The sequence below is a fragment of the Vicugna pacos genome, chromosome 9 (assembly GCF_048564905.1).
Source record: "Vicugna pacos chromosome 9, VicPac4, whole genome shotgun sequence".
NCBI lineage: Eukaryota > Metazoa > Chordata > Mammalia > Artiodactyla > Camelidae > Vicugna > Vicugna pacos.
The window spans coordinates 69,346,466-69,418,554 of NC_132995.1; the positions used below are offsets into that span (position 1 = coordinate 69,346,466).

Here is a 72,089-nt window from a genome sequence, read left to right on the forward strand (position 1 = left end):
CTGTATTTACCACGGAAGCACTGGCAGCAGATAGGAGGGCAGGAAAAAGGAAGAAGCCAGGGTGTTCACCTCTGCCCTGGGAGTGAGCCTCAATAAAGCTGCATCTCCAGCCTCCCAGTGGACAGCCTACCCCCTTCGCCCTCCTTCCCTCCCCCTTCCCCTCACCTGTGCCAGTTTCTGCGACACCCTGGCTTCTGGGCGATGATGGGATCACTTCCTCACTTCATCTCCCCAGCACAGGGACGATAGCGGCTTTTTGCTGTTACTAACCTCTGGGATATCCCACCATCTTACGTGGCTTCTTGGCTCTTCTATCACGTGTATAAGTAAATCTTCTTAAATTCCCTCCCTTGCATCTCGCTGGTCGGGGTGACATCAAACGCGCATGCTTAAGCATATCACTGGTGAGAGGAATGGAATGAGCACAGTGGCTTATCTTTATCCACCTTTGTCCTCTGGGACCGGGGAAGAGCTGTGAAGCTCGAATGTGCATTTCCCCATTTCACCTACTCATTGCCAGCCGCTGTCTTCAGTATTTCTTAATCAAAACAGGAAAATGATATTAAAAAAAATCCAACTCTGTTTATGTCTCTACATATTTGAAAGTATTAGTAAGTATTCTCAGAATTTTTCCTACTCACCGAAAGACTTCAAGGCGGGTAGCAGTGAGATTAGAAACTGCACTTCCTCTGCTTTTGTATTCTGCTCGAGAATTTTATCTTCTTCCCTTTGGTTGTCATTTTTTGAAATGTACTACTTTAGGCTGTATGCCCTTGATTGTTGTGGGTAAAAAAAAATTGCTATTTTTGAAACTATTTTTCTCATTTTGTGTCGGGAAAGAGCAACTTTATGAGAAAATTTTTATTGATCATCTTAATGCAGAAGTCAAATGATATTTATATAAAATTTAAGAACATGTGACATTATATTGTACAGGGATGCATTGCTAAGAGGTAAAACTATAAAGAAAATCAAGACAGTGAATACACTAAGTGTCAGGATGGTGGTTACTCTTGGGAGAGAAACATTTCTGCTCTGGAAAGACCATGTTCTGAGAGTGCTTCTGGAAGTCAGCAACGTTCTATTCATCGACTGGGTGATGGATACATGACCTTTGCTTTATAATTATGTACTAAACCCTATACATGTGTTTTATGTATTTTATTCCTATATGTGTTTATATTTCACAACTGAAAAAAGTTAAAAAATCAACAACAGTTACAAACTGTAAGACACTACTCCTTAAAAGAAAACCAGATTATGCCACTCACACAGTTAAGAGTTTCCAAAAATCATTTCCCAATACAGTTAAAATCAGATCCAGATTCCTCACTGTGGACCCTGAGGATATACAAGCCCCGGTGTCCATTCACCTCTCCACCGTCTCCTACACATCGCCCCTTCTTCTCTCAGCCCCACCCACTCAAGCCTTAAATCCCTTGAATATGTCAAACTCACACCCACCTCAAGGTGTTTGTACTTGCTGTTTCCTCTGCTTAGAGTATGCCATTCCAAACTCTACACCAAGCTGGTGCTGCCTCAAGTGTCATATTCATCTCCCAGTTTATCACCACTCAGATGTTCTCCCTTAGTATCTGAGCTGCATTCATCCCCCTGCCCCACCATCCACCCCATCCTCTCCCCACCACTGTGCTCTATCCTATCACCTTGCTTTGTTTCTCCCATACACTGATCACCGCATGAAATTATGAAATATAAAATATTATTTCATGTACTGATCACTACTTGAAAGTATCTTGTTACTGTGTTTACCTGTCTGTTGCCATCCCCTACTAGAATACAAACTCCATAAGCACAGGAAATGTTTCTATCTTATTGTTTTTGTCCCATCCCCACCCCCCCTCGCCCCCCCCCCCCCCCCCCCCGGCATCAGAACCTGACTGGTACATACCAGATGCTTACTTGCTGAATGTTTGTTGAATACATATTATTTCTTTGTAACAGTCTCTGTCGTGAATATAAATTCATTTATATTCACAGTCTCTGTCTGTGAATATAAATTATCTTTTCTGAAGTTGCCTCCCTCAGGGCGACCTGGTGTACCTCCTTCATGAGTTTAAACCAGGAGTCAAGCAATGCTGACAAGAGCAAGGCAACTGATATGAGTGAGTGAAGCTTCCCAGGTCAAGGAAAGGACAGTGGTGGGAAGGCTGGAGAACTGGAGGGTGCGACACCCACCCAAGGTGGCAGCCTCTACTCAGACACAAGAAAACAGCAGCCCAGTGTGGCTAGACCTTCAAAGTTTTAAGAGAAGTCAGAAACTCAGATTTCTCTGTGAAATGTGTCAAATTATTAAAAGTTGGCTCAAGCTTTTAAGAATTCCATATGAACCTAATAAAACTTCTCTGTAGACCAAATTTAACTCTGGGGTCTCTGGTTTGAGACCTGGTTTCAGAAGCAGGAAAGAAAATCTCTTCTGGGGCAAAGAGGTACAGTGTTTGTTATCAGCCTGAAAGGAGGGAAGGGGAAGAGGAAAATAAGGGTGAAATAAAAGTTGGGTTGATACCTCAATATTATCCTGCCACAGGGTTTTTCTGAGTGGATGGTCCGTGTGACCATCAAGGTGCTAAGATTGGTTTTAAAGAGAAAAGCAAGAAGGCAGAGTTTTATTTGGGTTTCATGGATAAAATAAGACAAAATGGTGTCCTGAGGAAGGGAGAATTGATGAACACGGAGGGACTCTTTCCTTTTAGAAAGCCCATCACTGCTGTCCATAGGGTAAAAGGAACATCACGTGACAAGGATCAGAAATCCATTAGAGACAATTTATGGAAGCTACTGAAGTGTTTCTAAGTCAGAGGATAGGAACTGGGCTGTGTATGTACACAGACTAGAGTAGCTTGCATTGGAAAACTAGCCGAATGAAATCGCCAAAGAAAAACCTTTGCTTTTTTAAACCAATGGCTGTTTTGATTAACTAGTGGTCTTGTTCTGTACATTTTGGCACAAACTAGATCTATTTTACTTTGTATATCTACTTTGTGAATTATCAGGCAGTACAAAACTCATCATCCGCTAGTGTTGTCAGTTCCATGGAATGATTAGGCCTATTTCTCAAAACGAGAAGTTTTCATAAATATAAATAAACACTAGCTATTTCAGAAGACAAATGGAAAAAATTCAGCCCTGCTCATGGGAGTGGGTCCTGAAATTTGCTTTCTAGTTAACAGGTGACTACAAGTGCTTTCATTTATTGGTGAAAAGTACCTGTCATGGGCAAACCTACAGTGCAGCATAACCAAGGAGAAGGCTGGAGTTTAGCCAGAGCCCAATAATATAAACACAGACAATAAAACGTGAATACTGGAGGAGAGAACTTATATAAACAGAGTGAGGATGATGGTGATGAGGACATGGTGGGGGTAAGAACCAGAATACAATAAGGCATGGAGGGAAAATCAGAAAGGGGAGAATGACTTGGGAATAGAGGGTTGGAGAAGAGAGGGAAAATAGAACACCAAATTAAAACAAACGAACAAGCAAAACAAAAGTGGAAAGGAAACCAGGGGAAGGGAAGGCAGAAAGCAAGAGAAGCAGGAGAGGAAAGGTTCTAACAGTAGCAGGAAAATGTTTGCCCCCGATGTGGGAAGTCTCATAAATCTTGCAGCGAGACATATGATTGGAGACACCGGAGGTCACCCGGCAGAATGTACAGTTAGAACACAGCTGTTTTTCTCATGTTCTAGTGTTGACTTCTGAGTTCTGCTGCCTCTTTCACTCTGACTTCTGCTCCAGATAATGAACAGTTACCAGTAGGTCTGGATGCCCTAAGTTCCAGTTTTCTAAGTAGAGCTTGGGCAAGTAGGAGGACTTTTGCCAAGGAGGACCCTGAATTGTGTTACAAGGGACTTTCCGAGGTTGCCCTTAAAATAATACCTCCCCCCGGGGGGATTGGCCCCTCACAGGACTCCGGGACGCTGTGGTCACTGGATCACAGCCCAAGCCCATCAGTTATCATCACAAACGTCCGTTTCTTAAAATCTTTCTCATTTTGTACTGCTCTGCTAACAGTGTCTTTAAACACATCATTTGACAGACCCCAGATGGCATTTTACTGCAGATTTTACTCTCCCTCGGCAGAAAACTGGCCACGTAAACATAAGCACACACTAATAATCTGATCGGTGGCTAGGGAAAACTTAAATGCTATGCCAGAAATCACAAAGAAAAATATAGATACCATGTAAAAGTCTTGCGTAAATAAAAAGCAAATTAAAAGAGAAGGCAAGAAGCTGAGGGAAATATGATTTTAAATTTACTATGTCCTACTGAATTGCCGAAGTAACAAATGCTTATTTTTAAAAAAAGACACAAGCAATGCAGAAGGTATATATGGAAAAGTGAACGTGACTTCCTTTCCCTCACCGCCACCGACCTTTCATTCTGTTAACAGTTTCTTAATAGTTCTTCTGCACATATACAAAGGCTTTTCACATGTACATGCAAACATGTCCCAAGTACCTCCACCAGCCCTGCACTCCTCTCCCACGTCTGTGCTCCTGCATGGACCACAATCATGATGCCGAGGATCACCCTCCAGAGCCCGTAGACCGCCTTCAACAGGATGCTCTTTGCTCTTGTGGAGCAGGCTGCATTTCCCTTGGCTGCCCCAGCACCTTGTACTCCTGGGTAGCACTACAAGGGTTGGAGATTTTACCCAGGTGGTGAAGTCAGAGGAAAAGCAGAACACTGTTACAATAAATATGACTTTCCCCAAAGTTTAGGGAAAGCAAGAAGCAAGGAGTTGAAACCTTCAGAGGGACTCCATCCATGGGCAAGACTCTGTGCTCCCTAGTGTCCTGTTTTAGCTCCCATGAAAATACTTGCTTCTACCCTTGGCCTTGGAATTTTTTTTTTAACTTAGGAAAACATGAACTGTTATCATAAAGGTGGTTTTATAATTGAGTTATCCCCAGGATGCCTTAGGAGGACAATCAGTGGTAGCTGCTGACACCCGGAGTCCCACATGTGTGGAACGACAATAGGGGGCACCCCGCACTGAGCGCCTTCAAGATTTCCCTGACCCCAGTTACTCAGACATCTGTTTATTCTCACGAATATTTAGTAAGTATTTAGCCAAACACACAGAGGCACATATATATTCAAAGTAAAATACTAATTCTCAGAGACTGCACTGTGTGAACCACTCAGGAGAAATAGAAATATAATCTTGACCAACTCAAAATTTGTGAGGTGCATATTTCAGTTTGGAGTTCATATTCCAATTATTTTGCAGGCTAGAGTTGCTTACTTTCTTTCATTCTCAAACCTCCTCATTCTCAAACTCTTTCAAATTGGGCTCCTTCGTACCTACGTGGGAAAAGAAAAGGAATTATAGAAAAGCAATGTCCCTTTTAATGGCTGCACCCTTAGCTAACCAGTTTAAGATCAATCTGGCTTATAATAGCTCAGTTAAATTCTTAATTAAGACTTTTCCATTTGAGAGGGGTAAAAACACTAACTTTATTCTTCCAGTAACAACTGCTCCTGCTGATACACACTGTTCTATTTTATGAAAGGGAGTAATACTGTACACATTCTAAAGATTGCCAGGAAGTACATCATTTGTAAAGAAAATGTAAAAGGGTAATACTCTTGATAAAAAGTCCTCTTATAAATCCCATTTTTGAAAGGTGAAAGATTTGTATGATCTGAGGAGAAACCAGAGTATTAAATCCCATTTTAAAAAGTCTGTAATAGCTAGATGTGCAAAAGAACAATGCCATTTAAAAGAAAACTAAATAATAAAATAATAATACATGTATCTTTCTAAATGTAGAAATCAAAATAAAGTAACAATGGGACATCATTGCTATTCACAATATTTCAAAAAAAAATTTGTTAATGAGAATCCTGGTAACCATCTGATGAGATAAGCCTCTCGCCTAATCTTGGTAGAATTATAATTTAGTAGAGCTGATATGAAAAATAATTTGGCAACATGTATTGACACTTTCTCTTAGTACTTCCAGCATATTAATCTCTTCTACATAAATGATAAGAACTATTTTTATGCATAAAGTTTTATTTTGATATTAATTAGAGTATCTAAAATTTAGAACAATGTGTCAAACATTAGGGGACCATGCAGGTATATTATGGTGCATACATGCCATAGAATATTATATACATTTTAAAAATGTCTACAGATCTTCTTTTTACTAACATAAGAAAAGATTTAGTGGAAATGTAGGATATAAAATTATTTTAACATCAACATAAAGATGTATGGATCAACAATTGAGTAAACAGTGGCTAATTCTACTTGTTCAGGGGTTGAAGATTTAATACATTCTTCATTCTTGGTTATTTTTTCCAAAATTTTCCACAATGACCATGTAACACTCTTAGCAGCAGAAAATAACCACTCGTACTTAAAAACTATGAACAGAGTTAATATGTTAGATTTAGGCAAAATATCAATGACAGAGAGAAAATGGTGGAAGTTGGATCTGATCTGAGGGCTTTCTGACTCTGAAGCCAGAATGTTTTCAATACACAGGCACTATGATCTGAAATCTTATATACTCTTAAAGTAGACTTCATAAGTTTCACCTGTAGATCCATTGAAAAACCTTGGAATGATATTCTATAAACCCAATTACTCACATTGAAAAAAAGACTGTCCATCCATATTATTTTATAATTTACCTAGAAAAGAGTATGATTAACCCAAAGTTATAGTGAATTAGGCATTTATATTTAGAACCATATCACACTGTTATAAAAAAATGTAGTGCTTACCTTTATAATGTTAATTAACACTGAGGTATATATTAACAAGCACATAGGCAAAAACCTCAGAAGGTTTTTAAATTATAAATTCAACTCAAAACTATGTAAATTAAGTAAAATATATCCCTTAAGAAGGGATCATATAATGATTCAGATTTAGATGAACGGATTAAAGATTCTTATGGGGAGTTTTCACACTAAGTAGACGGGACAAGCCCTATTTAATAAAATCTAGAAGTCTTGTAATAAATTCATTAGTAAGGCAGTTAACCTAGTAATGTTCAGTGGGCAGACTTCAGGATGAATTCAGCATTTCTAAAAACAAGAAGTTCATGTGAACTGAGGAAGCAAAAAAATCCCTATATCCTTTCATGTGAAAGGCAAAGAGCCAAAAAAGAAGTTCATGGAAGTTCTACTTGAAGTTAGCATTATCTACAGAAGGTAAAAAAGAATTCACATGGTTATTCCTTAGGGCAAATGGGATGATTCTTCAAGATGTTTCTCGATTCTGTTGAGCAACTGAGAATGCAAAATGCAACAAAACCCTAATGACAAGCATGGAGCTACTTGAAAGCTCTTTTATATTCTATTTTCTCATCATAATTGGTTAGTGGATAATTAGGCCAAAAGTCGGGTAATTATATATACTATAACCACATACTCAACAAATCTTTATTGAGCACTTAATCTAGGCTGCAGAGATAACAGCAATAATATAAGCCAACACTCCTGCTCTCAAGGAGCTGATGTTTTAGTGGGGGAGTACATATGTAAACAATGAACACATAGGGTGATTTCACAGCAGTAAGAGCTATTGAAGAAACATAAGCAGGACAAAGTGTTTGAGTAATAATATATGGTTGTGTGATAAACTACTTTAGATAGAAAGCATTGGAAAAACCTCTTAGAAGAGGTCCAATTTAGACTGAGTTAAGAAGGAAGTGATAAAACAAACTATGACGTGATCCAAAGGAAGAGTGTTCCAGGTTGAGGGAAGAGGAAGTACAAAGAGACAAGGTGGAAGCAAGCTTGACACCGTTTAAAGAGAATAAGAATAGCTGAAGTTAGAGTGGTCAGGAGAGGAAGAGATGGGGAAGCCAGTGAGGAACTAGCTCATTTGGAGCCTTAATGACATGATTAGGATTTTATTTCAAATGCACCAGAAGCAATTGGAAGGCTTTAAGAGAGTAAAATGATCCAATTTATTCTGAGTTATGGCTGCTGTAAGGGAAATAGATTTTTCAGAGGAGCAAATGTGGAAATAGGGATACTATCTAAGAAACTAATATTGCAGTAATTCAGGTGTGAGATGATAGTGGCTTGGACTAGAGTGATAGAGATGAAGGTGGTGATGAATGATCAGATTGGAGATGTGGAGACTAGAACCAACAGAATGTGCTAATGGGCTGGCTTTATCATACGCAATATGGAGAAAGGTCAGTGATGATTTCCAAGTTGATGGTTTCATTTACTAAGATGTGAACTGCTAAGGGAGAAGCAGTTTTGGGGGCATCAGAAAGGAGGAAGATTGGGAGGTAATCAGGAAATAAATGTGTTTTTTATATGTCAGATTTGAGGTAGCTGTTAAATGTCCAAGAAGATGTGGTAACTAGATAATTGTTTAGTATACTAGAGTCTGGAGCTCAGGAAAGAGGTTTGGACAATAGATATAATAGCTATAAATTTTAGAATCATTAGATTATAGGTAGGATTTAAAGCCATAGAACTAATTGAGATTGCTTAGGAGGTAATTGTATCAGGAGAAGTTAAGGACTGAATACTGCTGGATCGCTTCAATAATTGAAAGTTGGATAGATAATGAGGAGCCATCAAAGACATGGAGAGGGAGTGTCCAGTGAGGCAGGAGGGAAACTATCTGGATGCTTAAGGGGGGAGAGTGTTTCTAGCAGAAGAGGGTTGCCAAAAGGTCAAGTAGGACAAAAACTGACCATTGTACTTGGCAGCTTGGAGGTCACTGTTGACCACAAGGAGAGCAGCATATGGGAGGTGGGTACAAAGGTCTCAGTGGAGTGAGTTAAAAGACAATAGAAGCTGAGGAAGTGGAGACAGCAGAAAGAGACTATTCTTGTCAGGGAATATTTCTGTGAAGAAAGCAGAGAAATGGAGCTATTATTATATAGGGAAATGTCAGTAGAGGGGAGAGTATATATATATTACTTTTTAATATTGAAAGATACTAAAGCAAGCATGTATGCATGCTGATGATTGAAGTGATCCCAGTAGAAAATAAAGATTCTCTGTGTCTAATAAGAAACAATGGTAAAGTTAAAATTTTCAGATAACGAAAATTCTGTTAAAAATTTAATATTCAGACAAGAGTGTTTTTCCTATGTTTTATGAGGCAAAAGTCTGAAAATTTGAGAAGGTACTGGAGCACTTAACTGTTGATAAAAAGGAGAAGGGAGATTATAAATAACATTGATACATTGCCTAAATACTCTACTGATTTTCGAACCCACTCTTTGAATAGATAATGTTATCATTTTCATCTTATAATTAGAAAATTAAGCTGAGAAATACTAAGTAATTTGTCTAAAGGTAGTAAGAGGGAGAACCAAGATTTCAAATTAGACCTGGTTTACTACCAAAGCCTTAATTCTTAACCACCGAGGCAATGCTCCAAAAAAGTCCTGGTTTGATATATTCATCAGTGACCCGCATATACTTAAGAAGACCCTCCATTAATGTCAAAAACAAAAAACAAAAACAAAGACTCTTCAGGTGGAGTTTTGGCTCTGGTAATGGCAGAGAAGTTTGTATAAGATAAATATTTTTGCAAATAACACATTAACTCTGGACAAACTATCAAAAATAACTTAGTGAAGTTATTGTGGAGTAACCATTAGCAATTAGTAGTTGAAGATTTGACTCTTAAAAGAAGGGAAGTGTGTTGATTAATATACACATTTTTAGGGTTTTATTCCTGGGGTCATTCCCCAGTCCATAAAATGTAAAGTGACTAGAACTCAAGCAGAAAGCTGTAACTTTATTGGTCTGAAGAGTTTATAGCAGGAGATTAGGACTGCCAGAGCAGGTAGAATTGAAAGAAAACTATGGAACCACAAAAGACCCAGAATAACTAAAACAATCTTGAACAAGAAGAATAAATCTGCAGACATCACTCTACTAGATTTCAAACCATATTACAAAGCTAAAGTAGTCAAAACAGTATGACATGGGACTAAAAAAGACACATAGACCAACAGAACAGAATAGAAAGCCCAGAAGTAAACCCATGCCTATATAGCCAACTAATCTTTGACAAAGGTGCCAAGAAAACACAATGAGGAAAGAATAGTCTCTTCAACAAGTGGTGCTGGGAAGACTGGAGCTCCAAATGCAAAAGAATGAAACAGAATCCTTTTCTTAGATCATACACAAAACGTCAACTCAAAAAGTGGACTAAAGACTTCAACATAGGACTAGAAACCATAAAATTCCTAGAAGAAAACATACAGGAAAAAGCTCCATGTCATTAGTCTTGGCGATGATTTTTTGCATATAACACCAACAAAAGCAAAAATACATAAGTGGAGCTACATTAAACTAAAAAGTTTCCACAGAGCAAAGGAAGAATATACAAAATGAAAAGGCAGAAATTGGAGAAAATATTTGCAAACCATTTATCTGATAAGGAGTCAATATCCAAATTATATAAGGAACTCATACACCTCAGGAGGAAAATGAATGAATGAATAAATAAATAAATAACCCAATTAAAAATGAATAAAGGGCCTGAATAGACATTCTTCAGAAGAAGACATACAAATAAATGGCTAACAAATATATGAAAAGGTTATCAACATCATTAATCATCAGGGAAACATAAATTAAATGAGATATCACTTCACTCATGTTAGGATGACTATTATCAAAAAGTCAAAAGATAACAAGTATTAGCAAAGATGTAAAGAAAAAGGAACACATATATTGTTGGTGGGAAAGTAAATTGGTACAACCATTATAGAAACTGTATGGAGGTCCCTCAGAAAATTAAAAATAGAACTACTATATCACCCAGCAATCCCAATTCTGAGTCTATATCCAAAGAAAATAAAATGACTTTCCCAAAGTAATATCTGCACTCCCATGTTCATTGCAACCTTATTCACAATAGCCAAACTATGGAAACAACCTAAGTTTCTGTCAGTGGATAAATGGATACAGTAAATGTGGTATATGCATACAGTGGAATATTATTCAGTCTTTAAACAGGAGGAAATCCTGGCCTTTGTGACATATAGACTAGTCTGAAGGACACTATGCTAAGTGAAATAAGCCACACAATACTTCATGATTTCACTTATACGTGGAGTCGAAGACACAGAACCAGTAGAAGGAGGTTACCAGAGGATGGAGGGGGTGGAAATGAGGAGATGTTAGTCAAAAGGAACAAACTTTCAGTTATAAAATGAATACATTCTGGAGACCTAAGGTACCATAGGGTGCCTGTAGTTAATGATAATATATTGTATACTCGAAATTTGCTAAGAGAGTAGATCTTAAGTATTCTCACAGCATCCACGCACGTGCACACACACACACACACGCACAAAAGGTAACCATGTGAGGTGATGAATATGGTAAAATTAGCTTGACTGTGGTAATCATTTTACAATGTATACGCACATTAAGACATCACACTGCACACCTTAAATATATTCCAATTTTTGTCAAGTATACCTCAATAAAGTTAAAAAAAAGAAAATGAAAAGAAAAATAAAAGAATCAAGGGGAAATGCCAGAAATAAACATCAGTGAATTTGAATATGAGACAATAGAAATCATGTAAGCTGAGGCACACAGAGGAAACAAGATTGAAATAATTTGAGAACTGATACTAAATGACTTGTTGGAAGTAACAAGTAGTAAAATATATGTGTAACAGTAGATACAGAAGGACTGGAGAGAGGATATGGGGTCCACAAAACATGAGGAAATACAAACTAAAATTTTTCTAAATTTTTTCAGTGTAACCCACATATCTAATAATCTCTGCAAACCTAAGCAGAATAAAAACAAAGAAAACCACATCTAAGCATATCATAACCAAACTACTGAAAAATAGAAATTAAAAACAAAAATAAGCTTAAAAGTAGCCAGAAGAATAAAATGCATATTAAAAGTTGATGAATAACAATAAGATAATTGATTCAAACATTAAAGGCTACAAGTTAATAAGTAAGGTCATAAGTAAAAATATGAAGTTGGACCCCTGCTTCACAAAAATTAACTGAAAATAGATCCAGGACTAAGAATAAGAGATAAAACTATAAAACTCTTAGAAGAAAATATAGAACTAAATCTTCATGAACTTGAATTTGGTAATGGATTCTTAGATACAACACTTAAAGACATGAGCAACAAAAGAAAAACAAATAAATTACACTTCATCAAAATAAAATAAAATAAAAACTTCTGTGTGTCAAAGGGCATGATCAAGAAAGTGAAAAGACAACCTATAGAATGGGAAAAATTCTTTTCACATCATATATATGATAGGGTTTAATATTCAGAATATACAAAAATTCCTACAACTCAACAAAGAAAGACAATCCAATTTTTAAATGGGCAAAGACCTGAAAAGACATGGCCAAAAAAGGTATACAAGTAGCCAATAAACACATGAAAAATATTCAACACCATTAGTCATTAGGGAAGTGCAGATGAAAACCACAGTGAGTTAGCACATCACACCTACCAGGATGATTATAAATTTTTTTAGAAAGGTAAATATCACATGTTGATGAGATTGTGGAGAAACTAGAAACCTAGTACATTGCTAGTGGGAATGCCAGAGGTTGTGACTGCTGTGGAAAAAAGCTTGAGCTTCTCCTTAGAAAGCCAAACATAGGCTATGATCCAGCAATTCCATTGTTAGGTATACACCTCAAAGAATTGAAAACAAAGACTCAAATAAATATTTGTACACCAATATTAATTTTGGCATTAGTCATAATAGCTAAAAGGTGGAAACAACCCAAGTGCCTATCAACAGATGAATGGATAAAGCTGTGATTATATACATACAGTAGAATGTTGTTCAGCCAAAAAAAAAGAAAAAAAAAAGGAATGAAATTCTGATATATGCTACAACATGGATAAACTTTGAAAACCTTATGTTAAGTGAAATAAGCCAGACAAAAAGGACAAATATTGTATGGTTCTACTTACGTGAAATATCTATACTAGGCAAATTCATAGGGAGAAAGTAGATTAGAGGTTACCTGGGGCTAAAAGGATGGAAGCTATTGACTAATAATTAGCACAGGGTTTTGGGGGTGATAAAAAAGTTTTGGAAATAGATGATGGTGATAGTTGCACATTATGAAAGTAATTAATATCACTGAACTGTATACTTAAGATGGTTAAAATGGCAAGTTTTCAGTTACATACATTTTATCATAGTGAAAAAAAATTTAAGTAATATAAAAAGAAAGCAAATGAAGATATTTTAGATAATCAAAAACAGATTAAAAGTGTTGTCAGCATCTCTGTGTTACAAGAAATGTCAAAGGAAGCTTTTCATCCTGAAAGGAAATGATATAAAATAGAAATCTTGATTGAAAGGAAGGAAGGGAAAGAACAGGAAGTTGGAAATATGTGGGTAAATTCTCTTAATTTCTTTAAAAGTGAATTGACTAAAGTAAGATAATAATGTATTTTGAGTTGAAAACATATTTTGGGTTTAAAACAAAATGTGTAACAGTAATAGCAGAAACATCAGGAAGGAGTATAAGTGAAAATATACTGTTGTAAAGTTCTTTCATTATGTATCTAATAGTAGAATGTTAATTCTAGATAGATGGTAAAGAGTTAAGAATGCATATTATAATCCCTAGAGAAAGCACTAAATATGATCCAAAGAGGTAGTTAAAACATAAATATAAGAGATAGAATGAAATTTTAGATAATACTCAACTGAAGAGAAGATAGGAGAAAAAAACCCCACAAAACAAAGCAGACAAATAGAAAACAGAGTAAGATGCTAGATTTAAACCCAGTCATATCAATAATTACTTCAACTGTAAATGAACTAATATAGTTAAAAAGCAGAGATTGAAGATTAGATGTAAGAGCAAGACCCAGTTATACACAGTTTAGAAGGGATGCACTTTAAATATAAAGACACAGGCAGTTTGAAAATAAAAGGGTAGAAAAATAAGCAATAAAACACTAAGTATGAAACAGTCACACCAGTCTGCTACTAATATCAAAGGAGTCTTGAAGATAAGGAAGATCATAGGGATGAAGTTATTTTATGACAAAATGTTCAATTCATGAAGAAGATCTAATGATCCTAAATATTTATGTTCCTAATAACAGAGCTTCAAAATACATGAAGCAAAAATTGACAGAACTAAATGGAGAAGCAGGCAAATAGGTTTGTTTCTACATGTTGCTGAATTTGATCTGCTAAACATTTTTGTGTCTATGGACGACACAAGGATTGGAAGACTATATTGGTAAGATGTCAGCCCCTCTACCCTCAATGATGTATAGATCCAAAGCAATCCTATTTAGATTCTAAGCAGACTTTTTTTTTTGTAATAACTGTTATGCTAAACCCAAAATTTATGTTAGAATTCAAAGGACCTAGAATATAATCTTTAAAACAGGTGAATAAAATTTCAGCTTTTACACTGACTCCAAAATTTATTAAATTATTAAAAAGCTACAATAATCAAAGTAGTAAGGTATTGACGAAAGTTGAGAGAAATAGATCATTGGAACTGTACAAAGAGACCAAAACTAAACATACATTTCTAAAAGTTAAGTGATTTTTGACAAAGCACCAAGATAATTCAATGGAAAAAGGAAAGTCTTTCAACAAATGCTGCTGTAACAACAAGATATTTGTGTGGGAAAAAAATTAATCTCAACTGACACATCATGTGATACATACATATTAATTTGAAATAGATGATGGGACTGAACTAAAAAAACTGCAACTATAAAGCTTTTAGGAAAAAATAGAAAAACATCATGATTTTCTGATGTACAGAGATTTCTTAGAACTCTAAAAGCACTAACTATAATGTAAATGTTATAATTTGTAAGTATTAAGAACATCTGCTCTTAATGAAAAGCTGATAATAAAACAAAAATATAAGCCACAGATTGGGTGAAAATATTTGCAATATGTATACCTGACAAAGGATTTGCTTCTACATCATACAAAGAACTCCTGCACAATCATCATGATGCAAACAACCTGGTTTTTAAAATGGGCAGAAGACTTGAAACAGTTCATTAAAAAGACTATATATGAATGGACTAGACATTTACAAGCCTCTAGACATCACTAGTTTTCAGGGAAATGCAAATCAAAACCACCATGAAATACCACCCTCTGTCCACCAGAACGGTTAGTTAAAATTAGAAAGACCTGCAATATCAAATGTTGACAATGATATGGAGCAAGAGGAGCGCTCCTACTTTGGTGGTGGCTGTGTGAAATGGTATGACCACTTTGGAAACAGTTTGACAGGTTCTTATAAAGTTAAACTTATACCCATCCTATGACCGACCAATTTCTCTCTTAGTTTTTCAACCCAAGAGAAATGAAAGCACACTTGGTGGTGTTAGCTCTGAGCAATTGAAATGATGTTTCCAGAAACAAAGTTTCTAAAAGGTTAAAGCATACTTGCTATCTCCATTTCCTTTACTCTCGTTTATCCTTCCAATCACTGTTGTCATGTATCATTCTCATAACTCCCCTGAAATGACTTTGGCAAAGCTCTCTAATGACCTCCCAGTCACCAAGTGCAACAGTTACTCTTTAGTCATTGCTCTACTCAATTTCACTGCAGCCTATGGCATCACTGAGCACTTTCTCTTCTTGACATTTTCCTCCTATGGTTTCTTGATTACATTCTTACCTCTCCAGTTTCCTGACTACTTAAACTTTTATTCTCCTTTGTTGTATTCATTTATTCTACCACCCTTTATTATTATATATTGGTATTCTTAGGGCTTAGCTTTCCCCCCTTCTTACCTGATATAAATTATCTTGATGCACTCATGTATTTCTCTAACATCAACCACCATCTTTGTGCCAGTGACTCCCAGTTCTCTATCTTCAACTCTGGTTTCTTTTCCTAACTCTGATCTATATATTCATTTACATAATGGATATGTTTATTTCTATAATCCCTGACCCCATCATTAAATTCTATTTAATTCCTATTTTAGTGATTATTATCCCTATCTTCCCAAATCTGGAACCCTTGGAATTTTTCACTTTAACTTCCCTCATTTTTCACATTGAATTAGTCACCAAGTTCTACCCAATCCACTTTCTAAAATTGCTAATATCCATCACTTTGTCTCTATCTGAACTACTCCTGCCTTAGCCCAAGCCCTCGCCATTTTTAAATTGTGTTACTAAATAACTTCTTAACTGGGATATCTGCTCTCAGTCTTCCCTAAGATTCAGTCATATTGAATCACAGTTTCCTGAATTATGTCACTGGGATAGACATAAACAGAGATGCTCACTCAACGATTCCCTCAGAGACCAGGTGCATTTCCCACCACAGTTATGTATCAGATGAGAAGACCCTGCATCTCTGTTTTAGAACAGTAGTCAGAGAAGAATTGACCTGGATTAATTACATCAATTAGATTCCACTCCTAGGAATTTTCAAACTGAAGGCAAAAGGAAGAGAGTGTCTTTTCTCTCAGGTCAGAAGATAATAAGCCACTGAACTCGGAGCTTCTGTCAACCTGGCCTCATATCTTATGGAGAAGCTCATCTGAGAATAGAGATTTGATCCATACAGAGAAGCAGAGACGAAAGATGGAGGAAAAAAGTCCTGAGTTTGTAGTTTCAATGATCTGTCCCTACCCTTCTCGAGGTTTAGTTAGGTAGGCTCAGAGAATTACCCTTTTATCAGATTGAATTTGTTTTCTATCATGTGCTATTAGAGCCTTGCTTTTACCCATCCTTTTCTCTTAACTTGGAACTCCTGTTAGCCTCTTTCATTTGGATAACAGCCATTTTTCAAGACCCAACCCAGATGGCAACCGTGTCTGGAACACTTTCCCTGGAATCTCTGATAGGCTTTGAGTGAGCTAAGGGAAGGGACTCTTTTATGCTTTTGTCTCACATATAATTTGTTGAATAAATACTAGACGGAATGAATGAATGAGTCTCATATCATTTTGTTATTTTTTATAAATCTTATGTCAGGAGTGAACACTGCATTTATTAAATCACTTATTATTCACTTTATACTCATTTAAGTGTTCTCCAATGTCCTTCTGCCTTTAAGTCCATGGGTGTCTACTCAGATGCATATCATCTTGATAAATCTGTCTTCCCTACTAAATTGTCTTTTATGATGTTTAAAAATATTCTTTTTTATTATATTCTAATTTAGACTCCCATCTGTTCAAAATTCAGTAATTATTACAAGATTTTATTTACCACTGTATATTAAAACATTCACATTATTTCTCATGATCTCAGCGTTGATATATAAACCTGTAGACCATATGCCTTGATTCTGAATAACTGGCCACTCTTTTTTCTTGCTTTTTATTTTTTTGTGGATGAACCCAGATCAGCTCAGCTTCAGATCAAATTTAAGATTTCACTTTCTTCTTGAATGCACTTGAATGAAGAAAAAGTCATGAAAAGAACTGAAGCTTTGCATCTCAAGTGCTTGAAACTTCATAATCATTAAAGGGACTTCCTTGGCTTGAAATCAGCTGGAGTGAATGGTGTTTCATGGGGTTGGTTATTCTCAACCCCATTGTTTCCTGGATTAGGGCAACTACATTATGGTATATCATTTTGTTGACTATGTTGACTCTATACACAACCAGATCCATGATGTAATTAGACAGCGGGACCTTAGATTCTCTCTCCAGGCTGTCTTATATGCCCCTCTCCCAACCCACCAGCTGTTACTTCCTTTTTATTTTTGCAAGAAGTCTCACCTAATGACTCTGCCTCCTCTCTTGTAACACCCACCTACTCTTCACAATGCTAAGTGAGTAACGCTCCTAAAGCACATCTCAATTCAAATAACTCTGTGATTTCTTTTGCTTGCAGAACAACTTCCATACACTTAGGGTTGATGTTCAAGGCCCGCCATGATCTGGTCCTGATTAAGCATGTCCTGGTCATTTTAAATACTTGATTACAATTCAACTGATCAGGGCAAAGTTGCCAATAAAAATACCTCATGTTTGTTGAGTGTTTACTCTGTGCCAAGTACAAATCATCCTTGGCCAAGTGGTCACAAGATCTGACCTAAAGTAATCCTTGTCCTCACCTGACTCTTCTGTCATCTCGCCTTAACCACCAGCTCCATTACTTTACTTCCTTCTTCCACTCCAGTCCCTCTGATTGTGGCATCCTGGTGTTTTGGCTTCTCTAGTTACCTTTGCCATCGTTTTCTTTGAATTCTGTCTTCTCATCACCATGACGTTTGTCCAGCTTTCCTGTTTGTTAACTAATCCTTTGTCTTGTCCCCTGGATGCCCTCCTTAGAATTACCACTACAGGAAGCCTTATTGGCACTGGCCCCAGCAATTCGGGCTCTAGTCTATTCTTCGGCTTTGATATCAGAGGGGTGGACCCTGGGCATTCCAAACCTAGCCTTCCTGGTTTATTATAAAAGCATGATGTAGATTTCCTAGAATCTCAGGTTTAAAAGGAATGCTAAAGTTTATGAGTACAATCTCTATCTGAGTTACAATCCATATGGTTCTTTCTATTATTTCCCCATTCCTTTTAATAGTACTTCAAATATTTTGATAACAGATTTCTTACTCCTAATCTCCTCTTTCCAATCTAAACACCTCAGTCACTTTAGTCAGTCTCCAACATGATTGATTTCCTCAAAATTAGATTTCCTCAAAATTAGCTTCATTTTGTTACTCCCCCTTTCACAATGAATGTTGGATGGAATTTTTTCTTTAATGTCATAGTTATATTCTGACCAGTTTGGACTAGATTAGGGCTTTAAGTTATTTACCATTAACTTTTACCTAGCTTTTCCCATGGTGCAAATTGGGATATTTTTAAATCCTGGTTCTAGAATCAGTGTATTAGTTACTTCCTGTTCAGCTTCAGTCTCATCTCAGATCTGAATCTTGAAGCTGGGGTCAGAGGGCTGTGCTTCCTCCCACCAGGGTGGCAGGTTTCTCCACAGCGATGTGCATACACCATACTGTCGTGGGTACGTCCAGATATGAGTGTTTGTGGGTTTTGCACAATTCGCTTCTGCTAATTGTATCTTCCATTCACTCCCATTCACCTAAACCATCTGAATGCCAGTGAGGAGGCATTATTAGATGGAAAACCTTGAATCCATGTTGACTTACTTTCAGCATTAGTAACAAATTCCTTTTCACACATCACTGATCAAAACACATCAGTGTGTCTATCACAGATGAGATTCCTCCACGTTCCTCTAGGTTACTGATCCATTCACCCAGTACACATTGTGTAATCATTTAATCAGTTATTCTGGTTCACATCCTCCCCAAACCATTAAAAAAAACTCTGTCAAACCCTTGCCAAAAGTCTGATTGTCATGTTTATTGTATTCCTCTTTTTTAGAGTCTTCTTAAAAAATGAAAACTAATGTAGTTTGGCATAACTTTCTTTTCCCTTTTATTTTTTCTTTTCCCCTTTTAATTCTGATTATTACTACTTAATTTTTGTTTTAAAAGCTTTAGGATCTTAACAAGATTCATGTCAAGCTCCCTTTTCTATGTTGCTTGGCAATCTGCCTCCATTCACCAGGGTTAGACAAGAATTGGTGGATTTTTTTTTTTCTTAGAAATTGGGATGATTCTCTTCTCTAATGGAATCACTCTCCATCTCCAGAACACACCCTCCCTCTTCTGTCTTCCATCTGCCTCCCACTCTCTCTGCCTTTGCTTAAGGTCCTTAGTCTGAAATGTCCTGTTGGGTGCTGCTACATAGCTGTATGCCTTTACTCCTCAGCTTCGGTCAGAGTTTTCTGAAGGTGGGAGCCCTTTATCACACTTCAGAGTGTCTAGTGTAGGATGGAGCACCTTGCCGTTCAGTAAAGATGTACTTTCTGAATGGATGAGTTAAACTTTTTTTTTTAGCTTTTTCCACGATGCAACAAATATTATAACGTATATGCCTTCTTATGTACTGATTTTTTTATTTCTATAGTCAAGAGTCCCAGGAGTGAAGTTATTTGTATTAAAAAAAAAACAGATGTTGCTAGATTCCTTTTTCAAAGGCTTTAATGTGCATTTCTCCCATGTATGGGAGAAATCTCCTTTAGCAGTAAGTATCTTGTGTCTCACTTCAATCTTTGCTGAGCTTAAATTGGTACTTCGTTATTACACATTTGCTATATCCTTACTATTAAGTTTGCACTTATTTTCTTTTTTTTTTAAAGCTTCTTGATTTTGACTTCTGTGAATTTGTCCTTTGTGTGACTTTTCACATGCTTTGCCCATTTTCCTTCTTGGTTGCTTCCCTCTTCTTATCAGTTTATAAGCTTTTGGGATATTATTGATATTTATTCTCTGCTCAAACTTAGCATTGCAAAAACTCTCTCCAAATAAATGTTTTGACTTTGTTTATTGTATACTTTTCAATATTTTATTTTATGTCTTTCAGTAAGATTGTATAGCTTTCTTTATAAACTGTATTGGTAAGTCGATCCCTAATTATTTTATGGTATTTGTCAATATTGAGAATTTTTTTTCTCATTTCTATTTCTAGGCCTTTATTACTAAGATAAAGAAACATTATTCACATTTGAATATTTATCCAACGATTTTACTATTACTGCTTGTTATTATTGTGATTGTTAGTCAGATTCGTTGGGTGTTCTAGGGTTTCACCCATCCATCAACAAAAACAGATAACCTGTTCTCATCTTTCTGAAACCAGTTATTTCATGTTCTTGTAATTTTATATTATCTAGAACTTCTAAGCTAATGTTCACTGATAGAGGTGGCATGAACAAAAATTTGTAATTACTTGAAAATTGAAACTGATGCTTCTAGACAATTTTTGGATCAAACAGAAATCAAAAGTAGAAAGCTAACCAACCTGTCTAAAGAGGAGTGAAAAAGAGACATTCTGCAAAACCTGTAAAACATAACAAACACTATAGTCAGAGGAAAATGTATATATGTTCTTAAATGACTTCAGTATTAAAGAAGGAAAGCATACATAAAACCAAAGGGGAAAAAAGAACTTAGTATCCATTTTCAGAATTTAGGAAAGAAAAAGAATATAAAATGGAATTAAGAAAGAAAAATTTAAAATAATGACACTGTCCCTTCTCTCTCCCTCTTATAAGACCTTTTCTGATTACTTTAGACCCACTTCAGTAATCCAGGATAATCTCCCCAGCTCAAGATCCTTCATCAACTGCCTTTTTAATGCCCTTTTAGCATATAAGGTAACATATTCATGGGTTCCAGGGATTAGGACAAGGACATTTTTTTGGGTGGAGATGGTTCATTATTTGGCCAACCACACAAAAATTTAGTTTAAGTTTCTCTTTTCCAGAATGATCAGTTTCAGCTAAACACACATCACCACGATCTTCTTTACTGCTTGTCTCTTGTTACCTCTTTGTTTGGTGCGATAACACCAGTTGGTGTCAGGCTGGGTCTACTTGGGCAGCTTTGCTCCTTTCTCCCTTACTCTCATCTACAAAATATCATAAAGCATTCATTTCACCTTTTAAAATTATTCCTTTGTTTTCTTTTCCATTTTCCTTCTTGCTGACTTTTAACCTCTTTTTTTCAAAGTTTCCAAATTCAAGAAGTGCAAACATACATAAAGATCAAACATGTGCTGTACTTTGGGCCCAAAGCAATCTCCTCAAGAATTTGCCCAGGATGGCAGATGGCCATTTAAACATAGTAAACCATATGTTTCTTCTAAATTCAACAGAAAGAAGATAGTTGTCCAGTGAAACAACCTTGGATATTCAGCATAAGCAATCTGGGATTCCTATGCCCTTCAGAAAACACACAGAGAAATCTTATCTGAACAATCTTATCAGCCCTTCTTCCTTCCCATAACAAACTGAGGCCCTAAGATAAATTTGTTTTTTAAGACTACTTGCCATCTGTCCTTCAAAGATGCCTAAGCCTATGGAAGTCTGTGTCATGTTTATGAATTAAAGGTAACGCAGTATAGAGAATAACAGTACAGATGCTGGAATCAGACGAACTCATGGTCAACCACACTCTATCTATCACTGCCCTTAGGAAAATTATTTAAGTATTCTAGTTTAGTTTTCCCATTGGTCAGATAACATTGCTTAGCTGGATTGATGTGAGTACTAAATAAAATAATTCATGCAAAGCACTTAGTCCAGGATAAATTCTCAATAAACATTACCAAAAGTTCTTTCTTAAGGTCCCATTAAAAATATGTCAGACTCATCACACAGAGACACTAACCCTGGAAGCGATGGGACCACTGCTGAAAGAAGACCTTCATGGTCTTTATTCCCCTATGCATGTCATCAATGTTGGCCTCACTTATTGGCTAGAAAGAAGCAAGCTGGTTTATGCCATCATTATCCTAAGATCCTGAGGATGCATTTCTTCAACAGGAAACATGAAAAAGAACTACTTTCTCCTCTAGAATTCCTCTGTTACTATTAGTCATGTTTCGCTTTCCCTTCCTGACATAGCTATAGGAACTCTTCTTAAAACCTCTTCAAGTTTTTTGCTTTGTTTGGAGAGTTTGAAAAATTAGGATGACTATTACTCAAATAAATCCCAGAGGAGCCCATGTCCCCTTTGCATGGCAGAAAAAAAGAGCCAAAAAGCAGACTTTGGTTAGCAAGGGTGAAAATGGACAAGACGTACAGTCGAATAATTTTCTTCTGCAAAGACACAGATGTACAACTGCAGGGCTACTGGGTTAAAATTTTCTGAGGAAACCGAATGAATAAATTCAGTTGCTCCAATACAGTAATTTAAAATAGTAATGTGGCAGTTTTTCTCCTTTCCCAGGGTTTCTGTAAATCTCTGTCTGCTTAAGAATTATCAGATTCCCACAGGAGTAAATTATGCAAGACTGGGGAAGAGTGAACAAATGATTCTTGAGGCACAAAGTCAAAATTTGCACGAGGCACCTGTAGGCAGCATAGCTGGTGTAATCATCACTGTGCCCTGAGGTTTAAACCTCAGTACTTCATTCAATGCGGCCAAGCAGTGATGGCCAGGTCCTTCCGGACTCGAAGCCCTGTGAGAGTGCGGAGCGATGGTGTGCAGACTCTTCATGTCACCCCTTCTCCAAGGCTTTATTTAGAAATTCCAGAGGCAATCTGGTGGTGAAAGGTTGTTCAAGTACTTTCCTATCCATTTTGCTCTCTTCAGAGCAAACACTCAAATACTCCGAAAGCCAAAGCAGCTATCTCACTCCACGTCTGGATTGCAAAGCCCTAAATATTTATAGGTCTTGAGAATTCCAAGGCTCAAGTTCAGGTAGGATACTATTCCTATTTGGTTGCTGTTTGAAGACTTACTTGCTATGGTTAACACACTAGAAAATAACTTTTTTTTTACTATAACTGTAATACATCCTATTTTGGAAAATGGATATGGTACAGATAAAATTTAAATACCCATAATGCCACTGTCAGTGTTAGCACTTTGACTTCTTTTCCTCTCTCTATATGTGGGTGCATATAGACACACAACATTTTAGGTGTTTATGATGCTTTCAAATTTTAGGTACAATTCTAATACTATTTTTATTAATCTATAATTTTATTGTTTCATTACTGGAAATACAGGCATTTCCTCATGCCAATAAATAAATGTAACACTAATACACAAGTTAAACCAAGTGAATTGCTGTTATTGGACAGGTTTTGACTGGCAATTTTATATAGTTCAACAGAACGTGAAAATGCCCCGAGATTACTTTATCGCTCTTAGCTCTTATTCTAAGCAAGCTGTCTTGTCTCAGAACCCACGCAGCAAAGAGTGGTTGGAAGTTATCACCATAACAATAAATGACAATAACAGTAAAAAAAAAATATATATATATATATTAACTATTGAACACAATTGAGCAGTCCAACAGAGAAGTGTGTGCTGTAAATACTAGTGTTCTATACACAACACTGGGGAGAATCACTCTCAAGTTCAGCTTTTCCAAACTTCAGTACTTTGTGTACCACCTTCATGATTTAGGGCACTTCTCCATCTCACTGTAAGATGACCTACGTTGTTTTCCTAAAAAAAATTTATCTTAATGAAACATCATATCCCTTTTATATATGGATCTAATTAAATCCTGGCCCTCTTTGAAGATCATATGTTAAGATAGACGCATGTGTAAACCCACAGGGTCTGGATAGATCATCAGATACACAAGCAATACGGGGTGTATTATCAAACACAAAAGATCAGAATTCTTTCTTAGCAACAGTGTGAAGAGGGCAGGGCTTTCCTTCAGCTCCAATTTCTCTTTTTCAGTATACTCATCACTCTGCAAACCACGACCTGAGGCATCCATTTCTTCCCCGTGCCCCAAATATCACTGGTCTATACAATGACCCTTGAGCTAGAACACACTTCTGTGGACAGCATTTGTGCTCCAGAGATTTCTTGTCTTCTTTCCCAACCACACTTATCCTGTTCACCATCTTTGTGGGTCTTGTTCTTCAACTGCAAGTAGTGAGTTAATATGAAGAATTCACCTAGACTATTTTATTCACACTTATGCTTCCAAGGTACCATGTAAGTGCCAACTATTTTATTTTGGGGTTTACTTCTTTATATTCTGACCTTCCCATAGAATACTTGAGGCAACTTACGGAAAAGTGTTTAATAAAATAATAAAATACAAGTGTAAGGAAAAAGCATAAGAGCCAGAAAAAAAACGCAAACTAGTAAAGATGTAACCAAGGGGAGAATATCACTCAAACAAACAAAATAGACCATTGAATGCCACACAGATGCTACAGTTCAGATATAAATTGGACAGAGTCTCTTGGCTGATCAATGAAGAAAGAAAAACAAGCCTTTTGTATTAATTTCCTGAATCATGATTTAGAAGAAAACTAACTCCTTAAGGGAAGTTTCCTGCATTGTATTCTGAGATTAATCTCTGATATGGATCCTTATAATGTGGGGCAGAGATATGTAAAATGTAAAAAACATTCCTACGACAAATAGAGAAATAATTTCAGGAGTGTTTCTAGAGGTACTCTTTGACTAAAAGTGAGTTCAGAGTTTCTCTTGTGGACAAGATAAAGGGTTGGACTTACCGTTACAACTGAATGAAAAAGCCAGAGAAAATACATGAAACAAAGTTTTTCAGTCACCGAATACGAGGTTGCAAAGAACAATGATATCTGAGGGAGTGGAAGCAAATGAGGTTAAGTCTTCTGCCCAGACTGACTGCCTGGAGAGGGTTTCCAGGCTATAAATGCAGGAGAGGAAGAACCCAGGCAGGGCCTGAGGACCTTCTGAGACTGAGGAGAAGGAGCTGGACGTCGAGAGAGGCCGGGAGTGGTGGAGTGTGCAGGACAGAGTACCCCAGAGAGGAGAGAGCTACCCCGGGAGAGCTCTGGAAATCTTCAGAAAATGTTCAAGTCTTCCCCAAGCTGGGCTACCATAGTGCACGCATGTAGGGCAACCACCCACATCTGGGGACAGATCACCCAATGAGAACAAGGGGAGCCACTCTTGGGGTTCCGTAGGGCAAAGGATAATTTGTGCTCCCTCCAACAAGAGTGGGAGAAACTCATAAATCATGAGATATCAGGGAGAGGACTCAGAAGAGTACTGATTCAGTAAAAAGAGAAAATCGGCCCCAGACTAAAGGTTGCTCCAGTCCCATATAACCCTACTTAAAAAATAAGGCCCCCAAAGGGTCAAATTTTCTCCAACTAACTTAACTATGGCCTAGAACAAAAGCTCAAGAATTTTTTAAGAATATGACATACCCAGCACCAAGCATGATACAATTCACAATGTCTTGCATCTAATTAAAAAAAAAATTAAAGATCCTAAAAGAGCAGGAATATATGACTCCTATTGAGCAGATGAGTCAATCAATAGAAACAGACCCAGAAATGACACATATGAAAGAATAAGTGACAAGAATATTAAACGCTATTATAATGATATTCAATACATTCAAGAAGGTGAAGGAAAGCTTGAGCATGGTGAGTGAAGGCCCAAGAAGAAATACCAGTCATGAAGACTACAATGTCTGGGATTTAGAAGCACACACACACATACACACAAGATGTGATTAACAGCAGATTAAACAATGTAGAAGAAAAGACAAGTGAACTAGAAAATATAGCAATTAAAACCATTCAAAATGAAAAAAAGCTGGAACAAGTAAGCAGAGCACCGGTTAACTGTGGGACAATGCCAGGAACACTTCTAGATCTGTGACTGGAGTCTACAAAAGGGGAGGGGTTGGTGGTACAGAAAAAACTTCTGAAGAAATAACAGTTGAAATTTTTCCAAATTTAAGGAAAACTAAACTAACAGATCCAAGAATCTTAACAAACCTCAAACACAAAAAAATTATAAAGAAAACTATGAGGGCATAACACAATCAAATTTCTTAAAGTCAGTCATAAAAATATCCTACAAGTAACCAGAGATTAAAAAAAAAGACATTGCATTAAAAGAATAAGGATAAGCAGATTTAGAAGACAATGAAATGTTTCTAAAGAACTAAAAAAGAAACCTGTCAACCTAGAATTCTCTACCAATAAAACTATCTTTCAAAATGAAAGACCAAAAAACAAAAAAAAATCAAGAGAGTGAGAGACTTTCTCAGTAGAGAATTCATCATCAGCAAACATGTACGTACAATAAGAAATATTAAAGTAAGGTTTTTAAACAGAAGGGAAATGATGGTAGAGGAAAATCTGAATCTACAGTAAAAAATGATGAGTGCTGGGAATGGTAAATATATAGTTAAACATAAATTTTTTTTCTTAGTTTTCAAATATCTTTAAAACATAACCAATTATTTCAATTCAGTAAGTTAGGATGGTCCCAAGAAAGACGAATGTTTTTCAAGTTCTTATGGTGATTCTGATAAAAGTAATCTGAGAACCACACTTGAAGTGTCTGCTTATTATTTCTATGGGTTTGAACTCCTCCGTCTTGGAAATTGGCATTTCAAAATGAGCTGCAACATGATTAAAGGAGGCAATTTATAATAAATAAACACACAACTCTTTTAATTCCAGAAATTATCATTTTACTATACAAAAAAAAATCTTAAGCATTTACAAAAGAAAATCAAAAGAAGTTGCATTTTTAGACCATATTGGAAAAGTTACACAAGAGTCTGATGAACAAAGAACATGATAAAACATCTCCGTACCATATTAGTACCATCCAGAGAAATCCAGTCAACCATTATACCATAGGCTGAAGCATTTAGTACCTGAAAGTCAACCCAGTGCCCTCTTGGTTTATCATTTGACATCTTTACAAAACATTGTTGTCCATGAACTTTATAGGAAAGAAATTTTGTTAAAGGAAATAAAATATTAAAAAGATGACATAGTTCAGCTGCCAGTCAATATTAAGATGCATTAAGTTATAACAATCAGTCCAAGCAACATTCTAATAATTTTAGAAATGTGAGTACAGAGTGCTGATACTCCAAGCAATGTTGCTATGGGATAATTTTATTTTACATATATACAAATCATGTTATCGTATATACACATCAAGAAACTACTCCAGTCATCACATCTCAATGGTAGCGTTTATTTTTTTAGGCAGAAACTTTCCTTTGGCTTCTTGCTCACAGCAAGGGGCACAGGCAACCATTTCTTTCCAAGAGTTCACTACATTCAAAGACGTCTGGACTCCCAGTTTATTATGTTCCTTGTGGAATGATGAGCAGCCTTGAGGATTTGATTTGATGGCTAGTGTCTCTGGTTGAACATTTCAAATGTTAGCTACACTTTTGATTTCTGTGCTTATACAAGGCTGTATGACCCTCTCATGTTCGCTCTTCTGGCAAAGTAAATAATCATTCCAGTGGCAGGTATCACTAAGGAGGATGCACAATAGAGCACGAGAAGTTCCGGAGAAAAATAGTCCTTGCTACTTTCTCTTTCTGAAAAATAACAAAATGGACACAATTAATGTCTAGTACAAAAAGAAATCATTTAATACTAATAGTGACATGTTTTAACAGTACAACTAGTTCTCTAAAGAGAAATGAATCAAAGCAGTGAGAAGGACCCAAAATGCATATTTCTTTGAATTACCCAAATCATCAGTTCGCAGTTGCTATGGTCAAGATGGGTCTAAAGATGACAGCTGTTGACTTTTGCAAACTTGGATTCAAAGAGGCTCAGGTTCCATTGCAGAATGGAAAGAAGGACACAGCCTTTTAGAGCTCATTTACAGGAGAAAGAATTTGGAGAGGAGTGTTTGCTTTGGGAAATATAAATCTCTGCTAAAGAACTAGGACTCTGATCACTATGGATTCAAACAACTAACCAGTTCTCCAGGAAAATCCTTGTAACACCTCGAGTGTAACCATTATAGTCAAACACTCCATAAGATAATAAGAGAAAAATTCTTGCTGATGACTTTTTTCAGGAATAGATGGAAAACTTTCCATTTTGTATCTCTGAAGTAGGGCATTTTAATATATCTTATTCCTCTTCAGCATTTATATCATTGCTTGATCATATGAAATTCTTTGGATAGCATTATATTTTAGCTTAAATGCTACTAGAGAAGCATTCTCTGACCCACATCTCCCCCAGCCTAAATTAGGAACTTTTATAACCCACAGCATTTTCCCTCCATAGCTCTTATCACAGCTTATAAACATTTGTTTGTATGATTATCTATTAACATTGGTCTCTTCCTTCAGTCTGTAAATTACACAAGGACACATATCTATTTTCTTTTTGATTCACCACTGAATAGCCAGTACCTGACTCACTGCTTGAAGTTGCTTGCACCCAATAAATATTCTTTTAATAGTAATACATTTTTTTTCTTTCTACATCCTGTCATTTTGTCACTTGGTTGTAAATTGGGTACAGAAGTTATTGGTATACAAAAACTAAAATTAGTACTCTATCTAGTCTACTAAAAACCATCTGACAGCTGCAATACTGTTTACCATCTTAACTTTAAAAACATCTGATGAAGATAGCCTGGTATTTACTGAAGATTCATCTTTATTTGCAATTGTGTTTGCACAGCATTGTACGACCTCACAAGTATTCCGTTTCTTCAAGTGGCACATATATTGTCTCAGTTCTGGAAGAAATGACTGTGGTAATCATTGCTTTCCCTCTAGATGTTTCTAATTACTGGATGTCAACCAAGAAAGAAAGAATCACTAGGGTCAGATGATGGGAAGTCCTTTTTTTTTTTTTGAATTATTGAAATTAAAAATACTTCACCATAAACATGACAATTGCTTTATTTTTCTGCTTTCCTTTCTCCTTTGTCAGAGTATAAGGGTAATATTTTAATGGAATATCCATTATCATAATTATGGTGAGACATCAATATTGATGACTTGTTGGGCAATGGTATTTCTGCCCCTATTGTTTTCTTTCCAATTTAATAAATATTATCTTTTGCCTTTGGTTTTCCCCTCAGGCATCTGCAGTAAAATACAAATTGGTTGCTGAGTTGGTTGCCAGGGAAACCTCCAAATACAATTTTCTATTAGCTGTATAAACACTGAAAATCCTAAAGACTCCCAACCATTTCTACAATTGGAATACATTCAAGCAAAAGTGTTTGTCAAACAAAATGAAACAAAATTAATTTTAAAACTTAGCTAAATTCAAAAGATGACTAATTCAAAAATTCCCAGGAAAAAAAGTCAAATTTTTGACTCCATTCATTTGTAGTTATTTTAAACCACATTTATTTTGGGGGTCTGAATTTCTAGCTGAGTGCCAAATGAGCTTTAATTTTTTATTTAAGCAATGAGTGAAAAAAGGCAAATATGTAAGTTACTAACTTAATAAAGCAATTAGAAAAGACAACAATTGTATGAGAGAGTTACACAGCTGGAGAAGAAGATTTGATACGTCTTTAAAAAGGAATCACTGACTAGAAATAGAATTGTAAAAATGTTAGGAGTCCAAGTTCCTGCGGCTAGGCTTAAAGGTGGTACTGAGGATTAAAGAAAATAAGAATAAATGAATTTCAGACTACTCATAACTGAGATCTCAATCCATCCAGAATCATCGCCTGATTGGAGGCACTGATTACATATCCCCCTGTGTCGTGTTGCATGACATGACACAAAGTAAATTTTCCATTCTTTGAACACATAGTAACTTCATTGGCTAGATCAGCTTTTTTCAGGATAATCACTGCAGGTGGATGAAAAAGTTTTACATGTAATCGCGATACTTTCCCCTTTAACATTCTAGAGGGAACTATTGATATTGTCATCTTTTGAGGAGGTACTATGAAGACAGAAAACATGGTATTCGGTGATACCTCATTGTGGTATATATATATTCATGAATGGGACATTATGTGTACATCAGAAATTGACACATTGTAACCGACTATATTTCAATTTTTTTAAAAAATTAAAAAAAACATATGATAAGGCTTGTAATCTTGAGAACTTTGGCCAGATAAGTAAAATTTTTACCCATTTTCTGACTAGGTTTAAATTTTCTTTACACTGATGAGTGGCTGTGAACTCTGAAAGCCAACCTCCAGAGGCTCTTAAGAGTTGGCATTTGTTCGCAGTCTTATTCACTCCAAGTTTGCCTTCCCATACTCAATGAGAGCTCATTAGCACGCGTGGAGTGGGAGACTGAGTAGTAAAGGCTGACAAATTCTGCTTCCGCTGATAAAATCAACAGATCCTACTATGAATTCACAAGAGTGATTAGGAGATTAAGCGGCCCCTAGAATTTCTTTGCTGGGACCATTGCCCCCCCCCCATCAGAGAAGGGTTGGATGGACAAGGGGCTTGGATTTTCTAAGGAGGCAGTTCCATAGTCAAGAGATTCCTTTATGTTGTTCAACATTAAGATCATCACCGCAATCATTATCCTGAAAAGAGTCAATCCAGAAAATACGCAGTTACTCCACGTTCAGAGAGTGGTGCTCTCTTCCGGTAGGAAGGAAAAGGGTCTCTCTTTCTATGTGCCCATTCTACGTCTTTAGTTTCCTTGTAACCTCCAGGGAAATGTTTTGAAAATATATTTAAATGCTTAAGAAATGCAAGGCCTCAGAGACCAGTGATGAATTGTCAATGTTTAAAAAAACAAATGAGAATTCTGCACTGATCAATGATTAATGTCAACTTCCTACCCTGCAGGCTAGAGCAGCTGTGCGTGATTATTCTAGGAAACACCAAGAAATGACTATAATCAACATGGAATTCAACTCCATTTTGCCAACTTATTCATCCAATCCTTGAAATTCTTTACAATCCACCAAATCTCTGCCCTATTATAAAAACAACAACAACAAGTAACTAACCTTTAACATTAAGCGTTATACTTCTTAACTGAAAGCCAACTTCATTTTTAGATTCACACTCATATACTCCCGCATCCTGTAACTGGGCCTTGTGAATGGTATATGCACCATCTGTAGACTTTAGCAGTGTGTCACCAGTCTCTGCTTTTTTCTTCAGGATTATCAAAGTCTGGGGAGCATTTCCACACGTACAAGAGATAATGACCGTGTCTCCTTCCCTGACGCTCTCAGAAGGAAAAGCTGTAAGTTGTGTATCTTTTGGAGCAACTGTAGAGAGAATTTAAAGACACCTCTGATTGAGTGAAATATAAACCAATTCGATATTAACTTAATGACAGTAACAATAGCTGTCAAGACGCTATTTGTGCTTACTGTTTGAATGAACTGTTTAGAGGCGCAATTAAAGAAGTCAGGGCTTTCCTGGATTGTTGTAAATCATCCTGCTTTTAATAAAAGAAGACACCTCTTATGCTTCTCATGTCTCTTAATCTAATTCGTTACCCAGCCTAGCCCAAGAATAGGTGTTCAAAAACAGCTATGGATTTCAAATGTGGAAAAGAACTTTTTCTTTGGTCACACTGTTGTGCAAATATTTCTCTAAGTATAAAGGCCTTTGCAGGTCTCTGAGTTTTGATCTTGATCCCAGATCAAAAAATTAAGCTGTGCAGAGATAGGTCTTACTATCCTTAACAACAACAATACCAGTTACTAAATGCCAGGCACTGGGCTAAGTATTTGACACCAACATCTTGTTAATACACAACTCATGGAAGGAGCTACCATATTACCATTTTATAAGTGAGATTGCCTCTAAGTTCATCTGTTTTGTGACTTGATTTGATATTCTTGCCCAGCCAGAGCTACAGTACCATGACATCCATCCTATGGGCTTTCCTTTAAGTAGTGCATTGCCCTTCCAAAGTCCTCCCAATAAAATACAAGTTACCATTGATATGAAGTAACAAGAAAGTCACTAATACCTTAGTGGAAATAATACTGAGATGTAAGAGAGGAACTAACAGCCCTAGTGAAGAAATGGACCTTGAACCCCAGAAGGGAAAGTATAAGGGGAATTCAAACTGATTACCACACGTTTCTGCCCCAAACTCCTAAAGTTTCAACCTGTCAAGTAGGAGTTCTGTCTTACCTCTCCATCCTGGAGAAAATGGGTAAGGGTCTGCTAACTTAATCTACCCTAGTGGTTTTATGCCATTAAGCTGGTGAACCAGAGGGCATTATCTCTGCTACTCTTAATCTCAGAATTTATAAAAGGCTTAAGTGCCTTCTTAGGTTTCTAAGCAAATATTAGCAGGCATCTTGTGAGATTACCACTCAGAGTTTAATTCAGCTCGATAGGGTGACTTTCATCTTAAGTGATTTCCAAATACATATATACTTGTCCCTGTCCTTATTTCAACATCATAATCATTGCCCCAAAGGTGTAACTGGAACTCTTGGCACAGTTCCTGGAGCTAGGATTCCATCTGAGGTTAAGAGAATTTTAGAGTAAGTGACTTGGAAGGGGTCATGAGAAAATACTATCCCAGGAGTTTTCCACTCATAGGAACAACATGAGCTTTTCAGAACTCTAAATACATTTTTTTAGTAAGAATTTTGTTTTCAAAGAGGACTTTACTCAAAACCAGTAACACAACCAAAATACAACTAGCAGTAATAACTCATTTAATCACTTAGCTCACCTTGGATAATTAATTCAACTTCTTTTCTGCTTATTCCAGCCTGGTTAATTCCTTCACACACATAAATACCAGAATCTTCCATTTTTGTGGACATTAAGGTGAGAGTTGTATTCTCAGAAAGAGGCTGGAGATCCCCATTATTTAGCTGCTTGCTCCACAGGGTTTTTGGAGCTGGAAGGCCATCGCTAGAGCATGTCATGTTCACAGAACGGCCTTCCTCCAGGACGGAGGAGGGGCTGACCAAGATGGCTGTAACCTGGGGAGCAACTGAAAAGGGAGGGACACCTGTTAGCTTGACCCTTATACCCTGAGCTTCAAAGAGTTTTAATAATGTTGCAAAACTGGGCTATGGATTTAGTGGATTGGAGCAGTTTATAAACTTTGATAACTTTATGGCAGGAGGCTTCTGTCCTCATTTGCTTGGCAGATGCAGAATGGGGGAGTAGAATGTAGACACATTATGAATATTTTCTAATGGAGTTATTTCCTTTCTATAGAACTTATATTCTATAGAAGTGCTCTTGCTACAAAGAGTGGATGGTCGTGATAGTGTACATTGACGTTTATGGTACATGAAACGTGATCATGAACTACGTGAATTTCCTTTGGAAAGGTGGAGTCTACTTGTCCGCCTCTTGAACCTAGCTGGCCTTGAGACAAACTCTGATATATCCCAGAAGAAGTAACACTGTCGGTCTTCCAAGCCCAGGCCCTAAGAGGTATCTTCCACTACCACCCTCTTCAAACACTGTGCTCTGGTGGCTAAACCTAGGCTACCTTCCTTGAGAGATACCACATGGGGAAAGGAAGACCCAGATGCCCCAGAGGAGGCCCCAGACACATGAGTGAGGCCACCTGGACCGTCCCCCACTGACCTGTCAACGGACTGAAAATGCGTAAGTGAGGTCATCTGATACCGTATTGAGCAAACTGCCCATCTGACCTCTTCCTAAATGGTCAGCTCAGACTCATAAGCAAATAAATGGTTGTTTTAAGCATTGGGGGTGGTTTGTTCCAACAATCATTATTTTGAAGTTTCTTTTCAATTATTTTTTTCACAAAAGTTATAACTATGAACCTCATGTCAACTATTGCCTGGCAACCATGATTTAAAAATCCATATTAGGGGAAGGGTTAGCTCAAGTGGTAGAGTGCACGCTTAGCATGCATTAGGTCCTGGGTTCAATCCCCACTATCTCCTCTAAAAATAAATTAATAAACTTCATCATCTCCCCCACCCCAAAATAATAGAATTGAATTGAATTGATTTGAATTAAAAAAATTAAAATCCATATTAAATTGTGGTTCCATCACACATGGACTTACCATTAACATAAAGTGTCTGTGTATTCTGCTCTTGTTTGAGTTCGAATTCCATTTCATCAATAGATAACTTCGCCTGACAAACAAGAACTTTTCCAGTATCTTCAGTGGTTGGGATGAAGGTCATTTCCAAACTCTTCGTCTCTAGGGATTTTGTATCTACATTTCTCAAAAAGGTCTTATTCTTCATAATACTCTCCCCCTTAAGCAATTCAATTTCTAGTCGATCAAAAGAATATACATCAGGAACTTTGCAGCTTACAGTGACGGGCTTTCCACTCACGAACAGACCACTCATCTCAATTTCTAGGTTTCTAGGGAATACTGCAAAGATCAAGCAAATGTTTATATGAGGCATTCAAGGGAAAACAGAACTAATTTCTATCAAATGCAAAGGTCTCAAAATGAAGGTTTTAACTCACCTGGGACAGAATGATCACCAACATATAAATAACAACAGTAAGTGTAAATGTTTATGATATTAAATATAAAAAATGTTTGGAACAAAAAGCCACCTAGCACATCAAATCTTAAATAATAAATATAATTCTTATTCTTTTCTTCTGAGTGACGCAGTCTTGCTGACAGCTATGGACCGATCTTTTCGAAGGGCACACACACTTCCACCATTTTGTTCAGTAACTCCACATTTTAAATGTTTTAAATATTTGCCATGATGTATTGAATATTTACCATGTGCTAGTCCCTTAATATTCATTATCTCAGTCTTCAAAACAGCCTCATCAAATGAGTATTAACTTATTCTACAGCTAGAAAAACTTATAGAGAACGTATTTCACTGCTAGGAAAACTTACAAAACTTAGCAGAGGCTAAGAGTCTGCCATTTAGTATCATATCTAATAAGTCACTGAGCCAAGATCAGAATTCGTATTTCTTTGGGCTCAGAGCCCAGGCTTGGTTTCAGAGTCATGCAGCCTCATCTCACATAAGACCCAAGGGTAATTCTCAATTTAAACATTCTAATTTCTAGTGGCCAAGTTCAGGCATAAAGTTTTATATATTCCTCAAATAATACTTGAGTTACGACAAAAACTATAAGAGACTTAGATTCTAAATAATATTTACAACGCTTCTTACGCAAACCAATAAAAAGGAGATTAAACTGGTTACCAAGAGCAAAAGCAATGCTAATTTTTTTTCCCTGAAACTAAATGTTGTTGCAGCGATACATTCTCTAACGTTTCCATGTTACAGGAAGGCGTCACTGCTGCTTCTCATTGCTGTTGGGAATGCGCTTGCATCAGCAGATCCTGGACTCTTGGTAATAGGATATCACAATAAATTTACCCTTCTTTTGAGAGATTCAAATCCCTTTACAGACAGACTCTAACTCATTCTGAACAAAATCCTGAGAGTAACACAAGTTTGGGCAGGATTTCTGGTGGAAAATCTCTACAATTGTTCTCTTGAATTCTGCTGAATAAAACGAGGTGGAAAAACCCTCCCAAAGAATAACTTTATGATCCTTTTGTACATTTTTGTCCCTTGTTCATAATAAACTGAGGAACTCCAGCAAAGTCAGCTTATAGAGATTTGAGGTTGTAAAGGATTTTTGCTGAGGTGACAAGAACAGCCAGAAGAAGTGCAGTGCATGTACGCGGTGTACGTCAGTATCACAACCTAGTGCAATCTCCTGCCTCTGCTTTTCACTGAGCTCCTGCCACTGAGCATCCCTTTTCACTGAGCTCCTGCCACATGACCAATCTAACTCCCTGTACTCATTTTTGGCTTTTTCCTGCTCCCTGTTGCCTCACTGTCCCATCCTGCTAATCAGCTTTCAAATGCTAATTACCTTCAAAACAGTAGGTTGTGCCTCACCCACAGTTTGAATAACTGAGCAGCAGTCACTCCACCCCATCATCTGAACAGGCTCTGACCCCTCCTTGCTCACAACCCCCTCTGTAGACCCCATATACACACAGAGGTGGGTGGGAAGCAGGGAGCATGGAGTGTGTCCAAGTGTGTGATTCCAGAGAATTGACAAGATACAAACTGAGGACTGGGGATGCTGGGTACATGTTTAATACATACTTAAGATTTAAGCCACATCAAAAATTCTGCTTCAGAGATTCAGGAACCACTCACAATGCTAATTTCCCCTTCTAAACACAGGGATCTTGTTGTGTATAGCAGACTTACATTCTATTTCTTCCAATGGAACTGAGAATGACAACATCAACAAGAAAACAGTAAACGATTCCGAAAACCACTTACAGTAGAGCTTCACTTGGGTTTTCCTTTCCAGTTCCTTTTCATGCCCACATGTCACGGCACACTGGTAAGAATGTTCATGCTCAAGACTCACAGGGCTCAGGGTCAGCGTGGATTTGGATCCTTCAGTGGTCACATTCCCACTCAGGGGGCTGTCTAGCTGGGTTCTCCAAGAGAAAGATGGGGACTCACAGCCCGTGACAATACATGTCAACATGACCAAGTCACCAATCTGAGCAGCGACCCAGGGTCCAGGAGAGATCTCTACAGTAAACATTTTCTCTGGGGGGAAAGAGGACAAGACGAAAAGCACATAAGGTTCTCTTCTTTCACCACAGTCCAGTATATGGTCTATTTTTCTGATCTCCTTTTGGCTAACATCTGTGCTGAGAATAAATTACTCCTTTCCACCTTGGGACCATCAGGAAACCACATCGTTTAAGAACAAACCCACAAGTCATTGATCGGTTCATTCAACAGAAAGAATGAGGATAAAAATTTGTCAAGACCAAGACTGGCATCTTTTCATAACAAGAATTCAATCTCCACCCAGGTGTAGTTAATCAAATCCATGTAATGGTGCACAGCAGCTCAAAATTTTAAGAGGATCCGGCGTGTCAAGCATTGTGTAAACCACTTTACATCCATTATCTTGCTTAACCTTCTCAACTTCATGAACTGGTACCACTAATTCTTCTCCTCCGCTTTCACTTTCTCCTTGTGCTTCTCTGCTTTTCCTCCTCCATCCCTTTCTCCTCCCCTTCCTCCTCTTTCTTCTTGAGGAAATTTAGGCTCAGAAATGCTAAATAACTTTACCAGGCTTGCAAGGAGCGAAATGAGAACTTGAAGCCAGGTGGGTCTGATTCAAAATCCCAGCTCTTCCATGGCTGGAACAATTAAATCAGATCATCCTCATGGGGCGATAAAACAAAATCTCAGAGAAGTACTGGAAAATGCTATAAAAATACGTCTTCTGATTAGAAGAAATACCCATAATGGACCAGCACTTAGAGCTTCTGCATCAACAGTATAAAGTTACACCATTGAAAGTTGCACAGAATCACACTCATAGCAAGTCAAAATCTCAACTTTAAAGTGATATGCAAGCCACCTCTTAAATTTGTTTGACACATTATAAAAGTACTTTGCAGTTAATTTGAGATGCCAGGGCAAACTCCTAAGTCTCAAACATCCAGGAAAGCTCTTTGGCTGCCAGTGCCATCCGTGCTGGGCACCCAGGCTGCTTTGGGATGGCTGCTGTCAGGTGAGAAAGGGAATTCCGATTCTTGACTCTGTTCCCCTGACGCAACTGGGAGCGTTTGGGCAACTCTGAAAGTGACAGATGAGACTCCACAGAAAAATCACCAAAAATTGCCCTTGTAAATAGCAGGCTGGTGAGAGAAGAAAGCTCAGTATGTAAATAATCCAAACACATTACATTTTGCAGGGTTGTCATCTGTGCCAAAAGGTTTTTTTTTCTCTCAGTTTGGTTTGTCTAATTGGGACATTATAGCGTCTTACAAAGAATGCTTTCCTCATATTTCCTTATAAAGTAATGTGCTCTCAGATTTTGAAAGAGAAAGATGATTCAGAACTATAACCAGAGTTTTTGAATTCCTTAAACGTTAGGGTGAGAATGGAGAACTTTAAAGACAGATCAACTTCCTGCCCATGGATGGGTCTCAGAGCATTCTTTACAGGGGTGTCATCTCTGCCATGTGGACCTGTGGCTCCTGCGGGAGCATCTCTGAGCTGACTGAAAGCCCCACTGAACATTCAGTCCTCTCTCTAGTACTGATGGTTCTAGTACTGAACGTCCTGTGATGCAAATCGCGAAACCACACTGCCTGCCCCCACGGCACACCTTCTTTTCACATTGAAATGCAACACAGCTTATCGTGGGGTAGAGCTGCTCCAGAACGGACGGACGGTAGCTTCACATGCTTTGATTAGTGTCATGTTCTTCTTGGTTTCTTACAAACGCTACCCTGACATCCAACCGGTTCATCTACTGATAGTGAGTTTGAATTTTATCTTTTTGGCTATATCCAAGCTTAAACTCCGTGTTTTCATATTTTCAGACTTTGTTTTGCCCACGTGTACAACTTACTCATTCAGTATCTACTAAACACCTATTAATGGCAGGCAACCAAATATTAAATCATGCGCACACACATAGTCCCTTACACCCCGTAAGTCCCTATGTTTAAAAAACTTACAGTTTAATTAATGGAAAGACACACTTAAATAGGTATCTTATTTTGGTTCTTAATAAAGAACACTTAATTTATCTATTACTTATATATCTCTCCCTCTTAGATTGGAAATTCCTCCAGGACAATCACCATAACTTTTTATGTCTGGACTTCCAACACCAATCACAATTCTTGGATTCTTGGACAAAGGCTCTTAATTAATACATGGTAAACTGAGCAAAAGTGCCTACACATTCATAAGAAGTGCTAAATGTACTGAAGGAATCAGCAACCAGCTTTGCCTGACACACTCTGCAATGGGGAGGCTGGTGTCAGCCTGATCTTGAAGGATGGCTGAGCCTTTGCCAGGTGAAGGAAGGAAAAGGACATGCCAAGCAGAAGGAACAGCATAAACAGAGGCACAGGGACAGCAACCAAGCTGCAAAGGTAGTTTCTGACTAGACTGTGAGGAGTTTCATGCAACTATATTAAGAAATGTGAATTTTAATTTATGTACAGTTAGTGTTTGGCTGAAGTCATATAAAATGTGCACCGTTTTGTTTAAGGTAGGTAACTCTGGTAGCAGTGCATAGGATTATGTTGGGGACAGAATGATAGCAGAGTGACCATTTAAAGACAATTAGCTATAGTTGAAAAATCATGGAGTTTTGGATTTAAATGGGCCTATGTTACAATCACAGCAAATACCACTAATGGGCTGTGTGACTCTTGGCAGACTGAGCCATGCTGAGCCTGAATTTTTTTTCACCTCACAAGGTTGTGAGAAAGACTAAAGAGAAAACATTTATAAAGTGGAAAGTAGAATTCCTGGCAAATATTAGATGCACAAATAGTAGAGGCCATTATTCATCTCTATGAGACACTATTACCTCATCTGTAAAACGGATATAAAATACTTACTCTTTGGCTATTTCTTGAAGATTACAGGTAACATATGTAAAGTGTCTGGAATAGAGCTGGTGTTCAATAAATGATGATATTTAAGGCATCTTTCAAGAGTCCAAATGAGAGATGATAAACCAAGGCAATGGCAAGAGGGTTGAAGAAAAGAGTTCAGACCCTAGGGATCATTTTGAGGTAGAACTGACAGGCTTTGGTGATATGGAATAGGAACATGGATTTCAGAATAAACAGCATATAACACAGTTCACATCTCAGGGAGTCCAGAGAGAGCTGAGAGGAGGACCAGACATGGTGACCCAAGAATACTAATATTCAAGGGGTAGAAGGAAGAGAGAAAGCCAAGGCATGAGGCAGTGAAAGAATGATGAGAAAGGGAAAAGAATTAGAAAAGCAGAGCCATGAAAGCTCTGGTACCAAAGATTTCCAAGAAATATGAGTGAGATGAATGCATAATTGTGCTAAAGTACATGACAATCACATGGATCATCAATAAAACTTAACGAAGTAATTTTGACATTGAAGCTATTTCACAATTGATCAAATCTGAATGATGGCACCTTTACTGTGCCTTTTTCACATTCCACTTACTTTGAACAATTAATGTCACCTCTTCTCTGTCTTGCCCAACCTTATTAACTCCTTCACACACATAAGTTCCAGAATCTTCCATCCTCATAGCAATTAAAGTGAGCGTTGCATTCTCAGAAAGGAGCTGTAGATCCCCATTGTCTAATTTCTTTCTCCAGAAAATCTGTGGCGCTGGTAGACCTCTACTGGAGCACGTCATCGTCACGGAATCACCTTCTTGCAGCCTTGTGGAGGGACTCACAGATATAACCGTGTCCTTGGGCGAGACTGAGGAGGCAGGGCACAGTGTTAGTAACCGTGAAGCATCATCTTGATCCAACAGGGCTGTTGGCATTTCTCTCACAGACTGTATTTACATGCCTTCACAAACTTGACAGACTTAACTCTGCCAAACTGTATAGAGAATTGCTGAGTCATAAAAATTAGTCAATCTAGAGTCTGAGTAATTTGATTGAATTCGTTTTTTTTATGTTTGGTGTTTTCGGATGACCATAGATACCCAGAAATTTAAAAAGACCCTTAGGGTAATGTGGTTTGATCCTCCAGATAAGGTTCCATCTTAGCATCTTAGCCAAGTGTTCTTGCAAGTCAGTTTCAACACTTAATGGTGCGAGGCAATACCCCACCTTACAGTAAACACAGCGCATTTGATTTTTGGACAGCTCTAATAATTAGAACATTTTCCCCCCTTTTGAGCTGAAATCTCCCTCTTTGTAACTAACTTTTACACAGTGGTCAGGGGTCAGTCCTCTACTGCTAAAGAATATATCAAATCCTCCTTCCACCTGACTGTCTTTCAAATACCTAATTATAGCTCTCGTTTCCAAGTTTTCTATTCTCCAGGAAAAATACCTCCTATCTTGAGTATTTGTCTCAAAATATTGATAAAAGCCTTTCCATCTCATTCTCTTTCAGCTAAACATGCAATAGAAGGCAATACTCCTTTTAAGTATGGTGTCTAGAGCAGGCCATAGCATTTTAGTCTAGAACAGAGCACAGAGTCCATACTAACACAATTTTGGGGCTACAAGATTGCCTCAAATCCCTCAGTAGTCTTGGGGCACATGGAGACAGTCTAACCTCATACCTCTCTCCCACTCCACGCACATGTGTACAAGTGAGCATACACACACACACACACACACATACACACACACAGAGTAAGTGCTCATCTTGTAAAATCTCTGTACCTTGATATTTCAAGGCGTATTATAAGAGTTTACCAAATGTGCTTAAAATGTTGTATCACTTGAGCCCACTTCCTACTACCCAGCCAGGTGGTGTTATTATCCCCCTTTGATAGACTGAGAAATTAAGTGACCCAAGTTCACACAGTTAATGGAGCCAGAACTCAAGTTCAGGTCTTCTCAACCCCAATTCAGTTCTTGTCTTCTTAAATAATGTTGTTGACAAATATGTTCTCAATGAATAATAATAGTGTAAGAACTACAAACAAGTTTCTTCTTGACTTTAGCTGCTCAGTTTATTGCTGTATGCATCCGAGGCCAGATGCCTATAGCCATCACATACATACTTACCGTAGATGTGCAGTTGTTCCGTAGTCTCCCTTACTTGAGGCTCAGAATCAATTTCATAAACGTTTAATGTAGCTCGACAAACAAGAGCTGTCCCGTTATCCTCGTCAGCAGGAGTAAAGGTTGCTTCCAAATTCTTCGTTTCCTGGGACTTTATATCCGCAGGGTCCAGAAATTCCTTCTGACTCAGGAACTGGTTGCCCTTCAGTAATTCTATCTTCAGCTTATCAGACGGGTAAACATCAGGGACAAAACACGTGACAGTGATCGGCTTCCCAAGCTCTGGATGGCCACTGAAACGAATCTCTGGGTCCTTAGGGAAAGCTGCAAAGTTCAAATGAATACACATGAGTGGCCTTTTTGTTTATGCTGTATAAGATCCCTTACTGACTTAACGTACTATAAACGAAGACTAATATTTTTGTGAATATAGTATTAATACAGCAGAATTAATTGTTTAAATAGCCTTTCATGGTTCCGGGTGAGTTCAAGAATGAGAATCACCTTTGAGAGAGTTCTTCAGTTCGGATCCAGCACGTACTAAGGGTTGCATATTATTGGAGTGAAAGAAAGGAGAAGATATTCATGTTTATTAAATACTTATATGTGCCAATCACTGTGCTATTCATTTTAACATAAATGACTTTATTTTATTCGCACAGTAACTCTAAGAAATAGAGACCACATTTCACAGATATGAAAACATAGACTTAGCACATTGGCGTAACTTTCCTAAGGTCACACAGATGGTAAAGGTAAAGCTGGGATTTAAACTCGGGATGTCTCTTATTCTGTACGGCTACTGCAGGTGTGTATTATATCATATCACATCCTCTTATTTTAGTCAGGGCAGGTATATTTCTTTTTACGGATAAGGAACCTGAGGCTTAGAATGTCATTGCAAAGAATAGTCATTGGGCAAGATACACAAAGAAATGAAAAGAGCAACTTTAAATAACTGGCTTCTGAAAATGGTGCCTCTGACAGGAATTCATCCACCAGAAAGGTATGCCTGTGCAAGCTGTAAATTCTGGAAGGCAGATTTGCCTCCAGAAATGCCTAACTCAATGTCCTAACCAATCCTCTGCTTGAACTTTTTAGTGACAAGGGAACACACTAGTTCAGAAGAACCATTGCCTCCTTTTCAAGGCTACTTTTCATTGCAAAACATCACAATGGTAATACACTGGCTTGATTCAAATCTGTGAAATAAGCAGAATACAAAGGTCCTAACTCTAAAGAATATTACAATCAAATGTGGGATGGAGACAGGACTGTTAAACATAATGAGAGACAGACATTCTTGAAAAAAAAAATCTCAGGCAAGATAATTTAAGCCAGAAGCGGCTTCATTTCTCTCTTTTTGAAATCTTCAACTATTTGGTACTTGTGAAGAAAGACAAAGGAACTGAAAAGGCTTTGCTATGTGAAGAAACAGTACTTTTCATTTTTCCACCAATAAGTCTGTCATATTCTGTAAGAAATGTGCCTGTAATCCACATAGTTTGCTGTCAGGTAATATGAGAACTCCCTACGTCTCCCTGTATTTACGTAAGGGGGCCTTTCAAGGAGCTCAGAGGGCTGCACAGACATAAACTATGCATGTACAACCAACATAACTGAAAGCAGCCGGCCAGGCAGGTTCTCGGGACGCATTAGCAGCATATGGACTTGCTGAAGAATCAGTTAAAGTTACTGGACAAAGCTGGGTCCCACTACAGCAGAAGAAAACCAACACAAATATAAGACAATCAAACGAGGTCTTCACAAAGAAATAAAGGATTCCAGTTTTTTTTTGAAAGATCAGTCACCAGTAACCGGAAGGCAAGTGATCTGTTTTAGGTCATTTTTCCACTCCTGTTGCTAACTTCATTTGCTGGATTGAGAATGGAATGGGATACATTTTGGCTGGCTGGTAAAGAGATATTCATTCCCCATTCACAAGGCAAATCTAATTCATCTAATTCAAATATCCTTCAGGTGGTGTGATTGAGCATTAAGACTTAATGGGACCAAACAAAAACAAAAACAAAACCTAAATTTATCTCTGCCGAAGTCAAATGAGTGAAATTTTTGCAGCTATTTTTCTTCTGCCTAAGGGGAAAATTTCATACAGAAGCCCGTTGTTAAATGATAGAACTCCTGCTTAATCTTTAAACTAATTTTAAGCACCAAATTGCATAAAAATAAATATATGGAAAATCCCTGAAGGATGGAATTCATAAATCATTTAGGCACAAGGACAAGTAAATATAAGGCTACAATCAAACAGATGTATTTTTTTAAAAATAAAGTGAAAAAAAAAATCTTAGAGATCTTTCCTTTATGACTAAGAAAACAAAAGCCCAGAGAAGCTGAGTCTTACCCATGGTCACCATGTTTGTGGTAGAGCTGGGACAGAAGCCAGGATTTGGACTTCTGTCTAGTGCCAGATTCAGCTGTCTCTAGCTTTCTTGGTGCACTTGTTCTCTAGCCAAAAATCTGGACATGAATATTCTTTGTAAGTTTTCTTTTAAAACTATCCTTTAAAAAAAACTTATTTTAAAGCAAAATAGAGAGAAAATCAAATATTCTCTAAAGTACTCACAATAGATCTCCACTGAGAATTCTCTTCGACGTTTCTTCGACTCACAAGTCACGAAGCACAAATAAGAGTAGTCATTCTCCAAATTAACAGGATTCGTGACCAGCGTGGATTTGTTCCCTTCATTTATCACCTTCCCATTCAGTGGCCTGTCCATGAGAGCTGCCCACGAGAAAGCTGGGGACTCACAGTGTGTTGTGCTGCAAGTCATTGAAACGGAGTCACCAAGCTGAGCAATAATTTTGGAGGCAGGGGACGTCTCAATTTTAAAAGCTTGAGCTGTGAAGGCAAAAAGAGAAAAACAAACTTAACCACTGTTTGTTCAGTATTCCTCTCCCTCTTCTCTGTTCTAATATAACACTCAGAATACCATCCGGCTGGTCTCTTTCCTAAACTGCTTCAAACCAACGCAGGGCAGCATTGGAGTCACTGCCAAAAGGTGTTGAACTCATCTTCACGTAGGAGAACTCTCACTTCTGACCGTGATGCCCATTAATCCGAGTTGTTTTGTGACTAGCTAAGTTTGAGCTCATATCAACTACTAGAAACTACAGAGATAGAACTTACTAGAGACAGAATCCAATTACTCATCTGACATTGGAAAAAAGGTACCCAGAAAACATCAGCTTGCAGCTCCAGCTGTGACAGGACAGGGGTGTATAGCAATGTTCAACAGCACATTAAAAGTTAGGTTCCACTAAGTTTTCCCACCGTTTAAAAACCCTAGTGCCTTTCTTCACTACCAGAGCAAAACTGACTAAAGCCAAAATCAGGGTAAAATAGAATGCTAGCATTTGGAACAGATCAAGGAGCAGAACTTACAAGCTGTAAACACCATCCAAAGTATACTTGAGGCTGCAAAGTTCACGACCATCTTCCTAGGCATTTTAAGTCGCTGTTGTGATGAGGAAATAACGGTCCCCAAACCCTTCTTTCTGTCCCCCTGAAAGTGGCTGGGAAGAGTCTTGAGCTCCTGGAGCCAGGGAGGTTCAGTGAGGAATGAAATAGAAAGTCTGCTCTTTATAAAGGGTCTTGTTGCAGAGGCTCAGAGGCGGAGGGAGGGAAATCCCTTCAAGGGGAAACTCGGAACAGAGCCAGAAAAAAAGTTTAGCTGACACCCAGCCAAGTCCAATATTAACCCCTTCCGTTGCTCTCAGTGCTGAAACTCTTCTCTCTGCCCCCAGAAAAATAAAGCACTTCCAAGGCTATAAAATTAAAACTTTTCCTGATTTTCACTCCAAAAGGATGTTTTTGCAAGGAAGATCTAAAGTTATGCTTGTCACAGAACGAGGCTTTCTGACTCCAGTAGGGGAAGAGAGAGACAGAGGGAGGGAGGGAGGGAGAAACAGTAAATTACTCTAGTTTTTGAGGTGTCTAAACAAGCACTATGCCATGTGAACCAATTATTCTCCGTGATGAAGATACATTAGCAATTCTAAAATAGAGACTAAATTTTCTCTTGCAAGAAAAAGGAAAAGAGCTTTTCTTTTGATGAGATTTTTTTTAAAGGGAGACAGCATAACTGCTAAGTTTAATACTTTTATTCACAAAAATAGTTCTTTTGACCACAAACAGCAACTTTCTGAAATGATATTCTTGAGTAGAAAGTGGAGGAATGCTACCAAAACAGGAGAAATAATTTTCCTCTTTTGTTTTAGAAAAGTTACCAACTCTAAGGGTTTAGTTACTAGAAAATTGGAAGTCTTTTGCAGATTTAAATGCAAATGAATGGAATTCATCTGAAGTAGTAAATCTCTTAGACTGTGAGACTTAACCACAAACACAGTGAAAACATGAAAAATAATTTGTTTTTGTTATATGGGAGGTGATGACAATTTTATGCTTGTTTTCCCCTCCAGTGAGATAACTTTTTAAAGGGTATTTTAAAATGTCTGTTTTTGCCCTGCCCATACCCAAGTCTTTGCAAAACGCTTGCCCATCAAAAAGAAACCGGAAGAGCCACTTCCTTGTATTATACACATGCAGGTCTTCCTCCTCCACTGGACCATCAGTTCCTATCATGGTCCCAGACCAGTTCGTGTTCATCATTGTATCTCCCTCTGCCTTCCTAGTAGCTCATGCGTGGTTTTTATCCCCCCAAAAGTGCAATAACAAATGTCATAAATTGAAATCTGGGGGAGAAACTTCCAAAATGCTAACAATAATATGTAAATACTGAGGAGAAAAATACTGGATTCTACAAGAAAATCCCAAAGCTTACAGACTCACAGGCATGTGTGTAATAAACAGCCCTGTGCTCCATGAGTGAAGAAGGCCAGTAGCTGAGGTTCAGAACTGATAACTGTTCCCACATGGCTGGAGAAGCTCCTGGACCTCTTCTTGGCTACTAATGAGGCTCCCACGGAGGGACAAGGAGAGAAAAAGAGCGGAAGAAGCTACCGTTGGGCTGTAATGGTGTATAACTGTGGCTTCACCTACCAAATAGCTGAGCATCAGAGTGTGGCTTCAGGCAAAATTAGCCGGTGAACAGGCAATCCCGAGGTCCTTTACAATGCTCCTGCCATGGGAGAAGACTATCCGACCCGTCTGTGTTCACTGCTTAACGCAGAGGAGACCTAAAGGGGAGTACAGGGCTTGGCGCATCTCTCTGAGGTGTAAAGACAGAGGTGACCAATAGGATCCCAAATGAGGTCACTGAGAACAAGTCATAGCACATGACTTCCATTCTGAGCTTGGCTATGATTCCAAGCTTGGAACAATGGGAAAATATCTAATCTATTGGATTAGTTCATAGCGGTTTCGACAATATATTGGATAAAGTCCCTCATGATACCTTTCAGTGGGATGCCATTTGCGGTCCCACCTGCTCCTCCCAGGCTGAACTGACCGCGCTCTCCTCTGTGACCTCTACATGAGAGCGTGCTGGCAGTGCAGCACCTGTCATGCTGTGTTTACCTGTTAACAGGTGTCTCTTTCCTAACTTACAGACTCAGGTAACCACTTGAGTCGTTCCATCATAGTTTTGCATCATAGCTTCCAGCCCAGAATAAGATATTCATTAAAATCTTCAGAATGAATGAGTGAGTAGAATTTCAAGTGTAAGGTCAAAAGATTGGGACTGACCTACCTGGACAGAGCGTAGCTGTGTTTTGTCTTTGAACTCGTTCAGTTCAACATTTTTATCAGTAACACAGGAGGCATGATTATCTAATTTATTCACGATAAGAGACTGAGAAAGATAGTCAGCCTTAGAGATGACAGAATCAAGATAAGAAGGATCTCAAAAGATGTAATAATGGTCCAGATGATGAAGTGAAACTTAATGAGAATGCGTTAAAGTCCAGCATCTAAATGTAAAACATCAAAGCCTTAAGTAAAATACGGAAGAGATTTGACTTGATGGCAATGCATAGAAAGACTCTCTGATGGTTTTAGTGAATCATAAAGTGAACACAAGCCAACATTGCCATGAAAACCCAAAAGAGATGTTAAGCCTAAGGTGCACTTGTAGTATTCAACCTTCCAATCACCTGAGGCCATGGCCTTCAGGACCAGACTGGGAGCAGAGGTGTCTGATTCAGGGTGCTATTCCTTATGAGAGAGACTGACAAAATAGAGGGTGTCCAGAGGAAAGTGATAAGGATGGTAGATGGCTCCAAAATCCCTGACCTGGTAGGGGCTATTGAAAGAACAGGATGTTTAGTTTGGATAAGAGACACCTATGACACCATGTAATAACTGAACGACTGGTGTGCAGAGAGAGGAATATAACTGCTGCTCTGTGTTATACCAAATGCTAAAAGTAGGACTTATTGGTAGATAGTTACTAGATTATTCCTAGATTATTAACTCTAGGAATGCCAGGAATGTGTGCATCCAATTCACCACAGAGCCTCAGCACTTAACACAGTGACCAGTAGGTAGTAGGGGCTCAGTAAACCACTACTGCATAAATAAATAACTGAGAGAGAGCTTGACTCAGAGATCCCAGCAGCCCTGAATTCAAATGCAGCTACTCCATCTAGGAATTGCAAAACCTTGCACAAGCATAGGCAGCCTCTCTGGGCTTGTCTACACATGCTCAAGTAGGGATAATACTGTCATTTCTAGTGATCCACATGGCTTTTATGACTATCAAGTTGAAAGTGATCATGTGAAATCTCTTTAAATAAGAATAGCAAATTTCTGTATAAATGGCGTGTAATAAGATGCAACCATATTAAGTTCATTGTGAAGAAGGGCATTCCAGTTATTAAATCTTTTCAACAGTGGAATAGGTGACCTTATGAATTCACCAACTCTTAGTCACTGGATGTTGTCAATCAAGGTTGGATGACACCTCCTAAAAATATGGTAGAGGTCAAGCTTTGCTTTATATGAGACGTCCAACTGGATGGTCATTAAGGTGCCTTCCAATGTTAAGATTTTGTTATTGTGGGTGGTGTGATTCACACTTTCTAGCCTAACTTCACCAGTCCCCTCATTGTCCCCTTCAAAATTCTATGCATTCTGATGCTGCTCTGGTTGGAACTGGAAAAGTTTCAGGCATGCTTCTTTCAGCCTGTTTAATAACCAACACGTTTGTGGCAACTCCAGCTCTCTTAGAACTTGCAAATAGTCGATTTGTTCTAGCCTTCCTGGAGCAAAAGTTCCCAGCTTTTTCTTGAGGGACCTAACACATTTGAGGCAAGTGATGTTGCCAGTAGTAGCAGTGCCTCATTATGGTGGCCAGTCTCACCAGGGTGAGAGGAAGAGCAACTTTTTTTTTGGAAGGCATGTCAGAATGTGGTAGGGAAAGTGACACATCCCTCTGGTAGATTCTACAACATCAGTTCCTCCTCACTTTGAGAATTACCACTCTGGATAGATTCAAAAAATCTATGACTATGACTCCATTTGCCCCTATGTAATAGAAATCTTTCACAGCAACTTAACTAATGTGAGATCTAAGGGTCTGCAGTTCAAGGCTGGTTCAACTACTTGATGAAAACATCGAGAACCAATATTGATTCTGGTCTCTGGTTTTGTCATCCACAGCATGTCGTTAACCCGTGTGATTCTAAGATGGCTCCCTCATCTCCAAACATTACATCTGCATTTCAGGCAGGACAACCAAGAAAAAGTGAAGGGAGAAAGGACAAAGCCAGTGGAGATTATCTCCTTGTAAAAAGCTTTCCACGAAGTCCCAGGTAGTGGCTCCACTTATATCTCAAATGGGAGGTTGCATATTTTAACTGAATATATTGTTGCCCCCAAATAAATCAGGATTCTGTTTATAAGAAGAAGAGAATGATGATAAGTAGGCAATTAACAGAGTCTGTCACAATTTACTAATTCAGTTCAAGTCATAAAATGTTTATTGAGAAACAGCTATACAGGTGCTGTGTTGACCCTGGGAATATATAAATGAAGCTGAAGGCAGTTCCTCTGTCAGAATGAAGAATAGCTGGATGGTATCAGTAAAGAATTTCCACATAATTGTGACTCAGAAGAAAAGGCCACTTGTTTATGTCTTGCCAGAAAATAAAATGAATTTTAGCAAGCTGATATCAGTTTGAAATTTTTTGGAAAGCAAACTATAGGAAGGATCAATGGTTAAAATCCTACTTCACCATTTATTGTGACTTTCTGGAATTTTGAGAATAATGTTACTCATCCTTCATTATGAGTAAAAATGATTACTTAATAAAGCACACATACCTGGTAAGAGTGACTTACTGAATTTTTAATCTGGCACCAAATTGCTACACAAAATAATAACAGGAAGACCGTCAGTATAAAAATTATTTCTTTTTTTCTCTTTTGTAGATGTATTTCGCAGAATTTGGAATTTAATCATTTATGTTCTGACTCTCCCAGGTATTAAGTTCTGCACTTCACATGGACAAAGTTGTCTCTGTGTGTATTGCAGTCCTGCTCTTTGGGATGGCTTTCCCCTGCTCTCTGCTAATCCCCACCTCTGGCCTTCTTAAAAAACACTTTGCCTTGAAACTGTTCCATTACTTACTATTACCAGCATGGGCTTTACTCCCTCAGCAGATTTTAACTCTTTGGCTATGAAGCCTTGCCTGTTTCTACTGGTCACATGGGCTGATGCTCTGTCCGCCCCAGGGCCTGTGAAGTGATACGAAATCAACAAGCACATGCCTTGTGAGCTGCCGGGCGCTGTCACATCAACAGGTAACCACTGAGGCAATCATTCAGGGCATCCTTCTGGTATTAACGACACTTCACATTTGTGTAACCTCTTCAGCTAAAGCGTTTTCCAAAATGCCTTAAGGTTATCACCTGTGAGCCTCACAACACCCCTAGGAAAGAGGTAAGGTGGCTGTTTTTATCTCCACAGTGTTCATCAGGAAAGTGAGGCTCAGCGAAGTTTAGTTGAGCAAGATCACACGGACAGTGAGCTGTGGCTTCTTACGCCCAGCTGACTACGTGGTACATTCCGCCAAGTCATCTCCACCTCAGTGGTTCTGGGAGAGGTGCACCTTCCCACAGATGTTGTCACTTAGAGGACCCAGAAGCCCGTGCCATGAGAGAAAATCACGATCAACCAAAACGTGTTAGATCTGTTAATAAATTGCTTATTTCATTTGGCAATGATCTTATGATTTACAATGGCCAGAGTTTTGTATAGAAAACAATAAAAAAATTTTTTTTCTTCTATTTGACTAGAGCATATTTTCCTCCAAAGCATAATACCTTTGGAAATCTCCCTTTAAAATGTGATAATTATTTAAATGTATGTGCTAAACTAAAATTCCAATATTCATAAAAAAACACATAAGGTTTTTTGTAACCTAGGCCCATTATAAGAACTGTAGCTCAGCACTGTGCAGAACTGTTTAGAAAGACATCTTGACATTTGCAGGACCCCATGAAGGAAAAAGAAGCAGTCAAGGGTAAGAACACCTGGGTTCTTGCCTCAGTTCTATAAATAAAAGTATAATCTAGGGCAAGAGTCTTCACTCCTAGAGTCCAAGTTTTTTCATCGGCAAAGAAGAGGGCAAGATAGATGGTCTGCAAAGTCATTCTCTTCCATCATTATGATTTCTAAGCTAATAGCAAGTAGCTAAAGAACTGTAGACAAATTGGCCCCATACCAACTCTTCCAGGCGTTACGACTCTAGGCAAACCAACACAGGTCCTCTTGCAAGGCACATATTCCTTTGCAGGAACTTCATGGAAATCCTATTGCATATCTTTTTTTTTAAAAGCATGCTATTGCTTTTTATGCTTTAGACCGACTTTCTGCTGTTGGCTGAGGCTCTTGTACTTACTCTGTACGTCCCAATATTTCTATTTGAGCCCCTGGACATGAACGTGTCTATTTCCCCTCCACAGCTAAGGCTGGTGACAAAATGAGTATTTATTGAGTGCCTCCTGTGAGCCAAGCACTGTTCTAGGAATACAGGAATTTCTGTAAAGAGCTCTAGTTGAATGTTTCAAAAATACTAAATATTTTCAAACTCACTGGAGAATCCAGAATAAATATTACCTGGGGGTCTGTGCTCTGTGTTTTTCTCCCCCACCTGGACTTGTGAGACCTGAGTATTATGCTACCCTGACAGCATATTTCTTCCAAGTGCAATAATACAAGCTGTGCCTTTTTTGGACTTCTGTTGGTCTGTTTCATTTCCTTTATATACATACGATTTTTCAGCATCCAATTGTAAACACTACTCTAATCAGGATACAGAGCTCAGGAAGACAGCAATGACAAAGCAAGCTATCCCTGCCTTCATGGAGTTTACCTTTCAGTGGAGCTAAACAAAGATGTATAAAGAGCAAATAGACTTGCATAGGGAAGGTAAGTCAATGAGTTGAAAAAAGTAAGGAGGAAGTGGTCAGAAAATGGGACTCAATATCAAAATTTCAGTTAGGAATATTATAGGTGATGACAAGTTTTAGAGAATGACTATGAGAAGGAATGACTATGGTTCGGTAGAGGCCATGATTATTATAAGTGAAGAGGTCAAGGAATTCAAAGGCCAGGTCCATGAGGATATTCAGGTTACTAAGAATAAAGATAGGGGTGGTGGAGAGCAAGAGATTGAAACAGGTGTCAAAATAATTAACAAAGCAGGGTCACCAGAAGGTATCAGGAAGTTAAAGAAGATGGACTTTGGTCAGTAGTGATGAGGAAAAATGTTTTGGAATGGGCAATGAGAAAAAGGAAGATCCCGAATCTAAACTCCAGGCTCAGTGGCTTATGGGAGTCACCGTCTGACAGGACTCCAGTGGCAAGAGTGTTATCAAACCAAGCCAGTCTTCCATTGGAATAAAACGATGAAGGAACGGCTTAGTGAAGATAGAGGTTATCAGAGATTTTGCAGATAACTAATCTTAAATTCTAGACAGCATAATGAAAGTCTTGGAAGATCTAGAATTGGCATTGAGTAAGAAATGTAGACAGAGTTATTGATAATGAGTTCAGAAGCTTGGACTTGTGAAGAAGGACGTAAGGAAAGATAGGATTCATCAGGAAAAAAACACCATATCCTGACAAGCTAAAATGTTCCAATTAGTCTTGCCATCTCATCCAATTTAGGCATCATATATTCAAAGGTTAATTGAATTATAGAAAGGTTTTATAAAGATATCTCACATTTGTAAAGTGCTTTATAATTTTTAAAAATCTTTAATATATTTTATCTCTCATGAGCCTCCTAATGATCCTAAGAAGTACTCAGGGTATTTTTATCTCCATCAGATAGAAGAAATTGAGGATCAGAGAGGTTAACTAATCTCCTTGCAAGCACACAGCTAGGTAATAGGAAAACTAGGACTAGAAGCAAAGTTTTCTTATCCCATGGTTAGTGCCCCTTCTGCTCTAGCAGCGCCTACTTTCAAAACAGTCTCAGTTCAGCTCAACCCCAGACCTTTTTTGTTTTCCTACAACGGTGGCTCTCCAGGAAAGCCTTGCAGATAAACTTAGGCATGACTATTTCCTAGGATGTGGTATCGCGTCAGATGCAAACTATTTTTATCCTTTTTCCTTCTGATTTCACAAAAAACCAACTTTCCATTTCCAAATCACACTTAAAAGTTCACTTTCCTGCTACACAAATATATTTGTAAGAAGTAACATTGTGAAGTAAACCAATTGAATTCAAAAATTCCCTCTGTGTGTTTTTGTTGGCTCAGAACATAAGCTATGGAAATTCCAAAACTGCCATATAAAAAATGAGAAAAACTGGTCTGTGATTTGCCACATTATAGCTAAAATAGGACTTAAGGAGAATATCCTGTTCTTGAAGCCTTTGTGCCAGGATAAATAAGGTAAATACTAAGTGACTAAAATGTTTAAAAGGGAAATTATAACAAAAATTGCAATGTCCTTATGGAGATTCAAAATATTTTCTATAAATTTCCTAAGCAGGTTTTTAAGAATCTCAAAGGGAAATAAATAAATAGGGTGACATGTTGAATGTAAAAATGAACGTAGACAATTCTGACCTAAATGATTTCTCATTGAGGGATTCAGGCACCTAAGAATCAGTGGGTTCTGTTAATTCCTCTATGCTGAGAGGGAGGCCATCTTTGCTCCAGATGACAATAATCTTCTCAAGCCAAGTGACGCTGGGCAACATGACATTTTCCATGCCTCTCAGGATTCTGCAGGAGCAGTGACGGGGTTGACATTTTATTTTCTTCTTGGGCATGTTCTTAAGTTTTTTTCAAGGAACTGCTACAGCACTCTTTTTTTTTTTTTTCAGATTAGCAAACTGGACAAAATTTCAAAGTAATTGTGCTGTGTAACTCATCTTCAGAGCAGTGAATCCAGAAAGACTACTGTGCAGGTGTGTTGGACAAAAGTCTCAAGAACATTAAGTGAGATGTTTATGTTGGAAGAGATCTGAGAATCATTTGCCCAGTGGTTCTCCACCACAGAATGGTGATCTGGTATACAAGCTGCTTTTTGGAAATTATTTGCTTTTAAAAAATAGATTAGATTGCAGATAATTCCTATTCCGGTCACCAGGATTACTCACTTGCATTCTGAAATGCTCTCCTGATTGGGAGTAAAGTGGTGGAGTTACAGCCAGCTTCCTGTGAATTGCTCATAACCCTCAGTCTATCTTATCTACTGTGTGGTAAGATAACAGACATTAATTAATTATTTCCTTGCAGTTAGGAAAAAAAGTCTGCCGTCACACTTGTTCTGCATCTTTGCAAAATATTTTTGGGTTTCTCCTAGATCTGGGTTTGTGAAAGTGAAAACCATCCATCCTATATTGTGGTGGAGAAAACTTTGTGAGTCCCTCTGATGCAGCCCAACCCCATCCAGTGTAAATGCAGCCATCAGGGACCATCAGGAGTCACCGGGAGCAGCAGCAGGGCTGGGACTGGAACTCCAATCCTGAGAGCTCTTTCCACTAATCTCTGGTGACACTGGAATATCTGCCTTTAGGGTTGATTACACGTAAAAATAAAATAATTTTTGAGTAGTCCCATTGACTATCAGCAAGAAAAAGGCATGCATGAACATTCTGAGGAAAAGGACCTGAAAATAATTCTTTAAGGATCAGACATACAAGATGATAATAAATGTACAGGATGTAGCATTTGATTTTTTGTAGAAAAGATTAATGTCTAAAACATTTCAAAAAGTAATATCCTGTAGGCACAATATATTCTTTTTCTATGGCACTTAACAAACCTGTCGTCCTATTCATTCCCACATCATCCCTGGGAGGGAGGCCCATTTTACAGAATGTAAACAGTAAAGATTGTTTCATGGTTTTCCAGGATGATATAGTTGGCGGCAGGATAGAAACTGCAAATCCTGGTTCCATCACTTCTTTTTTGAGCAACCTCAGGGAAGTTACCTCTCTAGGTCTTGGTTTCCCCATCTATAAAATAGGGATAAAAATAATACACATCCAGTAGAATTGTCTTCAGGGTTACATGAGGTCATGCAAAGAGCATTAACAGCACATTTTATGATACACAGAAAATACTCAATGAATATCAGCTACTCCAGAAAGAAAGGGAGAAAAAAGGAGAATGTGTGGGAACTCTGATTTGTGATCTGTTTCTATTGGATTCTACTGGAAACTGATGAAGCATCGTCCAAAATACACCAATCTTTTTATAATTTTTGGCTAATTATGTGAACTAGACTGTCGATAGTTTTGAGGAAGAATGGGGAAATTGAGTGCCTGTATGTGAGTTTGCCCTATTCTCTGTTTTCTCTGTGTGTGTGTGTGTGTGTGTGTATGTGTGTCTGTGTGTGTGTGTGTGTGTGCGTGCGTGCTGGATATTACTGGAAAACAGGCTCTTCTGGAATCTGAAATAGAAGGTCACAATGTCATCTCAAAGGTTGCCCGTCACATACTGTATGTAACCTGGGCACACGGTTGACCTGGGGAGAGTCAGATCACTGCCTCAACACCAGGCAAAGTATGTCCTATAGCAGCGGTTCTCCAAGTGTGGGCCCCAGACTAGTAGCAATAGCATCACCTGAAGACTTGTTAGAAATATAGGTTTTCAGACCTTGATCCAGATCTCCTGAATCAGCAACTCTGGGGATGGAACCCAGCAATCTGTGTAATTGGGGTGATGCTAAAGTGTGAAAATCACTTTTCTCCAAAGAGTCCTCCCCAAGGAAATCCCCTTTTCTCATAGGTTATGGCACCAAAGGGACCAGAAACACATTCCTGTGGCCCAACCTGCTTCTTAGCACAGTGCCTCCATATGTGTTAGTCATTTTGCTCCAGAGAAGATTAAATCATGGAAAGAAGTGTGAAGATGAAATAAACATTATTTGACGTACTTGATCCAAAAAATTTAAAAAGGAGAGAAATCAGAAGCATAAATTCTAACTTCCTATTGTAGTTTGCTTTTTCCTCTAGGTTTAATAGCTTAACAATTACAAACTGGGCAAGATCTTGGCATTTGCCTAATCCAACTAAAGCCCGGAAAAGCCATCATGTTCCCAAATACGTAAGGCTGTTTACAGCAGAAAACACAGTTACAATCCAAGCCTCTGGCCTAAAATTAGCTCACTGCTTTTCCAGTGGACTAATATAATATACTGGGCTACTTTTTCAAAAGTAAAAATGTCATGGCAATTGAGGGAGAATTTTTTGGTAAAATTCTAATCTGGCTTAGCACTAATGCTAGTTTCCTAATGCTTGTCTTACAGGCTCTGTAAAAGACATTTGCTCAAGTGACTGGTGACACTGCTGTCGTCTGTGAGAACTGATTGTCCAAAAAGTCAAGAAGGAAATTTTTCTAAAAGTCACAGGGCTAGATGGTGGGTGAACGGGTCAAAAACTACTTGGGTAGAGGGTTAGAATCTGCGGTAAAGGCTTACCGTGCTTAGAACCTTCCACTCCTCAAACACACACACCTGCATCCCAGGAAACTCTCAGAGAAATCTCCTCCTCCCTTCCCTCAAGTTGCGACACAATCCTTGCTCTTGATGAGGTAGGTCTCCATTGTGAGTTGTAGGATGTATTCTCCCTTGGAAGAGGATTCTTTGATTTAATATCGAAGTTCAAAGGCCCCATACAAGACAGAAACGTCCACATAAAAATGTCTGGAATGGCTGTATCAGGCTTTCTTGAGGACCAAGAACCTTGCATTGATAAGAGAGAGATTGCAGTGTTGTCACGAGTGCTGCCATGTGACAGTGTCAGAAGAATGTGGGGCTTTGTGTGGAATAACATTAAAATAAAACAATACATACAAAATGACATTAAATTGCAAAACATAATTGTTCTAACACTCAGATTATTATGATTGAGCATTTATAAAATATTTTTAAGGAGTTGATCATAAGATGGCTTTACTCTTTTTTCAGCAGATTTAAATCTAGTCTCCCTCTTCATAATCCCATGGTGTCAGGCCTTCCGTCTGTCTCACCTACAGGGGATAACCAGTTAAAAGCTTTATCGCCCTCTGCTTGAAAGATCTTCAAGAGTCAACCATCTTCTTAGAAACCCGCCTCAAGACCTGTGCCAGTGAGCTGCATGCATTCGATTGTCCCTGATTTTAATACAGCGACGCCATTTCTAGTACACCAGGGAACAGTTCAATGAGATCAGCTAGAGCTACTTTCAGCCAAAAGGGAACGTGTATGTCCCACTTCACTAACTAACCTTGCTGAGTACACCACATTCACAAAGAAGGAGATGGTTAGACAGACTGCGGGAAATGTAAACCAATCTAACCCACTTCTCAGTTTCAGGACAGGACAAGTTTGTGGAGGCAATGGGACATGATGATAAGAATAGAGAAGAACCTTGTAGTCAGAAAAGAAAGTTCCGCTCTTTACTCACTGAGTGACTGTAGGCATCTCAGTGTCTCCTCTCCATTTATTCACCTGTTAAGTGGTGGTGATAATGATAACACCAGCTTTACAAATAAGAAAAAGTGGCCACCTGCCAAACTAGAGCGTTTTAAATATATTCTAGCTTATCGTCAGCAATTCTACTCCTGGAGTAGAACTACAGAGTCCAAAGAGATTCCCACACATGCCCTTAAGGGCCATGTCCATGGACATCGACTTCAGCACACTTTGGAGTGAGGTAACTGGAGGTAATCTGGGTGCTCATCACTAGGGAAGTGCATAGAGGAAATTATTTATCATTAAGTAAACGTATCATAGGAAAAATGTACACATCGTACGGTAGTTAGAAGCAAGGGACAAAATGCACACACAGTCACGGATGAATCTTCAGTATATGGTCCTGAATAAAATAAATCTTTAAAGTAAATAGAAATATAAAACATGGTATTATTTACATAAACTGAATACAGACAAAAACAAGCATTTTGCAAGAACACATGTGAACAAAAAGATGCACAATTAATACATTAGAATGGCTACCTGTGAGGAGGTGGAATGTGAATGAGCAATAGAAATAAAAGGGAAAAAATTTTTAAGTAAAAGAAGAGTCTTGCTTTCATCAGTGATGATAATGTGTCATCAGCTGAGGGAAACATTAGCTGAATCCTCTGCATTTAATGTCCAGGAAGCGGAAAAAATATTATATAAATGGTGTTTGTTAAGCAGATAATTGTTGCCTCCCACTCCAAACTCTTCATCTCTTTCTTTCAACTCTTCATTGAAGACTTTTCCTTCCTCTGATCCTTATTAATTAACTATAGCAGTTTTTCCATTAGGGAACCTCATATGAGTAACTCATTTACACTGTTTTTTTGTATCCCATTAACTTAATCACCAGTATTATTTTTTATTACTAGATAGAAAGAGGAGCTTAAAATAAAAGGTTCTCCCCTTTATGGGGGAATTTAGCACCAAGGAAAATGGGCGGACTCTTTGAGAGCATGGTGGATACTCCACTGGTGCCAGGTCACATCAAAGGTCATCAGAGATCTGTGACGGGAGACTGAAAATTTGTATAAGATCTCATAGAATGAAAGAAAGAATATCGCAGGTAGCTGATTATTCTCTTCTCTCTTTGAAAGTTGGCTTCGGTTAGAAGTTCTCAGGTCCAAGTGGTCCCCCTACCATTCTTCCCCAACACACACGTGGATTATTCAGTGAATAGGTCTACTTTAATCTATTAATGCCTTTGAAATTTTGTGGGTGCAGCAATACAGGAAAAATGAGGTACAGCTGAAAGACTTGAATAACTAGGAGTTGGGGATAACAAAAGACTGATTAAGGTAAAATACAGTTTACTGGATGCATCGTCCAAAGAGACAGCCAGGAAATTCTCTCCCACCAGGCACCCTCACACTGCCGAGTCATCTGGATTACCTCCACCAAGGAACTGAAGGAGTTACAGCAAGAGGCTCTCTTTTATGTATTAACAAAAGGGCAGGTGTTTGTAGGTGTACTGTGGAGGAGGCTTCTGACGTTCCTTGTTCTGTAGATTATGTTTAACTTGTCACCTTGTCATCTTTCTTTTGTGTTCCTTATATTCCCCCTTTAACATCTTCACCTTCTTTTACTGACTCCTTTGTTCCGTGAGATGTTAAGGGTCATCAAGCTTTCATAGCCATTGTCAAGACATTTTGTCAGGTAAATCAGTCACTGCACTTGTCCTCTTCTAACCGCTAACAACTTTGTGAAGCTTAAAGTGTTGAAGACACTCTTCTTGTTCTTTGCTCAATCTTCATTACTCAGTCCCCCAGGTCTTCTAAGACAATGAAGGAGCACAATATCTGGCCTGCCCTTAAGAGGTTTATCTTCCAAAATATCTTCCAAAAATACTTTACAATAAAACCATTAACAAACGTGATCATTGACATCTCTTGTTCTCTCTCATTCTCTTTTTTTACTTGATTTAGGAGTGTTTCTGTAGTCATGATTTCACCATCATGCTTTGCAAGTTCCAAGAAAGAGCCAGATATTGAATTGTCAGTTACTCAAGCAAATAGTTTTAAGTCACCATTTTTTATGGTATACTGAGCTCAGTACATGAATTTCATTGTAGTCATTTGTGAGAGTTTAAATTCTATTATGATAGCCAAATAAGAATAAAATTTCAGCTATATTGTTTGCCTGGATTTCCTGTGGCTTCGTATTGCAGAGCACTGGAAAATTCAACACAGAAATGTGTTGGCCAGGCTAGGTGCTGCCAGTTGTCTAACCAGTCACAAGACCGGGTTAGAAATTAAAGGCACGGAAAGGATGATTTTTTTTTTCCCCTCTGGGTTTCTAAGGAAGTACTGCTGTAATTTATGGACCTAATGGAGAAGAATGGGGTAGATCAATGATATTTCAAAATAATAAGAGCAGGTGTTGGTCGTGGAATAGCCTTCTCTTGTCATCTTTAGGAGCATGTGAAACAATCAGTTTTTCTTCAATGCATTTCTACTCCGGTGCCTGGACCAACATGTACAACTCTTTAAAAATCCTATGATTTAAAGCATAATCCAAATTGCCTCTTTCCCTTTAGAAAGCTTTGTCAGAAGAGAACTCTGTCGAGTAACTCTCCAGAAAAGCTAAACAACATAACCAACAAACTAGTCATTTCTTTTCTCATTTTCTTCATATTGCTTTAATAATTTCTTACAAGAAAATCCAAAATCTAAGTTTCAAATGTTATTACAGCTGACATGAGAGCAAATACATGGTTTGCTAGCTTTTCCCCCTCCAGCCTTGATGTTACCACCCACATCATGGGGAAGAAGATGGGGCTGAAACACTAATGTAAGAAATGGGAGAGGGTCTAGTCAGAAGGCGGCTGTGTTGCAGTTGATGGAGATGATGGCGGGTGTGATGGGGGAGCACCAGTCAAGGGTGGAGGAGAGCTGGAAAACCTGGCTGAGAAATAAGCTGAGGGGGAGATCTGGGTTTGTGCTCTTTTCTCTCCATCCTTATTGCATCAGAGAGGCTATTTATTCCTGTTTGTTGTATTGCCACTACAGGACGGAAAACAAGCCGGCTCAACGCAATGCTGGCCAGAAACAACAGAGCAGTGCCAGGGGCCAGCTAGAGAGGAAGTGGGTAACAACATATGCAGACAGAACAACAGCCCCTGAGAGTTCCTTCTACCCTTTCCCCCATCACTTGCCGTATGCTGAGGTTGTGGTGGCTTTGCAATGTGTCAACTTGGGTAGTATGAGCTACAGTTCCGATAATTCATTTCTCTGTATTTCCAGTTAGAGTTAAAAACTTTTGTGCAATATTGGAGAGTAGAAGTGAAGCCGTACTCAGATTGCTTTACTGATTTATTTGTTTTAATGGAGGTACTGGGGATTGAACCCAGGACCTCGTGCATGCTAAGCACACTATCCCTGAGCTACACCTCCCCCTAGACTGCTTTGTTTTTCTTCCCTCAGGATGTCAAAGCAAGATAACCAGGAATTTTTGAAGCTCATGCACGTTGTCACTTTGCTGGTTTAATTCATTTAATTCACGCAAATGATTCAAATTCTTTTGGAACCTCCTTTATATTTTCTGATTCATGAGCTAGATGTGTTTGGGTCCATGATGAAGAGTTTCAGCATCTTGAGGTTGAAAGCAGTGAGAACTGACATGGTCTCTTGTTCATCACTGTGGATTCCAACTCATGCTCCAGTTTTTCCTTGCTTCCTCTGACTTCATGTCCATCTGGACTTTTGGACCTACTTCCCTATAGACTTCAAACTCCAGCATCAGAAATGAAGACAACAGCCTTGCAGAATGTTTAACCAGCTCTTTCAACTGTGTACGTCTGATTCACCATAACAAATCCTTTAATATAGAGAAATAGATGTATTTCCTTAGGTGATTCTCTCTAGACTGATACAGAGATCAAGCATGCAAAGGAAAAAGCTTTCAGAAAGGACAGTCCCCTAGGTGAAGGCACAAAAAAATAAGCCAAAGAACAGGGTCAGCTGTGGGAAAGAAGAATGGCAAAGCGGTAATGGAAGAGTCTTGGCTCCCCTCCTGGGATGACTTCCCCATCCTACCCTTATTACTTAAATAAGGCACATGCCTTGGAAGTCCTGAACCAGTATGTTATATGTTTGGCTACCATGAAGCCCCTGTGCTGGAAAGATCATGTGAAGGGTCTACATTACATCTGAGAGACTGAGGGACTTCTTTCAGAGAGTCAAGTGACAACTCCTCACACACTGGGTTGTGTTACAGAAGAGGAGTTTAGGAAACCCAAATACATCTTACAGGACAGTAAATATGCTTATCCTTTGCTCTGGAGAGAGATGTTATCTCTGTTTTCCGAGACTTCAAGCAAATCATTCTTTTCTCCAGAAGGAGACACTCTTCTATTTTCTAAGTCAGTTTATTATATAAATATCCTTCAAAAGTTAGTCTGGAGCAAATGTGTTCAGTGCTGTTGCCTGGAAGACATGATACAATGCAAGAACCCACAGAGAGAGTCTCTCAGGAGTCTCATTTCTACTGCATTCTATTTGTTAGAAAGATAAATATTTACTAAGGGAGATTGAGGCGCAAGGACTTCTACTTCTAACAAAGATAGAGTAGCAAGGACCAGATTGACTCTCTGATCTGAACCAAAAAACTGATCCAAATATATGAAACAATGATTTTCAAGACTTTGGAATTGGACAATGAGCAAGAGTAATCCTTGAGAAATGGAAAACAAACAATGCAAACCTATCACTGCTCTAGCTACGTACTTGAGAGAGTTTTCAGGCCTCGGCACAGGGAAAAGGAATCTAAGCAGGGCTCAGAAAAATTCTGAAACAGAGCTGAGGGCCCAGGGAGATCAAGGAGGTTAGAGTTCCTAGGGCAGAGTACAGGACAGGAGGGGGCTACATCCACAGATAGAACCCAGAGATCTGAAGAAGCACCCTCTTGACTATTAAGCACAGTATTAAGTTCATGTGCATAAGGAAACTGTGCAAGGCTGAGGGAAAAAAACCACCTGAAAAGATTAGAGAGGACAGTAACCAGAAGTTACACAAGACTGGGAAGCTGCTCAGCCTGTCCCAGACTGATAAATATCATAATTAATAAGACATTAGGTAGAAAACTCAGAAGCATCTGGCTTTAGTAATAGGGAATAATTACTCCAGAATTAGTGCTACTCTGGTCCTCTCTAATAAATGTCAAGGCAATTTTTATAATTGTATTCCCTATGTTTAAAAATCAAGGAAAAAAATGAACATGTTAAGTAGAGACATGGAAGACACAATAAAGAACCAAAAGGAACATTTTAAGAGAGAAAATTAAAACGTGTGAGATGCAAAATGCACTGAATGGGATGAATGAGAGATCCGTCACTGGAAAGGAAAAGAAGTGACATTGAAAATGTAGAAGTAGAAGCTTTTCAAAAGGAAACGTAGAAGGGAAAAAACTAAAAACTATGAAGGAAACACCAGTGAGCAGTAAGGACAAATTCAAGCAGTCCGATACACTTGTAAATGGGTTCTCTCTCCTTTGGGAGATGACGGAGAAGGGTGCCACAGAAAAAAAAAGCAATATTTGAAGAAACAACTGAAATTTTTTTCAAATTTGATTAAAACAATAAGCCCATAGATCCAAAGATATTTGTTAATTTTGACAAATGATCGATGATTAGGTGAGATGTTAACGTAAGGGAACTAGGGAAAAGTATATAAAAACTGTATTATTTTTATGATTCTTCAGGAAGTATAAAATTATCTCAAAAAGAGAAAAAAAACACCGTAGGATATTAAAAAGCAAAACCCAACTGTATGCTGCCATGAAACCCATTTTAAACATAAAGACAAAAACAAGTTAAAAGAATAATTAAACTTAGAAGCTTTTGCACAGCAAAGTAAGCCATAAGCAAAACAAGAAGAGGCAACCCAAACGGAGGCAGGAAAGGATTGTTTTTAAGGAACACAGGTAATTATAATATAGGAGGGGGAGGATATAGCTCAGTGGTAGAGTACATGCTTAGCACACATGAGGTCTTGGGCTCAATCCCCACTACCTTCATCAAAAAAAAAAAAAGAATAAAAAACACCCCCCTCCAAATTTGTCAGCATAGAATATGTGAAATGAGTTTGCAGAAATAAGTTTAAATATGAGTATTTAAAATAAGAGTATATGGGTAAATTTAGTGATCAAAAGAGGAGCATCTTAGTTTGTGTTTGCAAAACCAAGTCTAGGAGTAAGTAGTTCGTAAGAATCATCCAATTACAAGAAAAACATACAGAGAGCTGAAATTAAAGGGAGAAAAGGGAAATATGAACCAAAAGAAAGCCAGGATAGAAATTTTAATATCAAAATAAACTTCAAAAATAATACATGATAAGAGTGGAAGAGGGATGCCCTATAATGCTGGATAGGTGAGTTCAAGAAGTCACAACTGGTAATGGAAATATTAACACACCTCTCTCAGAAAGTGATACATGAAGCAGAAAGTTTCTTGAGAATTAAAATTAATTAGCTATGATGAAAAGAGCATGAGACTTGATATCAATTCAAACTGATCTCAACTCCATTGGGTTCCAGGTTTCATCTCCATTTACTAGCATTGCTCCTTACAACAAGTCACTTATCTTTGAATGCCAGTATCCTCTTCTCAACAATAGGATATACAACACCTCGCTGAACAACTGCGTGACTTTAAATCTGCCTCTCCGATTCCCAATTTCCAATTTCTGAACTAGATACTAAAAAATACCTGCTATGCCAAACTCACCAGGTTGGTGAACCACAAATAAGAAAATGTATGTAAAGTGTGAAATCTAATGTCCTATAGATGTTATTGTTGTTCTTACCTTTATAGCAGCAGTTTGTTCACTGTTTAGCTATAGTATCGTTTAAAAAATTAGACCATGTCAGTGTAATAATACTATCGTGTATGTACACAAAATACATACATTTTCACACTTTTTTAAAACCATCCAAAGACTTCGGTTTGATATCCCCACTGTAAAGACAATAACACTGTGATTCAGAGAGGCCATGGAACTTAACAGGGATCATCCAGCTAGAAAACTACAGAGCCTGTGTTGAACTCATACCATCTCGACGCCACTATTAAAGTACAACACTATATTCACCAAGTGAAATATACGTAACAAACATTCTAATCAAACAGTAAATTGGCATTCTGGAATGAGTTAAAACTAGAAAAGGAAATGGCCCCTTAGTCCTTAAAGGGGTGTTTAGGACATAAGAAAGTAATTAGAGAAGCAGTCAGCTTTCATTGCACCTCAGAGCTTGAGAGAAACTGCAGTGTCATAAATGCAGTGAGGCGTCTGGTTCCCCAAGTCCTCAGCCAATGGAAGCCAAGAATGGCGCAGAAAGCCCTTATACTGTCCACCATTCCACACAATGCTCATTTCAGAGGAAACGTATGGGAATATTTTCCTCTCCTACACATGGCGTTTTCTCAGAAAGCACAAAATGAAACCAGATGCTGAAACAAAACAATGGCTTCTCTTAGCAGGGGTAGAACCAGTTGAATGCCCCAGGCTCTGTTCTTTTCTCATTTATCAACAGCATCCAGGAACCCACTGCCTTTCTAGGCAGCGAAGAACAATCCATGTGCAATGGAGACAAGAGGAGAAGAAGACTCTCGTGGTGGAGTTGTTTGGAAGACACCCGAGGAAACTGTCGAGCACCTTCCCTCGGTGCTAGCGAAAGGCAAGACTTGGTTGAAATTGTGAGGAAGCCACTGTAAGTCCTCTCCCCTCCCACATCTCATATTTCAGAATCTTCTTGCTGGGAAAGCTCCATTTCCCTTTCCCCTCACTGGCTGGCTTTCTGTAGCTTCCTCCTGCTTCCTCATTGCTCTGGTTACAAATATGTTTTTAATCCTTTACATCTAGGGGTAAGAACAAAAGCTTTTGTTCTGGGGGCACTTGCTCTTCAAGCTTCATCTCCAATTGTTGACTGAGAAACTCGGCCACCTCGTCGAGGCAGCTGCAAGGAGAAAGAGAAGGAGCTCTGGGCGAAAGAAGCTGCGAGTCCTTCCAGGCCTATGAAATCTCAGGGCTGAGGTGAAGACTTACTCCCAAGACTGCAGGGCAAAGGGGTGGGCAAGTCCCTTTTCATTTGCCAACTGTGAGCTCCAAACTGCACCATTTACAAGCCAAAGATTTTGAGAAAGGAAATTTTGTGGTTACCTTGTCAGTGAGGGGGAAAAACTCCCATTAGGGTTAAGTGGGCTATGTTACCAACCACAAAGAGGAAGCTAAAATCTTTTCCCATTGAAGCATGCAGCTCTGCTACTTTTTAGGCCAGGAGTAATTAAACCAGTATCAGGAGAAAAACAAACACAAATTACAAGATTTTATAAGTAAATAACATCCTTCAATCTTAGACCTTCCAGCAGAAGGTAAAGACTTGAGAATAAATATGGTCTTAGCTTTTTTACCTTTAACCGCAGAAGTTATCCACATTATGAACTTCGTAGGCAACGCTCGTTAACCAAAGCCTAACCTGCTGAGGTATTATCAGAGCTGAACTGATCTGAGGAAAGAAAATATCTACCTCCAGCCAGCTCTAGCCTTCCGTGGGGATGCAGGAAAATACTCAACCCCAGGCTATTTTAGCCATCCTCTCCCACCTAAGAAGGGGAGACAAAAAAGCTGAGAAACACTTCTGACGTTCACAGTCCAGAGGCACAGGCTCATGAAGAGCCCGAGACCTCCTCACAGGACTCCAGAACACCCCGTCTCCCCCAGCACCTCACCACCACGTTACCAAAGGCCTCTTAACAGCGGTGCCTTTTACCTGGTACGTCACGTCTAGCCATCAAGACGTGGCAAGGATGTGGAGCAACAGTAACTCTCATACATTACTGGAAGGAAAACAAGCTGGTACAGCCACTTTGGAAGGCAGCTTGGTGATTCCTTAGAAAACTAAATATACTCTTGCCATACGATCCAGCAATCACACTTCTTGGTATTTACCCAAAGGGGTTGAAAACTTATGTCCACACAAAAACCTGCAGAGGGATACTCATCGCAGCTTTATTTACAACTGCCAAAACTTTGATGCAACCAAGATGTCCTTTAGCAGGTGACTGGATGAGTAAACTGATATATCCAGACAATGGAGTATTATCCAGCACTAAAGAGAAGTGAGGTATCAAGACATAAAAAGACCTGAAGAAAATTGAAATGCATATTACTAAGTGAGAGAATCCAATCTAAATAGGCTACATGCTGTATGACTCCAACTCTACAGATTTTTGGAAAAGGCAAAACTATGGAGACAATAGCAATATCAGTGGTTGCAAAGGATGGGCAAAGAAGAGATGAAAAGGCAGAGCACAGAGGATTTTTAGGGCACTGAAAATACTCTGTATGATATTATAATGATAGTTATATGCCATTGTACATTTGTTCAAACCCACTGAATGTACAGCACCAAGAGTGGGCCCTTAGGACTTCGGATAATTATAATGTGTCAATGTAGGTTCATCTGAGGTTAAAAATGTACCGTTCTGATGCGTGATGCTGACAATGGGGGAGGCTATGAATGTGCAAGTGTAGGGGTTACATGGGAAATCTCTGTATCTTCTCCTCAATTTTATTTTAAAAAATAAAGTCTTTAAAAAAGAAGAACCATTTGGCCATGCTATCTTAGTGTTTGACTACTTCCATCAAAAAAACAAAAACAAAAAACAAAAAACTCTCAAACAGGAGAGTAAACCCCTCTTTTTAACACCAACTCTGTGTGTAAGTTGCATGTTTTGTTTGATAACAGGGGAGTATGGTTGGAAAGTCAGAGCTGGTCGTGGAACCCAAAGTGAGTAAAGACCATACAGAGGCTATTTACAGCTATCTTCTTTGGTTATAAGTCCTCAATAAAACCATAGTTGTATAATGAACATTTAGTGGACTCAAACTCAGGCATCTCAAGATTGTCCTTAATTTCATTCACCTTCGACCATCAGCATGAATCGATCCAGTCTGGCTGGTCTGACACCTAGAAACTATTAACTAAACCTGAGCAATGGCAGCAGATGGTGATGCACTTCGAGTGTGCTGGTCAAAAATATTTTTTAAATAGCTATTTCGGCTACAAACTTCAGACCAGTCACTTTCAAGTTAGTAGTCTTTGGGTCACGTTTTGAAAGGCAGAAAGATTTCCTGTACAAGAATACTCTTCCTCTGTCTTTACTTTAATTGCAAGGTAAACTCGCTGGAAGACATTTAATGTATTTTTCCTAACCGAAAGATGATGGATTGCACCCAAATGAAGGGGACTCAGGAAGAGGAAAAGATAAATGGGCATTCCTCTGCCTAAAGGAGACATTTAAACTTGCATTTTTAGCCCACAGGATGGACCAGTTCCCCCAGCCTCCACATGCTGCAGTCTTGGGGACCAATAGGGAGCAGTTACTGACCGTGTGTATGTGCATAAAGCGTGGAGCACCGTGCAGCTGCCAGAGACCCTGAGCGGAACTAGAGTCTATCGCTTCCTTTAAAAGGACAATATTATGGTAACTCTTCTCACCCCGCTGTAGGACCTGATTAAACACTGGAAAAATCTAAACTTTTCTGCCTCACCCACTCTCTGGATTTGGAGAGGCCAAAAGGCAGAAAGGAACACGTAATGGGAGCGGCAGGGGAGGGGTGGGGGGACAAGGAGGAGCGTGTCAGGAAAGAGGTCATAGAAAGGATGTCCCTTGGGCTGAGACTTGCAAGATGAGTAGATAGTCTTCTCAAATTCTGGAAGAAGGGACAGTCTGGGCAAAGATTCAGCGGTGAGAATCACATCTTCCACATCATCCTGGTGTTCTGCCGTGAGCTCGTGATTTGGGATGGTGGCGTTGTAGCCTGCACTGTGTAAGTGGTTTTCCTCTCCTGCTGTCTTCCCCGTGTCTGGGATGCTAGAGCCATTCTAAGAAGTTCTACCCTAGGCAATGAGCAACCTCAGAATTTTAAGGCCAAAATAGCATGATCAGAGTTGCGCCTCAGAGAAATCCTTCAGGTAGTAGTGAGGAGGACGAATGGCAGGAGCATTTGGAATTAAGTGTAATAGCCCAGAAAGAGCAAGAAAAGAGGCTGGCCTGAACTCGGGGCCAGACCCAGATACGTGGGAAACCCGAGTTGGCTGATTATTTGCCCTTAGAAACTAGTACTTTCTCCTATTTGCTCCACATTCGTTTAGAGAAGAAGCTGGGTGCTAACGCCCACTCGGTAAGCACAGAGGCCCGCACTTCCTGCAGCCCCCCTGCTTCCCAAGGCAGCTTAGAGACCGTCTGCTGCTCCTGGCGGGCTCCGTGCAGGTCTCAGCCCTCACGCCCACCAACGCAGTGTCCTCCTTGGAGGATTATCGGTATAAACAAAGCTGCCCGCGGTCTTTAAGCAGCCCTTACAGACTAACACTCCAGGTTTTCGGGCTTCCCATATCCCTCGGTCTGTCTCTGCTTAAACTAAATCATAGCAGAGTATTTAAGTAGGAAAGGGTTGATAGAGGCATTATTAAGAAGTAGAATGTGACCTGCTGATTAAAAAGCAGGAGATAAGGCAGAGGAAAAAGAGTCAGCAAAGAACGGTGAGAAAAAAGGGTTGGAAAGGTAGGAAAAGAAACTTGAAATAGATGAATCTTAGAAGCTGTATCAGCCCCCACATCACAGAAGCTTGACATATAAAAGCCTCAACCGTGCAAAATCCAAAATAATTGCCAGTAGGAAGACCCTCTTGGGAGGCCCCCCTCAAAGTGGTGACTCTGGCCATTTCCACCCTGCGGCTCTGCCTTCTCATGGTTTCAAAGTTGCCCTGGTGTCAGCCTGCCAGCAGCTGCTGAGAGAGTCATGCACTTCACTTCCTCCCACACTGCTGGCAATAACCTAGACATAGAGGGGACTGGGGGATGTAATCCTTGTCCTGGCACTGCTGTCCAGAAATGCTGCACCACGGGAGGGAATCCCAAAATGGTCATCTCCCAGCCAAAATTCAAACACAAGTAATTGATTAAAAATCTTTTTCTCATTCAGCAAATGACAGGATAAACAAAATATGGTATATATATAATATGGAAAATTATCCAGCCTTAAAAAGGAAGAAAACTCGGACCCATACCAAAACGTGAATGAAACTTAAAAACATTATGCCAGTTAACATATGCCAGTCGCAAAAGCACAAATATTATATGACGCCCCTTACGTGAGGTGCCTAGCATAGTCAAATCATAGAGACAGAAAGCAGACTGGTGGTTGTCAAGGGCGTGGAGGGAGGGTCAGTGAGGAGTTGTTTTTCAATGGGTACAGAGTTCTGGGACGAAATGATGAAAAGGTTCTGGAGTTGGATGATGGTGATGTCTGCACAATAGTGTGAAGGTACCTAGTGCCACAGAACTGTACACTCAGCAATGGTTAATGGTAAATGTCAGGTTACACATACTTTACCACAATAAAAAATGTTTAAAATTTTTCGTGGAGTTCTTTAGCCCTGTGTAAAAATATTCAATGCCTAATATTTACAAAGCATAAGTCCTTCCAGGAAAAGGTCACATATAGATAAAAATTACCTAACTTCTTAATTTTTTAAAATATATCTACTTTAATTGAATGAATAGCCACAGAATAATTTGTCTCCAAGTTGATCTTCAACTCTGGTGGAGACTGAATCCCACAGGTTTTCAGGTCTAGGTTGAAAAGCAACTGAGTTTCTTTAAGCCATTGCCTAGTTCCCTTCAGACCTGGAAATGCACCCCAAATTCTTGGGACCTTGATGAAGCACAAAAGAAATGGACCAGAATATCAGTGGAAGAAAAGCATGAGAGCAAACAATACGTACACAACATGGCAGTTCTTTTTAGCATTAATATGATTGATACATATATATAGATATATCACTAAAAAAACTAACAGTAATCTACTCCAAGCAGTGTGATCACAAGAGATGGCTGCGTTTTTCTGTGTACTTGCTTTCTTCTTCCAAAATGTACTGAGCATGCGTTACCTTTAAAATCTACTTACTATTCCACGAGGCAAATAGTTCTCAGGCTTTGAGTCTCTCGGTTTTGTTATCTTTGAGGAAAAAACTTTCAGAGTGTACTCAGTAGTAGATCTTTGAGACACACCTTCCCTCCAGAGATTTCTTTTTTTTTCTTTATTCAAGAACACTTGATGCCTACTCACTTGAGTAGGCTTCATCATCCGCTGTAATGTAACACTTTTCAGAGGTCCAGAAGATAAATCTCTTGCCAAGGAACGTGCCCGAAAAACAGCTTCCTCAGTGATTTTAACCTTCCTAACAAATACTTCTTCACAAAGGGCATAGAGGAAGCGACAGGATGTCCAAGGAAATAAACAGCAATGGCGAGAAATGCATTTGTGAATCTGCCCCTGGAGTCCAACAAATGCAACAGTTGTGCTCTTTTTCCTTTTTGCCCTCCATTCTTCTGGCCCTCTCGATTTTCTTGTTTGCTTGTCCTTCTTCAGCGGTCTCTGCAGCATCCTTTTAAGACAGTTACTGAGCAGAAGGGAACATGAACTCAGTGCTCATAAGAACAAAGTGCCTGATACAAAGGAAGCGCTTCCGATTTTTTTTTTTAAGAAGCCAAGATTGAAGACTGCAAAGCAGCCCTTGTGGCACCAATGCAGAGCTCAGCTAGTTTGTCAATACAGTCCTGCTGCAGAAAGGATTTATTGGGGCCAAATTTTCAAATCCTTAGGGAGCAGCCGAAGGAGAGTGATTCATTTTCATTGCCCTTTGAGGAAGGAAAGAAATTATAAATTCAACAGCCCTTTTTGTCTTCTACACTTTCGCAAACACTGAGGGCGCATGTCATTTAAATGCAAAACATCTTGCGTTTCTTCTCAGATTTGGTCAGTTTTTTCTTTCATTGCTTTTTATATATGGGTAGTAGCTTACCTCCTCCAAAGTGACTTAGGGTCCTGGAGGGTCAGAACCATGTTTTCTAGCTGCTCCTTTATCACAGGTAGAGTGTAGCACTTTACCAGGCAAGTGGTAGTTGCCTAATATATACATGTTATTTGTTTTTTTAATCAAAGAAATATATGTACTTTTCAAGCACAATGATAACAAAAATATTCTAAATATTTAAAACACTTTCACAGAAATAAACAACAACACAGTCCCCTGGGCACAGCCCCTATCCCTTACCCATCCTTGACTCAGGCACCACTTTGAATTCTCATAGTCATTTCTGCTGGGGTTTTTTTTCTATATTACTTTCCCATATGCATATTATTTCTTGATTTATCAAATTTGCATCTTCCCTATTGACTTTTTCTGTCAGCAGAGGATTTAATGTCCTTACACCACCACTGCTCACACATTCAGTTCTCCTCCCTTGTTGCAATAAAGTCATATCACAACAGTAAAAGAAATAATCAAAGACTGTACTGCGAAGATGATGTACATGTTCGTCACTGCTGAGCTAGAACATGCAAGGAATTAAATCCTGTCTCCCTTCATCCTGTTTTGCCCATTCTCCATAGCTTTC

At 38.6% G+C, this 72,089-nt stretch overlaps 1 protein-coding gene across 1 annotated transcript; it reads right to left on the reverse strand.

The window, feature by feature from the left end:
* Nucleotides 1-26,980: 26,980 nt before the first annotated feature.
* Nucleotides 26,981-45,366, reverse strand: VCAM1 (vascular cell adhesion molecule 1). The gene is made up of 9 exons (XM_006197368.4): nucleotides 45,149-45,366; nucleotides 44,330-44,605; nucleotides 41,746-42,066; nucleotides 40,208-40,474; nucleotides 36,504-36,782; nucleotides 34,271-34,591; nucleotides 32,945-33,211; nucleotides 31,245-31,511; nucleotides 26,981-27,870 (listed from the first exon to the last, which is right to left on the reverse strand). Exons 1-9 carry the CDS (start codon nucleotides 45,210-45,212, stop codon nucleotides 27,731-27,733), a joined length of 2,202 nt encoding a protein of 733 aa, XP_006197430.3. The 5' UTR covers nucleotides 45,213-45,366; the 3' UTR covers nucleotides 26,981-27,730.
* Nucleotides 45,367-72,089: the final 26,723 nt, after the last annotated feature.

Excerpts from the sequence above, each read along its gene's own strand:
- VCAM1 (XM_006197368.4), bottom strand. The coding sequence starts at position 45,212 with ATGCCTAGGAAGATGGTCGTGAACTTTGCAGCCTCAAGTATACTTTGG. Across the intron at positions 44,606-45,148 it reads TTGGATGGTGTTTACAGCTT|CTCAAGCTTTTAAAATTGAG; the intron begins GTAAGTTCTGCT and ends TTGCCTTCACAG. Across the intron at positions 27,871-31,244 it reads TATAACGCTTAATGTTAAAG|AAAGAGAAAGTAGCAAGGAC; the intron begins GTTAGTTACTTG and ends GTTATTTTTCAG.